This window comes from Gastrolobium bilobum, unplaced genomic scaffold, assembly GCF_033153095.1.
Source record: "Gastrolobium bilobum isolate Gb01-03AN ecotype WA unplaced genomic scaffold, APGP_CSIRO_Gbil_v1 utg35275, whole genome shotgun sequence".
NCBI classification, from domain to species: Eukaryota; Viridiplantae; Streptophyta; class Magnoliopsida; order Fabales; family Fabaceae; genus Gastrolobium; species Gastrolobium bilobum.
The window spans coordinates 200,168-272,256 of NW_026897206.1; the positions used below are offsets into that span (position 1 = coordinate 200,168).

General features: G+C 38.6%; 3 protein-coding genes across 3 annotated transcripts; all 3 read left to right on the forward strand.

The window, feature by feature from the left end:
* The first annotated feature begins 9,830 nt into the window (after positions 1 to 9,830).
* On the forward strand, positions 9,831 to 12,614 carry LOC133304893 (pirin-like protein). The gene is made up of 6 exons (XM_061504971.1): positions 9,831 to 10,017; positions 10,131 to 10,180; positions 10,276 to 10,314; positions 10,412 to 10,440; positions 10,992 to 11,158; positions 11,930 to 12,614. The coding sequence occupies exons 1-6, from the start codon at positions 9,902 to 9,904 to the stop codon at positions 12,432 to 12,434; spliced, it is 906 nt and encodes a 301-aa protein (XP_061360955.1). The 5' UTR covers positions 9,831 to 9,901; the 3' UTR covers positions 12,435 to 12,614.
* Positions 12,615 to 14,575: 1,961 nt separating this feature from the next.
* LOC133304890 (beta-1,2-xylosyltransferase) lies at positions 14,576 to 19,051 on the forward strand. Its single transcript, XM_061504966.1, has 3 exons — positions 14,576 to 15,346; positions 16,249 to 16,398; positions 17,753 to 19,051. The coding sequence occupies exons 1-3, from the start codon at positions 14,687 to 14,689 to the stop codon at positions 18,473 to 18,475; spliced, it is 1,533 nt and encodes a 510-aa protein (XP_061360950.1). The 5' UTR covers positions 14,576 to 14,686; the 3' UTR covers positions 18,476 to 19,051.
* A 4,161-nt stretch (positions 19,052 to 23,212) lies between these two features.
* Positions 23,213 to 27,600, forward strand: LOC133304895 (uncharacterized). Its single transcript, XM_061504973.1, has 6 exons — positions 23,213 to 23,869; positions 24,102 to 24,590; positions 25,646 to 25,795; positions 25,902 to 26,030; positions 26,133 to 26,569; positions 26,655 to 27,600. Exons 1-6 carry the CDS (start codon positions 23,803 to 23,805, stop codon positions 27,258 to 27,260), a joined length of 1,878 nt encoding a protein of 625 aa, XP_061360957.1. The 5' UTR covers positions 23,213 to 23,802; the 3' UTR covers positions 27,261 to 27,600.
* Positions 27,601 to 72,089: the final 44,489 nt, after the last annotated feature.

A 72,089-nucleotide genomic window follows, 5' to 3' on the forward strand; every position in this document is an offset into this window, starting at 1 on the left:
TATGGCGCAGATGCAAGAACAGATCAATATGCATGAGGAAAGGCAGAATACCCTCATCGCCTCGATTGAAGAAAGGCAACAAGCCTTCCTCCTTCAGGTGCAACATAGCAATCAGGAGCAAATGAATACCATGATGGAACGGTTTCAAACGGAGATGGCCAATTTCATGGAAACTCACCGAACGAACGCAGCAACAAGCAGCGTCCTCGGAGCTCACCCCGGACGGCCGGAAACCACCCGCCCAAAACCAATCCGACTGGATTTCCCACGCTTTGCCCAAGGAGATCCCACCGACTGGCTATTTGCAGTTGATCAATATTTTGATTATTATACTGTCACAGAACCTGAGCGATTAAAACTTGCATGCTTCCACTTGGACGCACCAGCCTCTAGTTGGTACCGCAATCTATCTCGTGAAAGACTGATTGCGAATTGGAGGGACTTTCGCACAGCAATAATCAGTAGGTACGGACCCACCATTTATGAAGATCCGGCAGGAGCTCTATGCCGCCTTACCCAAACTGGCACCGTACGTGAATATCAAAACACATTTGAAACTTTGTCTAGCAAAGTCAGTGGAATACCAGACGGCCTAAGGAAGAGTATGTTCATCTCGGGCCTAAAACCTAAGGTCCGTGGCGACGTACAAGCACACTTACCAGAAACATTTCACGCAGCATGGGGCCTAGCCAGAAACTTTGCAGAGGCAGAAGATCGCACTGTGCGCTGGGGACAACGCTCACAGACCACAAATACATCCCAATCACCCAAGCATCCCACATCCCAACCAACACCATTACCAATAAAGCGCTTATCCCAAACAGAGATGCTAGCACGAAGAGAAAAGGGGCTCTGTTATAACTGTGATGAAAAGTATGTTTTTGGGCACAAATGCAAATCAGGATCAGCATTTATGTGTATTCTAGTTGAGGAAGAAGAACAGGAGGCTGACAATATACCGCCTCAAGAGACCATTCCAGATTTACCCACATCCCCAGAAATCAGTTTTAACGCTCTCTTTGGTCACCACTCAACCAAAGCATTTCGTTTAACTAGTACAATAAAAGGTACTTCTGTCCAAATTCTGATAGACAATGGCAGCACCCATAATTTCATCACAGAACGGGCCGCTAGTCACATAAAACTACCCTTCCAATCAATTAGCCCGTTCAAAGTTCAGGTTGGGAACAGAGACAATTTATACTGTAAAGGAATGTGCACCAAGGTACGCATTACGCTACATAAACAACATACCTTTGAAATTGATCTCTTCGTTTTGGACCTACAAGGCGCGGATGTCGTACTCGGGGTGCAATGGTTATCAACATTGGGACTAGTGACCACAGACTACCAACAATTGACCATGACCTTTACCCATCACTCACAATCCCTTACTCTTCACGGAAACACTACCTTCGCTCCTTCAGCCATAACCAACTCCCAACTAAACAAACTAATTGCCAATGAACCCATACAAGCATACCTAATGTGCTTGTCAGTCACCCCACACCAACCCAACAACGACCATTCACTTCCTGTCCCACAATCCATATCCCCAATTCTTGACCGTTACACTGACGTCTTCAACACCCCAACCCATCTCCCACCACATCGTCCAACAAACCACCACATACACCTCCTCCCTAATACCAAACCAATTCAGGTGCGTCCCTACCGATACCCACATTACCAAAAGAATGAAATTGAAAGGTTGGTCTCTGAGATGCTCAAAGAAGGAATCATACGGCCAAGTCATTCAGCCTATAGCTCCCCAGTATTGTTGGTAAAAAAGAAAGATGGTACTTGGTGTTTTTGTATGGACTACAGTGCTCTAAATGCAATAACAGTACAGGATAAATTCCCAATACCTACTATTGATGAACTGCTTGATGAATTACATGGTGCCTCAGTTTTTTCAAAACTGGATTTACGTTCGGGGTACCATCAGATTTTAATGGATAGCAATGACATTCATAAAACTGCGTTCAGAACACATCAGGGCCACTACGAATTTCTGGTTATGCCTTTTGAATTGTCAAATGCACCATCTACTTTCCAGGCTACTATGAACGAGGTATTCTCATCTTTCTTAAGGAAATTTGTAGTTATATTCTTTGATGATATCTTGATCTACAGCAGGAACCTAAAGGACCACCAAAATCACCTAATGTCCGTACTATCTACTCTACGTGAACATTCATTCTTTGCAAAAAAATCTAAATGCATGTTTGCCAAAGATACAATCCAGTTTTTAGGTCACATCATTTCAGGGAAAGGACTGGCCCCTGATCCAGAAAAAATTAGTTCAATTACAAATTGGACTAAACCTACAACTGTGACCCAAGTACGCGCGTTCCTAGGTTTAGCTGGTTACTACAGACGTTTCATCAAGAATTTTGCTTCAATAGTTGCTCCTCTAAGTGATCTAACTTCCAAGGCGGGATTTAATTGGGGTACAAAGGAAGACTATGCTTTCGACAAGTTGAAAGAACTACTTACTACAGCACCTATTTTAATACTTCCGGATTTCACAATTCCTTTTATATTACATGGTCCAGGATCTTAAGCTTTGCAGAGTTTCATTTCAATACATCATTCAACAGATCCACAGGATTCACACCGTTTGAAGTAACGTTTGGTATTCCTCCTCCGAATCTGTTAACGTACTGTCTCGGAACGAGCAACTTGGAAGCAATCGACACAGATCTGTCCAGAAGAAACAAAATAATGACAAGTTTGAAACAAAACTTAAACACTGCTCAAGCATCCATGAAAGCTTACAGTGACAAGAAAAGAAAGGCATGGGAGTTTAAAGAAGGAGATCTAGTGTTACTGAAGTTACAGCCATACCGTCAAATATCATTGCGGAAACGGAGTACGCAAAAACTCTCGCTGCGATATTATGGACCATTTGAGGTATTACAGAAGCTCGGACCGGTTGCGTACAAATTAAAACTCCCTGACTCCTCCAAGATTCACCCAGTGTTCCACGTTTCCCTCCTCCGACCCTTCGTCTCAGCAACGCCGTACAAAGTCCACCAGTTACCAACACAAACGAGGGACAACAAACCACTACACCAGGCAGTGGCCATACTTGGCGACCGAGAAATATGGAGAAGAGCAAAAAAAATCAAGGAGGTTCTTGTGCAATGGTCAGACTCCACTCCAGAAGACTCCACTTGGGAAGAGGAGAGATCAATGTTTGGAGACGATGTATCCAATGTGACTGACGGGGTTTCCAATACATCTCCAACGCGTTCATCAAACGCAACATCCCATGACATTATGACACCACTCAATCATAATGACACTGCCGCTCCACTGCCCACTGTCGTTCCAATGCACACTACCCAACGGACAGTAGCTAAGGCTGACTCACATCCAGACGTGCAACTCACATTGAATGCTAGCGGATCACAAAATATCTCCATCCATGAGGACATGGATAATTTAGATGGCCAAGGGGATGTAGCAGATCAGCCCACCACAGATAGGCCAAGACGTCAACGGCAAGCCCCAACACGTCTAATGGACTATGTCACATGACAGGCCCAACCATTAGTAGCATTTAATTTAGTTTCAATAAAATAGCAATTGCTTTATTAGAGAAAGTTGTTATTCCAGTACTTATTTTTAGGACTTAGTTGTTAATGCTTATTTTTAGGATGATACGTTCCTACCTTTCAGCAATTTGAATTCTAGATTAGGATTTGCAATTCCTTTAAATATGAAAAATCAATCACTCAATGGCATGAGTTATTTGGCAAAAGTCTTATCTTCCTCTCTCTCAATTCCTCTTTTTCCTTTCAAATCCCCTTTCTCTATCCCCCCTAATTACGTCCTTACAATCCGCCTCGAATTGGACTTGTCGTGAAGCGATAAATTGAATAGAGAAAATAATATTTGGAAAGTTGCTCCCAATATGATCCGATTGTGCTCAAACGGAATTAAATTGATTTACTTATTAAAATAAAAATAAAAGGCACAGGCATAATTAATTACATATTTTTTTTTCCTATTTTCTATAGATATTTTTTTATCATGGGTCGATGGAGGAGGAGGTGGATAAAGTTGACTCCAAAGATACAGACATTTCTAAACACATTCTAGTGCTTTCTTCCGGGGGGGAAAAGAGGGAGAGAGAAAAAAAATCGTTGAGCCTTAGAGCCTAATTCGCGAAGAGAAGTGGGTATGTATATTTGGCCAAGGTAGACATCCTCCGAAATCGATTTTCAATCATATCGTGTGGATTCCTAGATAAAAAATATCATATAAATCTTAATAATTTCATTAACATAATTAATATTTAATGACCTTATTTAATGGCATACGCCGCATACCATACATTTGGCTTTAAAATACACGCTGTTAACTTGTTGAGGTAGTTTGAAACAATGCCTTGATGATGTAATTACTTTTTGTCAACCAATTCTGCATATATAATCTTGTAGTGGTTGAATTTTTATATTTGAATGAGTGGTTTGATATAGCAATAAATGGGTGGTTATATATATTGTACGTGGTTTTTCATGCTTTTATGTTATGTGAAGTAGAGAACAAGAAAAAAAAAAAAAACTAACTAAACATGTTAGAAAGGATAATCGCAACTAAAATATTGTTGTTGCCAACCACAAATAAATAATGGCTGAGTTTGAAATATATTACTGTTCACGTTATAACTAACTAAACATAAACATTCATTTCTAGTTTTCTTAATTATGCAAGATTAATTTCATGCACCAATCAAACATTTTTGTGATATATATATATATATATATATATATATATATATATATATATATATAGGCCAGGATCATTTTACACCAGTGTAAGTTACACTCTTAATCTTGTCCATTGATCTCACTTATATCTAAGCGCTCAAATTTTTTAGTAATGTGAGACATTGGATATATATATATATATATATATATATATATATATATATATATATATATATATATTTGGAAATTACAGGAAAGATAACCAACAGGCAAACTAAAAAACACTACGGATGTTTACCCAAAAAAAAACACTACGGACCATACGGGGGTAGCAACCCCATCATATCCCTCTTAACAAGATCAACACACTCCTGAGGAGGGTTAACAAAAGGGTTTATATCCCAATCATCAAAGTTAGCCAAATTGGTCATCATATCAGCAACTGTGATATTCTCATTCAGCTAAGTGATCACTAGCCAAATGAAGCCAATAATGCTAGTGTCTCATTCAATAAATGTTTAATATATATACCTAACCGTGCTTAGATATATAGAGCCATACCCCACGAAAGGAACGTTGAAACTTAATTTAAAACCAAACCATCCCTTACATTCTCACGAGGGATACATAATGCCTAGGTAATTTAACTATATCAAATGCAAAAGTCAACATAATATTTCTATTATCAATTGTCCACTCAAAAAATCCATTTGGCATCATTGTATTAAGAAGAGTGTGATGATAAGCAAAGGAAGAAAAAAACAAAATAGTATATGTGTGGTTTTTAACGTTTAATTAATGGGGTTGAATTGGTTATTTGTCAATGAGAATCCAGAGATGTTATACTCTCAGTGATGTTATTAAACTCGAATCGGTCATCGACTCGGTTGAGATATCATGTTAGTAGGTCACTGGTTCAACCAGTAAGTTACTGATTGGATATATATATATATATATATATATATATATATATATATATATATATATATATATATATATATATATGGGGCATGATATTCTTATACCGGTGTAAGAGTTAGAAATCTCACACTCAATCTTGACCATTGATCCACTTGTATCCAATGACTCACGTTACTAAAAAATTAGAGCCCTTAGATATAAGTGAGATTAACGGACAAGATTGAGAGTGTAACTTACACTGGTGTAAAATGATCCTGACCCTATATATATATATATATGTATATATATATATATATATATATATATATATATATATACATATATATTCTATACTCAATTCCTTTATAGTGACTTCTATGTTCTCTAGAAAAATGCATAATTATGTCTATCCAGAATTATTCAAAATTATGTCAAGCAACAAATGTAAAGATAATTGGTTTGCAAAACAAGGCCTTGGCATGAAAAATGATATCGTCATCATCTACCAACTTCCTCCTCAAATGATCAGTCTATAAGATAGGGATTTACTTGCTTTTCATTACTATAGAATTCTTGCATCTTTATATTTCATTTTTTTGAGCTTAGACCCTCCCTAATTACCAAAAAAGAAGAATAATTATCCATAGGGTCAATATTAAAAAAAATTAATATCTCTTTTCAAATTTTAAATTAGCTCTCCCCTGTGTCTTTTATGCTTTAAAATTTCAATCCAACTTACATAGGGTTTTCATTTCAATTTCATTTTTCTTAACTTTAAATGTTTAATCGTGTTTTGCTTTTAGTGTGATTCTTATATGTATTTGTGAATTGAAAAAGGTGCACTGCAACTTACAGATTTTGCATTTGGTCATTGCTTAAAAAATGACGTTGTTTCACTGTATTTAAAAAAAGAATGTGCATAACCCAACCGGGTTAACGAAAATCAATCGGGTCACCGATTTTGATAAAAATTGGCCGAGTCAAATCGGTTCTCATCGGGTCTGTTGCATGACCATTCCATTGGCTAACTCGAATCGGTTAGGTCACCGGTTCACCGTGAAAAGAAAAGATGGCTTAATCAATCACACAAAAGGGGGTGAATTGTGTGTAACTTCTAATTCAAGAAACAATTCAAAATTTAATACTTTTAAACACAACTTCAACCAAAACAAATTTGCAGATTATAAACCTTATTCCCAACACAAAATAGAATTAAAATAATTATAATAACATAAATTCAGAGGCAATAACAACAAATTCAAATTGGAAGGGAAAATATAGAAATTTCATTGTTTATGGCAACTCTCTTCAAGTAATCATTCAAGAATGAATTAAAACAGAAAAGTAATAATTCTCAACCCTCAAACAGATTCAATACAACATATACAAAGAGTCAAAACGAAATTCAATTGATTAAAATCAAAAGAGATAGGGTAAGGAAAAATCACACCGGCATATATCATGGTTCACTCTCCAACCACTTGAGAGCCACGTGTAGACTGAGGTCGATCCGTTTCACTATATTCTAGCTTCCAACTAGTGCCAGAAAAATCGATTTACAAAGAGTTTTTTACAAGTCTATGATGAACACCATTGATCACTCTTAAACTATCACCTATAGGGTCTCTCCAAATCACCAAAATCAATTAAGCAATTCACTCTTGCCAAGCAGATGTATAGTAGTCCCTCCACGTCCAATACAATCAAAAAGATAAAAAAAAAAAAAAAGATTGAGAAACAAGAGAGTAATTGAGTTTTTTTCTCAAAGATGTACAAAAGTAGGCCAATAGGGGTTTAATTCTTAATTCTCTGTGTTCTTGCGATTTCAATGTTAACTCTTATGTTATGAACCCGAGTATATATGTATTTATATGTGCCCAATAGAGTTAATAGCCTTTTATAGTCATTGGACATCTAAAATTTTGAATTACTTAAGTCATAAGTCACTTCTGAAAGCAAGTATTTGATTACTTTTCGGGAAGTATTAGAATACTTCTTCAAACCTAGAAAGTATTCGATTACTGTTCATCAGGTATTCGAATACTTCTTTAATCCAAAAAGTATTTGATTACTTTTGAAAAAGTATTCATTACTTTTATGCAGATGCCAACAAACTACTGATTTTTCGAATTCAAATGCATCTATATGACTTCCAATGACTTCTAAACTATGTTGCACACACCGACACGGGACACGGGATACGACACGACACTCCGACACGTTAATTCTAAAAAATGTTAAATTTCCACATGTTAGGACACGTTTTGATATTATATAATATTTTTAATTTATGTAATGTATATTATATTTAGTATTCAATAATTTAACAAAAAAATAAAGTTAAACTTATAGTACCCATCATTTTTGTAAAGAAGCATAAGATATCCCAAATATTTATATTAAACTCAATAAAATTGTAATCGTAATCTAACGAATCTAATAGTTGGAACTCAAAATGCAGCGCAGCGTAATCTTTGAACTTTTTTTGAGTCTTTGCAACAAGTATTGGAGTGTCAGAAAGTGTCAAAGTGTCGGTGCGTGTCGGACACGACACGTCAGAAGTGACGGTGCTTCATAGCTTCTAAATGATTCTAAGTGACTTCTAATATATGTATGCTCATGTTTCACACTTATATAACAACTCTAGAAGTGTGTGTGACCTTGTATGCATGATCAAAGTGAATATGAGTCACCTATATGAGTTTATGGTCTATTTATGTAATTTTCAAGTTAAAGCTCAATAGGCTCATTCCTATAAGTTCTATGACTCTAAATGAACTATATAAACAGTAAGTACATAAGTCTTCATAGTTTGAAAGAGGACGACCTGGAGCAGTGGTAAAACTGTTCCTTCATGACTGAAAGGTCATGGGTTTGAATTCAAGAAACAGCCTCTTTGCAATTATGCAAGGGTAAGGCTGCGTACAAGAATTTTCTCCACTCCACACTCGCTTGTTGATTTTAATGGGGATTGGTTTTTTGGAGTAGTTTTTATCTTCATAGTTTGAGCCTTCTAATACTTGATTTGACTTGAACTTTGACTTTGCCAATTCGAGTATTCTCTTCAACTTTGCACTTTGTTATAGGCTTCTTGTGCCATTTAGAACTTGTTGCCTTGCGTTGTTTTAAGGGCATCCTTGTTGAGTTATATTGGACCTTTGTATGTGTTCTGTTATCATTAAAACTTAATAAACATAGTCTTTATGACTTATGGTTCAACACACCAGGTCAGCGCAGCCTGGTCGAATCGAGTTTAATAATTGTTTTTTTAATTGTTATGGGTGCTTCTTTAAAAAAATAATTTTTTATACCTTGCTTATTTTAGAAGGACTTTTTTTCAAAAGCTAAAATTATTTGCATTTGGATGTAGTATATGAAAAACACTTTTAACTAAATATATTATTTGGATGTTAAAATTAAAAAGCATTTTTCATATATAAAATTACTAAAAAGGACATTTAAAAATAAATCGTGGGAGCAAATTTGGTTAAGTGATGCAAAACATTTTTATAATTTTTTTTTTAAAATTTATTCACCAATTTATCAATTAAATTAATTTGATTGAGTGATGCAAAATCAAAGTATGATAAAACTTTTCCTATTAAAATACAAGGTTTTATGTCTATAATATTATAGGAGATAAAATAAAATCTTACACAAAAAAAAAAATTGTAAGAAACCCATATTTTTTTCTCTCTCTTTTCTTTCCAAAACCTCATGTTGATCTCACATATTTTTGTATATGTATTGGAAATAATTTTATCTCTTATATTATCAAAAACGTCAAACCCTAAAATATATCTTTTAAAACAAAAGAAAAAGACAAAATAACTTAAAAAGTATCTAGAATGGGAGAATATAGTTCACACGCAATAAGCATGCCTAGCGATGCTCAATCCCATAAAGCCATAAATTCTGCCTACGATTTTTTTTTCGCAAACAGAGAATATTTTTTGGTTCTTCTTTCATTTCCGAACCTAACTCCACGTGGCAGTCACGTAATGGCTGAGATGGCAAACCCTTGAACTGCACATGACATCATCACCGCGTCATGCTGACGTTCATAGAAAGACAATAAACGATTTTACTAAAAAAAAAAAAAAACACAAAATAATGCTAAAAAGTTCCTTGTGTTCAAGGAACCCAAAACCTCCCTTCATAGCTTGACCTTCCAAAAGGGTAACTCTCTCTCTCCTGAAACTTCCTATATATACATTCAACCACCTTTCTTTTGTTCCTCACATTTTCAGCAATCGATAAAATTCTTGTTTTCCTACAAAATGTCAGAGAGAACAGTTAGCACTCATGTGAAAGAGCCTCGTCTTGTAGCTAGGAAATTCTTGGCTAGACCCCAACATGAAGGTGTTGGGGCTGTTGTTAGAAGAAGCATAGGAAGGTTAGATAGAATGGAAAATTTTCTTTCAAACCCGTTTTTTATTTTGCATTGCAAGTTGAAACTCATTGCAAGGTTGAGTTTTTTCAATTGATATATTATGTGGGTTTGATCAGGTTTGAGCTCAAGTACTTTGATCCTTTCCTTGTCTTGGATGAATTCTCAGGTATGCATCTCTGTATTTTGTTCTGTTTCAAGGGGGAAGTGTGTATTTTGTTTTTTTTGTTTTTCCTAAGAATATGAAATTTTGAAACTCTGCAGTTACTGCTCCTTCTGGCTTCCCTGATCACCCTCATAGAGGTTTGCAAATTGGCCTTTTTTTGTGTGTGTGTCATTTCCGTTTGTTCTTCAGAAATATGACTCCATTCTCTTTCCTTGTGATGTTTTCTATTAACAGGCTTTGAGACGGTCACATACATGTTGCAGGTAGAGCAAATTGAATGTCTCAATTCATAGGCTTCTCCCCATGCTACTAGAGAAATCTTTTTTAGTTAGTTACTTATTTCACTTTTGTTGCAATCTTTGTTAAAGTTGGAAACATATTTTAATGGACTAATAGCCAATATAGAGGGAAATCGACAGAGTTACCTAATGAAATATAAAATGAAACTAAATATTTGACTTTCTGATTGAAGTTAGGCAGATATCAGCTCACACATTCGTGCTGGTGCTATGGCAACAAATAAAATATTAATGTCCGGTTGCCAAATCAGCTATTTTAATTATTAACATTCAGACACAACCATTAAAAAATTACACATAATAGCTGGTTATATAAGCAAAAGGGCAAGAATGACCCCACATGTTGATATTTTGTTTCTAGAATACCAACTAAGCAACTACCAACTTGAACCTAAAGTTGTGTAGGTGTTATGAAGTCACATGTGCCTGTACATACATGTCATACATAATATATATATAAAACAAGGACCTGTACATATATTTCTTGTCTGAGTACAATTGTTTGTATCATTCAGGGAGCTATAACGCATGAAGATTTTGAAGGACATAAGGGAACAATAGAAGCTGGTGACTTGCAGTGGATGACTGCAGGGAGAGGAATAGTTCACTCAGAAATGCCTGCAGCTCAAGGAAGCCAAAAGGGTCTTCAGCTGTGGATCAACCTGTCTTCCAAATATAAAATGTTAGTGGATATATCCTTTTCTTCTATTTTGCTCATTGTATTTTGATCTGGACATTATTATGTTTCAATAAATCTGAACTAGTGTATCTTTCACAAGATTTGAATATAATGATGCCCCAATAAGAGTATTACTGTAACCATTAGGAAGTACTTTTAGGTTTTTCTGTTTTTGTCAAATACTCAAATATTGAGAACCTTAGCCTTGGTCCTAGGATTAGTGACATATTTATTGCGTCATTGGCCATCATCATTATCTCTTTTGGAGGATGGTTTAATTTGGATAATGCTTACTATCAATGACACAAAATGGAGTTCCTCACTTTACAAAGAAAAAGAAGTCAAATCTATTTTTAACTTTTGGAATTAATATATTCCTTATTGCTTACTTTCACATGCCACTTTATCCCATGATTCCCTGTGCCATCATGGACCATTTTCCCACAAGTGCTTTTGAATAGAGCACAACATGATGCAAGTGTAGATAACGGTCTAAAATGGCCAGCATAAGTGCCTCTCACCCATATCCCATGGTGATGATGGTTCCTTCAATAAGAAGGGCAACAAGATGCCACTGCTAGTTTCAAATTTTGCCAGGTTATGAGTGACCCAATATAGATAAGAGTCAACTTTTTCACTCTAGTTTCTTGGAAGTACTTGTTATGCAATATAAGACATCATTATTGAGCTTGATTTTTATGCCAAATTTTAAATTAGTTTCATAATTTATAAGCTAAACTTTGTTTTAACCTTTCTTTTGTACTCCTATACCAGGATTGAACCAAGGTATCAAGAAGTGTTGAGTAAGGACATAGAAGAAGCTGAGGAAGATGGTATCAAGGTTAGAATTATAGCTGGGGAAGCTCTAGGGATAAAGTCTCCAATATACACAAGGACACCAACTATGTACTTGGACTTCTCTCTTAAACCTGGTGCTCACATTCAACAACCTATACCAAAATCTTGGAATGCTTTTGTTTATGTCTTGGAAGGAGAGGGTGTCTTTGGAAACCTGGAATCTCAGCCTGCAAACTCTCACCATATCCTTCTTCTTGGTATTGGGGATGGCTTAGAGGCATGGAACAAATCTTGTAATATCCTTAGGTTCATTTTGGTTGGAGGGGAACCTCTGGGAGAACCTGTGATGCAATTTGGACCCTTTGTGATGAACACTCAAGAAGAGATTGACCAAACCATTGATGATTTTGAGAATTTTGCTAATGGATTTGAGAAAGCAAGACATTGGAGATCTGAAAGTGCAATTAGCCTTGATTTTTGATTTGATTTTATCAGGCATTACTCATTAGTTGATTTGCAAATTAAGGAATGAGGAGAAACAAATGTTGCAATCCCTCATATAACGTAACTTGAAATTAATGAATTAGATGAAGAATTTTCAGTTTTTTAAATTAAAAAAGGGGTTTAGGACAGGGAAGATGTCCCATTCCAATTTCTAACAATGAAGCATGTTATTCTATAGTTCAAGTTGAGTCAACTTAAAATTCCCCGAGGTTTTCATTGGTGAATATTTATGTCATCAACTCATCATTCATTTAAGGCATAGAACTTTTTTTTTTGTTGTATATCATTTAATGTGTGTCACATTAGTTATAACATTAAAAATGTTATGAATGTGGAAGATAACTATGACTTACGTTATAAAATAATAACTTTTGCTTACTCAAATTCACTTTAAAATTCGAAACGCATTTGAAAAGGAACAATCTTGTAAGAGATAGCTCTAAGTGGTGGACACATAAACTTGAATTGGGTAATTGAAGAGTTTTTGTAATGTCAATAATTTAAATTTACATAAAAGCATTTGAAAAGGAATAATCTCAATTTAGCATAGGACATGGCAAATGCTAATATCTCTGCAGATTTTATTTATGATGATGATACCTCACCGAAATTGGACGTGATGGGTCAACCTAACAAACCTCTATGGGAAAAACATGTTTGGGAAATAAAAGGTAAAACATCTCCAATTTAAAAGAGTGCTAAGTGCAATGAAAGAAAGATACATGAATGGAGTTGTTTTAATAATGATTTTCAATTGGAACTCTTAATTTATAAATTATGATAACGGATCTATTGGGGTGTACCTTAGAGCTGGCAAAATGGGCCGAGTCTGCCGAGCCGGCCTGCCCCGCCCGTCAAACGGGGTGGGGCGGGCTGAGTTTCTCAAACCCGCTGCATGTCAAGCTCGCCAGCTCGCCTGGACTGATTTTTTTTTTAATTTTTAGTGTAAAATGTCGCGGGCTTGGCGGCAGCCCGCCACGCCCGCCCAAACTGGATGGGGCGGGGCGGACCAACTCGCTTTTTGGCGGGCTGGGGAGAGACGGGGCGGGCAGCCCGCTTTGCCACCTCTAGTGTACCTTAGGCAACTAGTAACAAAATTAAGATAAAAAAATATTTAATATTTTTCTATAACTAATTAAGACAATGTAATAATTAATTCATATTTTTATTAATAGAACTACCATGAGATTTAATCGAATAATAAAAATATTATAAAAGATAAAAAAGTATATTATTAGTGTTTCCCTGTTCAAAATACCACCCTCATCTCTAATTATCTTTTAAATTCATGTACTAAATTTTTTAAGGAAAAATATTTGTCTTCTTAAATGACATAACTTATATCATTTTACTCTTACAAAGAGGTGAGATCCATACCTTTTTTTTTTTTTGTTCACTCTCTTTCTCTTACTTAAAATGACACAAATTTATGTTTTTGAAATGACACACACTTTTCCAAACTTTTTAACTACAAAGTAGATTTTATAAGTTTTGAGAAAACATAATGATAGATCAATACAAGCTGACTTAACTGAATAAAAAAAAAATTGATAGTCCTACATAGTAGCGGTAATATCCATGACATTAAGAGTGCATGAATTATTATTATTGGGTAGAAGAGTACATGAATAATTTAGATTTATGATGACTAGTGTTATAGTTATCGATTTACATGCTTACACATTAATTTTTCTTTTTCTTTTTGTCTTTAATCAATGTGTTTAAATTCTTCTCAATAACTAGTATTGAGTTTAAATCTTAACTTCTAAAATAAACACTGTTTATTATAAATATTATAAAACATTCAAATATAACAAGGGTTTTGTATCTATAATTTAACATGACCACAACAACTTTCCTACACACAATATTTTGTGGGACCCACAATTTTTGAAACCAAAAAATAAAATAAAATTCTGGCACGCAAAACGAATCTCTATAACATAACACAATCACTTTTCCTACAACATAACTCTTATTAAACCTGTATAACAATTCCTCGAATCAATAACTGATATGTAACATATGCTAAGGAAGTTACATTCTGAACATATAACAACAATGCAACAATGTCTTGCAGAAAATCTATGAACAACAACAAAAGAATAATATAATCAAAGGTCAAAATATTGAGAAAACAAAGGGGAGAGAGAAGCATGTACCTACTTGTTTCTACTTCCATTCCAACCCTACGACTCTGTCGTCACTAGAGAGAGAGAGAGAGAAGAAATGAACAAAAGAATCACCTTGCTGGTGAAGATCCTCGTGTTCCTCTTCGCCGTTAACTCCCTCTCTCTCTTTCTCTACTTCACCTATCACCATTCCTCTTCCTCCACCAAACCTTCTTCTTCACACTTTCTCACACACAAAACTTTACGACGACCCTTTGGTGAAACACACCAAACCCACTTCTCAAAACCATGGCCTGACCTACCCTCTTACCTTCCATGGTCCCAAATCACCACCTCCGCCACTCGCCGCTCTTGCGAGGGCTATTTCGGAAACGGGTTCACGCGCCGCCTCGATATCCTCTCCTCCGGCGGCGGAGCAGGGTGGTTCCGGTGCTGGCACAGCGAGACTCTCCGGAGCTCGATATGCGAAGGGGAAAGGGTTCGCATGGTGCCGGAGAGGATAGAGATGGCGAAGGGTGGTGAGACTTTGGTGGAGGTTATTGGGAGAAGGGAAGAGGAGGAACTACCTTCGTTTCAAAACGGTGCGTTTGAGGTTGATGGAGGTGAAGGGTTTGGTGTAGGGAGAGAGGAGAAGATGCTTGTGGATAGTGAGTTCTTGGATTTGTATGTGCCTCGAGGTGAGGTTATGAGGCATACAATGCGTGATTTGATTAGTAAGATTCGGATCGTTGGAGGGAAGGACTTTGTTTGTGATGAGGTTAGGGGAAAAAGTTTGGACCATTTCATTTTAATTTTTTTGGTTCTGTTTTTTTGACTTTGATCATATGGGTGTTTATGGTTAGTGCCTTTCTAATTTTGGACTTTGATCTGATGAGGTTAGGGGAAAAAGTTTGAATCTTTTTTTTCTTTTTTTCTTTTAATGTCTTTTTGTTTCTGAATTATGATCTGGGTGTTTATGGTTAGCGCTTGGATTGGATGGAAATTGTTGTGAAGTTTCTAAATTTGGATGTTGGTTTTCCTCGTTTCGATGATTCTGAATCAGATTTATTGTGGGAGTGTGGTAATCATTGTTATCTTGTCTGAATCTGTTTTCATATTCAATAAGTATGTTTCTTATTAAGAGGGGTATTAATATCTTTTGGTTTTTACTGATCAAGTTGGGGAGGGAGGGTTTAATGCAATGGTTAAGTACAATTAGTTGTTTGATAAAAAAAAAGTTAATGATTTTTTAGAGTGATGTGCAACTAGTGGAGGATGAGAAATCCTCCAAAACAGGAAAACCTATATACAATAAAGAGATCGAGCAAACTAATAATGCAGCAATGGCTGCCCAATCTCTTTGCTTATTAAAGACAGCAATTTCTTGAAGCAGCCATAGACAGAACATCAAAGTGAGGCCATAAAGACATAAACATAGTTTTATTCAATAACAAGTTCGGAGGCAAAGACACACCTTTAGAGATGCCATCATTCTCTTTTATGATGCATATGCATGAAAGATTCAAGTGATAAAGCTTTTCTTTCCTTGTATGCTTTCCCTTTATTTTAGTTTTTAATTTTCACAATTGCTTCCTCCCCTTGATATAATTTATTATTACTTTCTTCAGTTGTACAACTTCTGCTTTGATGTGCTTCTGACATGAGGGTTTCTACTTGCAGTGGATTGAGGAACCAACACTTTTGGTGACACGGTTTGAATATGCTAATCTTTTTCACACTGTTACAGATTGGTACAGTGCATATGTTTCTTCTAGAGTCACTAACCTGCCTAATCGACCTCATTTGGTCTTTGTAGATGGCCACTGTACGGTATGCATGATCAGTTTTATTAATTTGTTTCATTAAATTTCAATGTTATAATGCTGTTGGTTTACATGCTTTTGTCCTATGAAAATATTAGAAGTTGAAAGCTTGCAGCATTTTTGACGCTCTGTTTCCATATATGTCTTCTCCAAACCAATTTTTTTTTTCATTAGCTACTGACTGAGCAACCAAAAAAATTGAGGCAAAAAGTATGGTTTTGAGATACAGAAATTGTAAGGACCATTGAGATGAAGAGTTAAAGAAGAGGTTGTTGTTTACCAAAAAAAAAAAAAAAAAAAGAGGAGGTTGTTGTTAACTATGTGAGTAACTTATTAACCTCATTATGAAATTAATAAATAGTTGTTGGGGTTGGTAACTTGGTATGCTTCTGGATGGTTTGGGCTCCCTTCCATAAAAGGAACCAATTGGACCAAGCAAAATATCCTGATCAAAGAAAAGAATCAATAATAGGCTGGATTTTGCCTTTGTGATCAATGTGATTTGTGATATGTGGTTTTTTGTTATTATTTGTTTAGCATTTTATTGGTACAACATGATTATCATGAGCTTTTGGTTGGACACTAGTGTTTCAACTTTTCTGTGTAACTGTTTTAAGAGACCCTATTATAGTAGATTTTATGCTAGATTAGTTTCTTAATCTCATATAATATTAAAGTAGAGTAAATACCCTTTTTGCTCCCTAACAAAAAACACAGTCCCCATTTTAGTCCCTTACAAAAATAAATTAGTCAGTTAGTCCCTAACAAATTCAAAGTGGACCCATTTTAGTCCTTTTGAGGGACTAATATGGGTCTTTTTTGAATTTGTGAGAGATCACGATTTCAACTAAATGGGTCCACTTTGAATTTGTTAGGGACTAACTGACTAATTTATTTTTGTAAGGGACTAAAGTGGGGACCGTGTTTTTTGTTAGGGACCAAAAAGGGTATTTATTCATTAAAGTATCATGATTTTATGCTAGCATGAGTACATATGTGGCTCATTTCCCCTTTACTACTAAATGACAGTTTGTTAAGGTAGCTATTTTTGTATATATGAAGTTTAAGCAATAAAGTTATTAATTCCTTGCCATCCATATAGAACTTGTAATATTCATCGTTTTTGGTATGTGTCACACAATCACTTCAAGAATTCATGGTCTGCTGATATGATTCCTGTTAAATTTGCAAGTTAATCATGTTGCGTATGTTTTGTTTTTCTTCGGTCGTTCTACATAAATTATACGAACATACGTGTACTGTCTTTTACTTATTGGTTAGTTTTGTTTGCCTTCTCATCAAATAAGGAAATTGGCAGGGATTCTTTGTTAATTTATTAGTTTCCTTACAAAAATTTTCAGACTCCTCTTGAAGAGACATGGAAAGCGTTATTCTCGAGTCTCAGATATGCTAAAAACTTCAGTGGTACAGTTTGTTTTCGCCATGCTATTCTCTCACCTTTGGGATATGAGACTGCACTGTTTAGAGGACTAACAGAAGATATAAATTGTGATGGAGCTTCTGCACAAAAACTTTGGCAAAAGCCTGATAATTACAAAACTGCACGCCTTTCTGAGTTTGGAGAAATGGTCAGGGCAGCATTTGAGCTACCTTTAAACTTACACCATGTTGGAAAACATGTCACTGGACATAATGTCCTTTTTGTTCGCCGTGAAGATTATTTAGCTCATCCACGCCATGGTGGTAAAGTTGAATCAAGACTAAGCAATGAGCAAGATGTCTTTGAGTCCTTGAAGAGCTGGGCATCTAGTTATAAAGGGTGTAAAGTTAACCTTGTTAATGGATTGTTTGCACACATGTCTATGAAGGAGCAGGTACGAGCCATTCAAGACGCATCGGTTATCATTGGTGCCCATGGTGCTGGTCTTACTCACATAGTATCTGCATTACCTAAAACTGTGATTCTGGAGATTATTAGCAGCCAATTCAGACGCCCACATTTTGCATACATTGCCCGTTGGAAAGGGTTGGAGTATCATGCAATCAACCTTGATGGATCACATGCTGATCCTGGAACTGTGATCAACGAGCTTGTCAACATAATGAAAAGCATAGGGTGTTGAATGTTTTGCGTTTGAGCTTGAAACTGCTGATATCTGAGCTTGAGTAGTGGAAATAAAAGATGATTTTCTATCTTTATGATTCACATCTCATCCGTGGCGCGCAATCTTTTGCCTTCAATTGCCAGCCATTTTGGTTGCTGAAAGTGACACAGTTGCTGATTTATTGTTGGAGTAGAAATAGCATAACTTCTTTAAGCTGAATTTAACTCAATAATTCTGTGATGCCCTTGTTCAACTGAAGAAGGTTGCAGAATCAGTGCTATGAGTGAACTGGATTGTTGTTAGTACCTGGCGTGGTATTTGGCATCTTGCAGCACCATTTTGTTTCCTTCACTTGTTCCATGTCCCCAAGTATATACAGATGTGAGGTTTTTGCTTGTATATTGATTCTTCCTCACACGGTTATGTTGTACAATAGGTGATTCCATTTGCTCATTCTTTTTCTCGGAATCATTTTGATTCAGATACTGTTACTTAAAATTGAGGTAAACCATACAAATTGCATTTTTAAGTGCATTAAACTTCTGCTGGCACAATATTACTGGAAAGACTAATGTCGAAATTTGATTAGGGTTTTGTTTATGTGTGCCATTACAGTACATGTTTAAAAGCATTTATTACATTATCTTAATTACTTAAAGTAAAAAATATTGAATGTTGTTTAGATTTTAAGATAATAAATGCTTATTCTTTAGCCTGTCTCCCAAGACCAAAAGATAACAAAACACTTCTTAAATGAATCACTTGCAGGACTATAAAGCACCAAAAGAATGTATGAAAAAAGTGAACGTTTGGTAAACAGGTAGAAAAAGTGCGTCAGTCATGTTTCACTGTTTAAATTCGAGTGCAAGTGTTGTGGAATCTAAAAGACTTGTGTTAGAGATAAATAAATTCTGAAAGTAGTGAAAGTAAATGCTTCTAACTAGTGAGGTAAATGGGGCCAGGGGAGGCAAGATTTCGGTCTAAATAGCTTAGATTCGTGTAATATATTTTTTGTCTATCTTGATATTTTAGTTTCGTGCAAGTTAAGTTATAGGTGTTGTTTAATCTATATTTTAGATTTAGTTTATGTTTATTAGCTTATTTAAACCTATCAAGTCTTTTATACTTTTCAAGAATTAGAAAATTAAATTAAATAATATTATTTTATTAAATAAAATTATTTAAATATTTATTTTATTTTAATTGAAATAAATAATAAGATATAAACCAAAAGCCTTGCAAATAGGCCTACAACTTATTTTCTAAATGGACTTTTTTAAATCATGATATGTTTGCTTATTTGAACATATTTTTAGTTTTTTCAAAAATAGCTGAAATAGTGAATTACACAGTCTCTTTCTTTTTGCTTATGGCAATCTATTTTATTTTACTGGATATGTTATGTTAGAGTTGGCTTGATATAGGTTGGTAGGCCAATAATAAGTCGATTGTCTCATTTATAACGCTACTTTTAAATACTAAAATAACCATTTATGTTTATGTGATTTCCGGAGTTGAATTCATTATAAAAAAAATTATACTCTCTTTGATAATTGTATATATGAATGCACTTTTATTTTACATTATTGAAACAAAAACAAATATGCTAAATAGGTTTTTAAATTTTTTTTGGGGAAAGTACTTTTTCTGTAATCAACATCAACAACTGATTTTTTTTTCTATATATCAAATAAAATTATTTTCTATAACGTTTTAACAATGTAGCAAAATCAAAATATTTTGAAAATTTTATATTTTTATAAAGGATAAAGGATTTCTCCGGGAGATAAAATTATCTCCGATGAACCTAAAACGACGTTGTTTTAGGACGGAAATCAAGGTGCTTTTATAATTCTAATATATTGCAGAGTTATATTAGTCTTTGTCATTATAAATTTTTAATCTCATAACTCAAAACGACATCGTTTTGAGCTCACTGAGATAACTTTATCTACGTTGACGGGGGAAATACTTTTTTTCTTTTATAAATTATAAATTTTACTAAAATATCCTTAATTGTTTAATGATAATTTTAAGAGTTGATTGGGATAATTTTATATAAAGTTACCGGAATCTTTTAATGTAAATCAATTCTCCAACATCAATCATTTCAAGATTAATTCTTTAGATGTTATTTTAACTAAAATTCAAGTCAAACGAGAGCAGCCTAAACAGAAGGGAAAGGTGATTATTATTGAGAACCAGAGGCCAAAACAGAGTCAGTTTTGAGGAACCACAAACGCCATTGCATATTTGAATTCTCATATCTATATCTAATAAACGCAACGCTCAAAGTCAAAGGTACGTTCAAACCCAAACATCTTAATTTCTAGTGGAGCCACTTTCCGATTCGCCTCTGCTTTAGTTGTTGCTTCTGCTCAATTCTTCGTTCCTTTGTCTACCATTATTATGCTTCCTTTCCATTGATTTCAAATGCACCCCACATGTTTGATAAAATGCCTTCTAGATGCATATCAAGAGGATGCGTTTCTATTTTCATTTTGTAGTTTTTTTCTTTCTCATTTATAATTACAAAATTACCAGTGTTTTCTTTCTTGTATTTTTAACAAAATGGATAACATGATGCTATAAACTATAAAGCTATGCAGTACATAAGAGGTCTTGTTTTTGTATTTGTAAATTGAGTATGTCACCTTGGATAACACAATGTGTTAATGCACCCAAGTGTTTGATAAAATGGCATCTAAAGATGTATGCTAAGAGTATAATCATTTTGTATCTTTTTCATTTATAATTACAAAATTACCATCATGTTTTCTTCCTTATGTCTTTTAAAAGGGAAATATGTTTTTTATGTTGCACAATTTTGTCTCATGCACACACAAAAAATGGATGGTATCCATTTTTTTCTTTCTTTTTCTTCTCTTTAGCGAGTCCATCCACACTTTTTCGTGTATTGCGTAATGCAGCACAAGAAACATTTTTCCCCTTTTAAAATGGGATAACATTGTCCAATAAAGCTCTGGCTCTACATAAGATTTTATAAGGGATTTATAGTAGGCAAGAGACTAATTACATAAATTTTACTTGTGACCTTCAAGTCATATGCCATCAACACCAAATTCTTGTGCTATTTAAAAATCTTTAAAATGAAAAATAGGTACAATTTTTATAATTGTTGATTAAAAGATTGAAAATTTAAAACAAACTACACATTTTTAATGGGTTTGTGTATAAAGTCTAGACTCTAGAATGTGTTAGAGTTTATGGGCACTGAATCACACTGTTGAAATATATAGTCCCACATTGATTATGTGGGCAACTAATGTGGCCTTTATAAGGTCTTGGGCACTCCCACCCTTTGAGCTAACTTTTGGGGTGGTGTATCCCAAGGTTCTTTACATGGTATCAAAGCTTGAGTGACCATAAGTTCACGAGTTCAATTTTCACGGCCTCCCACTTTAAAGTGGAATTAAAATAAAAAGCACAAAAAGGTAAATCAAAAATTGGGCCTGTGCAAAGGCCTTGGGCACTCCCACCCTTTGAGCTAGCTTTTGGGGTGGTGTATCCGAAGGTTCTTTACACGCTGCAAATTACAGTCTTACTGCAACAAGTATGCATTGCTGAACGGTGATTTTATGTGACAGGTGGTTGAACAAATGGTGGTGTGTTTCCCCTCAACACCCAAGAAACTGGCCATGACCATTGCATGCTTCCTCTCTGGTGCTTCCATTTTAGCCGTTGGGGCGCATCTTTCTTTTGTCAATATTGGTCCCCAACAGGCTCGAACCATGGCTCGTGATGAGATGGTTAGAGAGAGATTGCTAAAGAAGTATGGTTACGTTTCCCCTTACCCACAGCAAGCCCGAAGCACACCACCACAGAAAGCCCTAAGCATGCCCCCACAGCAAGCTCGTAACACGGCTCGCAATGATTTGCTCAAGGAGACATTGAGTGACTTCGGGTTTAAGAAATAGGAGAGAGGTTCCTAAAGCTTTTGATACTAATCAATAGTTATTATTTTCTTATATCTTTATTTAATGCATTTTTTTTTATCACTTGATGACATATCAGATGAGAGTATTTGTTCCCTTTTCATTCTTCCTCCTTTGTACTCATTTTGATTCCTAAAAGAATCAAGAATAAATGCTTATTGCTAGCAACCATAACTTAGTGCTACAATATTTAAGTGTGATGAAGTTTGATATTGGTTAGTAATGGAGCAAGTGAAGTCTATATGAAGTGGTCATATCCCAACACTTGAATGTTTGCAGTTGCACTTTTCTCTTCTGATTTTTGGGGGGCTAGTTTATTCAATTTGCTTCGTCATAAACTGTTGGAGTTGAATGGTCTATGTCATAAAAGGGATTAGTCTCATTTAAACGGATGATGACACCTTTGGGAAAAGAAGAAAATATTCGTTTTTTAATTTAAAACTGAGTTGTAAAATATTTGCAAAAACAAATAAAAAATTAAAATGATCATTTTAATTCATTCTTTTTAAAAAAGTTCATATATGAGGACAATGTTTACTAAGAATAAAAAAAAGATGAGGGATTGTTTAGTTTTTTTTCAATTAATAAGATTCCATTATTCAATTTCATTATTTTCTTCGAGAAACCTTGAAAATAAGAATAAGAATGAAAATACTATACTATTCATATAATTATTAATTAAAACATAAAGTCATATTCTATGTGTCATACATTGTATGCATAAAGTCCTATGGTGTTAAAAATAACACTAGACTAGTATTCAATTTGAAAATAGAAAATAGCGGTGTGCGGAGTTTTTTGTTTTAATTTAAAAAAGACAAACTTGAAAACTTCATGAGGAAGAAAATGAAGTGTAACAATGAATATAACACGTATATAGCTTTTACTTTTTCCTATAAAAGAGAATCAAATGGTCACATAGCAGGAGAAAGTGGAAATGAGAATCAACAGCACAGCACTTTCTGTGCTTTCCAAGTCTGTAAAAAAACAAAAAGAAAAGGTACATGTTCCTTACCTTTAACCTATTCATTAATATTTTATTCAATAGTGAACAAAGAATAATACATAAACAAATGTTAAAGATGAAGAAAAAGAAGATGAAAGAATACATTATGAACTGCAGCTTGAAGTATAACTTGTTCTCCTAAGCTTGTTCTTCTGTTTTTTCCACATTCAAGAATAGGATTTTGCAAACTATTGCACTTGTAGCTGGCAAAAGAAGAGTTTCAACTTTGCGTTGTCTACACGGAAAGCATCTCCAGCATTTATATCTGCAAGAGGCAAATGATTCTGTTAATGCAGGTTTCCATTCACCTTCTGCAAGTTGCTGATTAATCATTATTGAAGCAGGTTTCGGCTTGCAAAACCAAGACAAATTTTGCAGTAGAAATGGCATCTGCAGGATCAAGTCCAGTGATGTCTTTCAATGATGTCAAGGCTGCTGCTACTGAGTTCGGTATGTAATTTGCTCTCTCTCTCTCTCTCTATATATATATATATATATTCAAATGTACTTCATAATATGCATATTTGATTCAGACGACAGCATTCATAGTTGACATTTAGACTGAGAACACATTGATAATAACTGCTGTTCTGCAAGGAAATGTTGTGTAGTCTTATAGGCTATAGCCATTATATTTTCCTGTTTCCATTAGAACTCATAGTGTTACTATTATTGCCAAAAGCTAGGGGATTTAACCACAATTACTACCAACCCCTGCACATAGCAATATTAAAAGGTGATTGGGAATCTACAAAGGCCTTCCTTGATAATGACCCAAGTGCATTGACAGCAAAGGTCACCATACTTGGCAGGACTGCACTGCATGTTGCTGCTTTAGGAGGACAGTGGCAAATTGTTGAGAAGTTGGTGCAACTTATGCCTGCACATGTACTTGGAGAGCTGGACTTGATGGGTTGCACTTGCCTGCACTATGTTGCATTAGGTGAAAGCACAAAGACTGCCAAGGCATTGGTTGCTAAAAATCCTTCTCTCACACAACTTACTGATTTCAAAGGATTCACACCTCTCATCTATAGTATTACCTCTACCAGATGTAAAGAGATGGTGTGGTGCCTTGTCTTGAATACTACAGATGAGAGACCTGGCTGTCCATTCTCGGGTCCTTCTGCTCGTGAACTTGTGGCTTTGCTTACTGCTGCAGGATTTCATGGTAATTTAAATGCTATTCTGAATAAGTATATTATATGTTATATGTGTTTTCAGGATTTCTTATCCGTGAGATAGAATGATTGTAATTTAAAATCTTTGTGGCTTCATAGCTCTATCTATGAAGAGTGTGATGGAAAGTAGAGTGTCTAACAGGTTAAACTCTTGATCTTAAACTATGGTTGACAACATTCGAGTCATCAATTCTTATAAAGGAAGAAAATTAAGTTGATGCAATAATTACTCACACGTAACCAACTCTTCTAAAAGCTTAAGCCATTGGGTGAAGGAACATGAATGGTTTTATGATATCTCTTGACACGTCTTCTCATACGAGAACCTTTCGAATTTCAAGCATGGATAATACACCCATTTTCGTTTTTTTCTTTTTTTGGTTATCTTGAGCTTAAGTTGGACTTTATTTTATTTTTATTTGAAGAATGGGGGTGGCAAGGTCGAACTCTAGACCAATTGATCTTAGGCTTAGATGCCATGTTACATATCCAATTCTCCTCAAAGCTTAAGCTATTGGATAAAAGGCACGTGAATTGTTTTATGATATCTCTTGACAATTACTCTAATGATATTGATTGCCGGCATTAACAGATATCACTGTTAGTGATGCATCAATGCAGTATAATTCATTCCACTGAATAACTCATTAAATCAGAAGGTACTTGTCTTGCAGACGAACTTCCATGTTTGTTTATGGAATCAGTATGATATGGCTGGTGCATAGAACAAAAATGAGTAACGATCTCAATATATATGGAATTTAACTAGAGTATACGGCTATTCTTCCAATCTTTGATATGATTAGTTGTAGTTTCAGGATTTCAGCACTACAATTTTATATATCTAGTATAATGAAAAGCCAGAGTAATAATGTGCAAGGTTATGAAACTATTTAAACATCCATACATATGTTCTGTTTCTTGCAACTTAAGAATATATATGCTACTTTAATAACTAAGCACATAAAACACATTAGTATTCACATGTTTCTACCCTGTTCTTTATATCCACTAATAACTTTCTTTTTGATTCTCCCAAGCACAGATATAACCATGTATCTTCTCCAGCGCTTCCCTAACTTGGCCATTATTTCTGATTCAAATGGAGGCATTATACTTAATGTTTTGTCAAAATTGTCCTCAGACTTCCAAAGTGGAAATAAGCTTGGGTTTTGGGGTAGATGCATTTACCATTGTAAGTACCCTTTTCTTAGGGATACTTCTTTTTCTACTACAATGCTTGATTGTAATACTCTTCTGCCTCATTGAAATTTACCATTCCTCCTCTTCAATTATATAAGGTGTTCCAGTGGAACTTGATTATTTACCACCAAGTCAGCTAAGAGGAGATTTGAAAGATTCGTATGGTGAGTCAAGCCATCACCAATCTTATTTTGGAGGTACAATATGGAATGCGATTCAGAATCTTGGTATGTTGTACTGAAACACATTTCTAGAGATCCTCAAGATGTCATATTCTCTTAGCTTCTCCTTTTCTTTATTTTTCAATTAAAAAGAAACTTCATTTGCAGTTCCTAGCATAAAGCTAGTCAGAGATGCAAAGTTGAGGCACGTATCTGCTGTGAGATTGGTAGAGTTTGTTTGCTCACAAGTTTCAACCATGAACGACTCTGAATTTTGGCAGTCTTTTGTGAGTGCAGACATTATTTTCAATGCCACAACAGCTGGCATAGTTGAAATTTTAAGGATATGTTTCCACTTTTTTCCTGATTTGGTTTGGATTCACATGCCAAATGAAGGTTATGTAGCTCAAATTGCCATCAAGAATCGGCAAGAAAAGGTTTTAAGTCTTCTGTGCAAGATGCCGATAATTTGCAACCTTCTGGTCTCAACCTTAGATGAATCACAAAACACTACGTCACATCTAGCAGCAAGGTCTGATTCTCATAAGCTGGCACCAATTTCTGGTGCAGCATTTCAAATGCAAAAAGAGTTACAGTGGTTTAAGGTTTGTGTAATCTTATAATCACCTTCCTGTAATTTTGAAGTTCAATTCTATATAGATATTGATAACATGGCATAGTGTCTAACAGGAAGTAGAGAAATTGGACCACCCTCTCCATAAAGAAATTAAAAACAAAGATGGTAAAACACCTTGGCAATTGTTCAGGGAAGAGCACAAGACATTGCTTGAGGAAGGGGAGAAATGGATGAAGGATACATCAAACTCTTGTATGTTAGTAGCAACTCTTATTGCTACAGTTGTGTTTGCTTCTGTTCTCACTGTACCTGGAGGTAACAACCAGGACAAAGGAATTCCAATATTCTTGCAGGACCACACATTCATGGTGTTTGTTGTGTCAGATGCATTTGCTTTATTTTCCTCTATGGCTTCTCTTTTGATGTTTTTATCAATCCTAACCGCACGCTATGCTGAAGAAGATTTTCTCAAGACATTACCAGAAAGATTAATATTAGGACTGGCTTCTTTGTTCCTTGCTATAGTAACTACAATGATAGCATTTGGTGCAGCTCTCTCTTTGGTTCTAAGGGAGAGACTAAAATGGGTGTCAATTCCAATTGCTCTTCTGGCTTGTGTCCCAGTTGCTCTATTTGCAAGGCTTCAACTTCCCTTGTTCATACAAATGATCATATCAACTTATGGATCTCGCATATATCATCCTCAGAGTCTTTGGTAAGGCTTTTGTGTTGTCCCAGCACCTGAAAAACAAGACAAAGCAAAGAAAACAAAGATCATATAGTTTTATTTATTTATTTGTGGGTAAACGTATACCATGTAGTTATTTGATAATAAAATATTGTTGAGATATATAGTCCCACATTGGTTGTATGAGCAACTAATGTAGAGTTTATAAGGCCTTGGGCACTCCCACCCTTTGAGCTAGCTTTTGGAGTGGTGTATTCCAATGTTCTTTTCATGGTATCAGAGCCTCCTCGCCGCCCTCCACTTTCTCTTGTGGAATTTCTTAGCACAGGTAGGCTGGGCTTGTTGCATTGTGGCTTTGAGAACTCCCACCCTGTGAGCTAGCTTTTGGGGTGGTGTATCTCAAGGTTCTTTTCAAATATCATCGATTTTGGCTATGTATTCGGACATGGACATGTACTGGGTTTACAACTTTTTCTTTTTAAAACATAGTTAAGTTCCTTAAAACAACACCGTATTCAAACAACCAAGTGCTTGTAACTATGTGAAGTTGCGGAATAGCTAAAACATGCTTAGACATATCAAATTAGTCCCAAGGGATACCACTATTAGGTTCCCAAGGGTCTCACTCACCTAATTATCATTTTTCTTAAAACTGGGTTGCTCACTGATCAGCTCGCTCTGACGAGCAGCTCAGTGAGCGTTATACAATTCTCGTTGGACACCTCGCTTGGGCGAGCAGCTTAGCGAGCTTTTATTTTTTTTCTCCCTCGCTGCCTTGCTCGCTCAAGCAAATAGTGCAGCGAGCAATTTGTTCTCTTGGCTATTGTAAAAGCAGTAGCTCAACCTCAATTTCCCTGCCTTGTGGCTCCCTTGCTCTCTCAAGCAAGTTCAAGAGCGACCATTGCTCTGTTTCGCTCACCAGCTCACTCCAGCGAGTGAGTGAGCGAGAGTTCCCCTGCATCACGTTTTGCCGCTGTCAAAGGTCTAAATGGCTCGCTGAACCTCTCGCTCCAACGAGGAGGCCAACGAGCAACCTAAAAATTGCACTGGGCTTGTTTATTTCTTGCACAAACCAAGGGAACACCTCCCCACTCTTTTGTACCTAATTGACACATGAAATGATAACCACTAGCCCAACAAACTAAGGTGCTCTTTTATCCACAACATTTACATCAACTTAGGATTCTTTAATACCTTTCCTTCAATTACCAATTATGCATTTCTTTTTAACTTGACCAACAAGACACTATTTTATTCTTACATATTTCATGCACATTATCATTAAGACTCAAGTTAATATTCACCATCATACAAATAGGCATTCATGCCCTACCATTATATAAGCAAAAGGTACATTACTACACAATGTCCAATATTTAAATACATAATCATGGAACTTAGATACAAAACACTATGATCAAATCCTCGGCTCCCTCCAACAACATGAGATACCAAGGAAAGTGAGCATAGGCTAAGTCCACCAAAATACATCAAAATACATATCAAATGGCTATTGTAACATCCACGTCTCGAGCCGGTTCAATTAACATACATATGATACTAAAACATGCAGCAGCCGAAGGCTTAACATATAAACTTACATTAGCTTACGAAAATACGAGCTAACTTTTTCCTTTTCTTTAATCTGTTTCACATGATATATATCAATGTATAACTTTCTTCTAATTTATTTTTCATTTGATGGAGAAAAAAATCGGATAGCGTAACGACTGTAAACCGAACAAATGGAGATTTAAAAATCCCTCGCTCAAGGTTCCCTCATAAACAATTCATATAATCCATAATTTCAGAAATCTCAAATATCCATCAAGGATCAAATACCCATCATGGGCTCATGCATAAATTGGCTCCGTGCCACTAAGTCTAACAGCATGCATAAATCAACACATACATATATCTGAATACTACATCATCATATAAGCATGCCTGAATACACAAAACGTACATGCATCGAGAATGAAGACATGTACAAAACATATACAGGCCATATACAAAGTAACAGATCAGACATCATGATCCCAAAATAATGAAATACGAAAACAACATAAATGTCCTCCAAAATGTCAGTAGCCTATAGCTACCCAAAATTCGGTCCGTCACAACACCTCTAGCCACAGGTCGTGTCCCTGCCCCGCGAGGGCTCACTGGGAATTTGTACACTTGAAATGATGTCCCCAAACGGGGTGAAATAACAAATCTCAATAAGCTCTAGGTTTATAGAGAATTCTCCATTCCCTGGGCCCACTCTTGTATGAAAGTCAGATACAGAGTATACAAGGCATCATATAAACAAATATCATAACTGAACATAACATATAGACATATCTTATCATAGAAGTACGCAGTCATTCCTAAGGGAGGACCTCAAGCAGAAATCAAAGCACGTGCTCCCAAGGGAGGACCCCAAGCGGAACCAAACACAAATCAGAGGTGTACACAGTAAGTCCCGAGGGAGGACCCCAAGCAGACATCAGTGTACATAGAATCAATGGCTAAAGATCATTACAGAAATCACATCAGAACAAAATATATCATATTATCATATAGCTTTATATGAATGCATCTATACAAAGTATCAAATACAATCATACAATCCAACCATAGTCCACTAACCATGGTGGAGCACACAAGTAGGAAAAGTGTAAAAACTCGCACCGTTAATTTAGGAAATTAATTAAATAAATATGAGAATTAGGAAATAATCCATAATGGACAATAAAAATTATGAGAAGACTTAAATAATTATGTTAAGTGAGTAATAATGTTGAAAGTCGCTTTTCTGACGAAAAGTGCAGATACCGGTTCTGCTCCTCGGCATAAATGCGTACCTATGAAGTATCTCAGAAAATTATAATAAGTATGGGAATATTCCTAGAATAATACATAGGACTAGTATGTCAAGTTTCAGGTCAAAATAATGAGGACTGGTGCCATAACTGATACTGGCTATGTAAAAGCGCGTACCGGAAAGATGCTGCAAAAAATAAAATAAAAATATGAGAAATCTTAGAAAAATGAGTAGGTTAAGAACACTAAGTTTGGGATTAAAATGTTAAGTGTAGCTATTAATGCTAATACTGTGTGATTAAATTAAGTGGCCTATAAATAGACCCTTTCACACAACCCTAGGCTGATTCTCCAGCCATTATACGTGGGTTTTGGCTGTTGTGTGTGTGTGTCTTCATGCTTGTCACCTTCTCCATGGCCATTCTTGCTTGAAAAACTCTCAAGTCATCTCTTTTTCCATTGATTATTCTCTTTTATACATTGTAAACACTTATTAGAGTGGTTGTAAGGAAGAGTAGGGTGCCTTCTGAGTTGTTTTACCTCTGTTTGAGTGAGTGTTGGGGGCTGAGTTCTTGGGTTGAGGAGTGGGAGGTATTTCTTGGTTGTAGAAGCTTCAAGGAGTGACTTTTGAAGAGAAAAAACCCATCTTGGGGTGCCATTTTCGTGAACACTTGAAGTCAGAAGTTGGAGTTGATTTGTGAGCTCCAAGAGTCATCCCATTTCTGTTTTGAGCCTTGGTGGTAAGCACCATCACTTTGATCATGAGTTTTAATGGGTAAAAGTGGAGTCTTGACATGTTTAATAAGATAAACAAGTAACCAACGTTATAACTGACCTAGAGGGTTTTAAAGATGCATGCTTTAACGTCTAGAAGTGTTAAAAATGGAACCTTGGAAGAGATATCTCGCGAAATGCAGAAACTGCATTATGTCGCGAAATATCCGGATATTGAGCTTGGTTGGACTCTTAGCTTGGATAGTTAGCTTGCAAGGTAAGCTTTCGTGTCCTCAGTTTAGCCATTGTTGGTTCCACCATGTCCCATGGGGGGATGGTTTATATGCATGATGTGTTTTTCATGTATTAATATTTGAAATGCTGTTGAGCTATTATGTGAATGCCTTATGATATGCATGTGGTGTTCCACCTAGACGGACTCCTGAGTATGTGAGAGGCATACAATAGGGTGATTCTGTGGGTGGGTGCAAGTGGTGTCTTGCACTAAATGTAGGCAATAGACGTATGTAAGTGCCGCATTTCTCTGGCCAGTAGATAGTTGACACACATGACATGATTATATGCTGCATTACACTGATTTTTGGAACTTATATTGTTAAACTGTTTTGGAACTTATATTGCACATGTAAGTGAACTTGGGGTAGAAGATCCTTGAGGACCCCTTGTCTTACTGAGATTTATTTTTAGAGATCTCACCCCACGGTTGGGGCACCATTTTCAGGTTCAGGTAACTCGGGGGTTGAGACCTCGGGCGGCAGGAGGCCAGAGCTGAGGATATATGCTGTTTATGATTATTTGTCTGGTTGCTGATATCTCCTTTATTTATTGTCATGTTATCTATGTTGAGACATGTTGGGCTTGTTGCCTTATTTGGGGAGCATGGGGATTGTCCATGCCACATTGACTTGACTTTATGCTGTTAGATTCGAGTTGTATAATTGTATCAGGATTATGTCCGGTCTACGTTTTGTAGTTCCGTGACTTAGATACCTACTTTTATATATATTGAGGTTATTCAGTGTAATTAGTTGTCTTTTGCAATTTCTATACAGGCAATGTTTACGAAAATAATTAAGTAATCAACTTGTCTAATGATAATGACGTCATAATTGAAAGTAAAAAGTTATTCTGCATTTTTAATTAAGCGTGGCTTAATGCGATGACATGTTAACAAACCGGATATACACGGGGTGTTACATTTGATGGTATCATAGCACTTTCTAGGAAAAAGCATGTATGTATTGCAATAACTTAGGATGTTTTGTTGCGAGTCTGTATTGTAACACATTGCGTGGGCCTGATCAACTCATTCTTTGTGTAACTTGTGTAGAGTCATGGTAATGCTTAGGAGAAACTGAGAGATGAACGAGGATTAGCCGGATCATGTCCTAACTGCATTAGCTGAGATGAAGGCGGCTAGACTAGCCGATCAGGAGGCCGCTAGATTGGCCAACATGGCAACGATGGACGCCGTTCGAGAGGCGAACCGGAAGGCCACAAAAGATGTCCTTGAGGCAAACAGGCTGGCGAACATGACCATGATGAGGGTCATGTTGGAGGAGATGCGGGCTGGCCGCAATGAGGGTCAGTTCCCTCATCCACCACCATCACCGCCTCCATTTAGTCTTCGGGACGATAGCCAGAGTCATGTTGACGGCAATGGTCACCTTACTGGGGTGATGGAACCCTACCATGAGCCTGCTGAGGATCGTGACGTGATAGACCGCCGGCTTAATGCTTTTCACAAGCATAAGCCACCTTCTTTTGATGGGTCGTATGATCCTATTGCAGCTGCGAGATAGCTTCAGACGTTGGATAAGATTTTTCGAGTCATGCAGTGTACCGACCCACAGAAGTTGATATTCGCCACATATATGCTGGAGGGCGATGCACATGAGTGGTGGATGAACACCTCTCACGCCTATGAGATGCAGGGTCATGTGATGATGTGGCCATTCTTTGAGGACTGTTTCCTTGGGAGGTATTTCCCATATGATGTGTAGGAAAGGAAGCAAGGAGAGTTTGACAGATTGGTGCAGGGCTCGATGTCTGTTGACGAGTACCTGGCTAAATTTAATGATCTGGTAAAGTTTGCACATTTTAGGATGGCTATGCCTACTCCGACGTTCTTGGCTGCTAAGTTCCGTAGGGGACTTACTGAGGAGATAGCTGATCGCCTTGCTGGAGCGGCTTCGAGAGACTTCGGGACACTGGTGCAGCAGTGTCGGGACATCGAGGATGTCTGCATTGTGAGTAAGGCCAAGAGGGCCAAGATTGTTGAGACGAAGGGAACTGGTAGTTCCACTTCCTGGAAAGACAGGAAGTTCGCTGGTAAAGGGAAAGGGAAGCAGTTGGCGGCTAGGCAAGCGCCAAATCAGTTTAAGAAGACTTCTACTCAGGGGAGTGCAGCGAGACCTCCTCCTCCCAGATGTCCGGGTTGTGGAAAGTCTCATGTTGGGCTGTGTGCTACCGGCCAGTTGATCTGTTTTCAGTGTGGCCAGGCGGACCACTATTCCAGAGATTGCCCTTCTTTGACGGGGGGAGCTGCAACAATTCATGCAGTTCCATTGCAGATGGTTCCCCTTTCATCTACAGCGGCACCTGTTGTGCCATCGGCCACTGGGCGAGTTTATACACTGGATAGATAGCAGTCGGATCGAGCTTTGAACCTAGTCAGAGGTACTGTTTCTATTGGTGGATCATCTGTTGATGTTTTATTTGACTCCGGGGCTACGCATTCTTTCATTGCAACCCTGATTGCTGTGGGGCTTGAGTTTCCCATGTCCGTGCTTTCTCCACCGTTACGGTGACTACCGCCACTAGAGAAAAGTGTGATACTACCACTGTTCATCGAGATGTCGTGTTTCAGTGGGATGGCCGTGACTACTCGGTAGATCTGATTGGATTGCCGATGGCTAATTCAGAAATCATTCTGGGCATGGATTGGTTGTCCAGAAATTCTGCATTGATTGATTGTTGTGCCAAGAGAGTGGTGATGTCTCCGTGTGACTCTACAGCCAGTTCCTCGCCTTATATTTTATTACTGCAGGCTAAGAGATCCTTGAGTGCAGGGGAATTTGGATATGTCATGTTGGGAGGTTTAGTGAGTGGGGCATAGGAGGATATCAATTGCATTCCTGTGGTGAGAGAATTCCTCGAGGTGTTTCCTGAGGAGATTCCTGAGTTTCCTCCGCATAAGGAGATAGAGTTCTCCATTGACTTATTGCCTGGTGTAAGGCCTATCTCATTAGCTCCATATCGGATGTCGCCACCAGAGTTGGCAGAGCTGAAGAAGCATATTGAGGACCTTTCGGGGAAAGGCTTCATTCGGCCTAGTGTGTCTCCATGGGGAGCACCAGTCATTTTTGTGAAAAAGAAAGATGGGACTATGTGGTTGTGCACTGACTACAGGCAGTTGAACAAGGTGAAAATCAAGAACAAGTATCCCCTTTCTCGTATTGATGATCTGTTGGATCAACTGAAGGGTGCTTGTGTGTATTCGAAGATTGACCTCTGGTCCGGATACCATCATATTTGGGTGAAGCCGGAGGATGTCCCGAAGACCGCATTTCGCTCGAGATACGATCATTATGAGTATTTGGTGATCCCGTTTGGACTCACCAATGCACCCGCAGTGTTCATGGATTACATGAATAGGATTTTTCAGCTGTACCTAGACCAGTTTGTGATCGTCTTCATTGACGACATTTTGATTTACTCCAAGACTGAGGAGGAGCATGCGGAGCACTTGAGGATTGTGTTGCAAGTGCTGAAGGAGAAAAAGCTTTATGCTAAGCCCTCGAAATGTGAGTTTTGGCTCAAGTATGTGAAGTTTCTTGGGCATGTGATTTCTGCTGAGGGAGTTGCAGTGGATCCCAACAAGATTGAGGCTGTGCTAGATTGGGAGAGACCCAAGACGGTTACTGAGGTGAGGAGTTTTCTGGGTTTGGTAGGTTACTACCGGAGGTTCATTAAGAGATTCTCCATGTTGGTTCTACCATTGACTCGTCTTACCCGGAATGAGACTCTATTTGTGTAGACTCACGAGTGTGAGGAATGTTTTCAGGAGTTGAAGGAGAGACTGAAGACTGCACCTGTGTTGGTCCTTCTTGATCCTGCTGAGGAAGTTGAGCTTTACTCCGACGCCTCCGGGAAGGGGCTGGGCTATGTGTTGATGCAGTTGGGCAAAGTGATTGCCTATGCTTCGAGGCAATTAAAGCCTCATGAGGAGAACTACCCGACTCATGATTTAGAGTTGGCAGCTATTGTATTTGCTTTCAAGATTTGGAGGCATTACCTGTTTGGTATGAAGTTTGCTGTGTTCAGTGATCATAAGAGCTTGTAGTATCTGTTTGATCAGAAGGAGCTGAACATGAGGCAGAGGAGATGGATGGAGTATCTGAAGGACTACGACTTTGAGTTAAAGTAACATCCTGGCAAGGCCAATGTGGTAGCTGATGCTCTGAGTCGGAAATCCGTGAGTCTGTCCAGTTTGACCATGGGTGACTATGATATTATTGAGCAGTTTCGAGATCTGACGGTGACCTCTTTGTTTGGGGGTGCATGACACGAGCTGTCGAACTCGCGCAAATTAATTTTTTATTTTATTTTAGGGTTCAAAAAATTTGCAGTAAAGTGGAAACCCTAAGTCGTCTCTCAAGGAAATTGTTTGGGTAAAAATCATTTTTGAAAATAGAAAATTAAAAGGGGGTTTTGGATTTGAAAGAATATAAAAATTGTGATTAAAAACTCGTAATTAAAAATTAACTAACCTAAGGTTAGGGTTCCTAGGATGTCCTTCCTTGGATAAAAATTACCAAATTCGTGATTAACCTCAATTGAATCAGAATCCTTATTTTCAATTGAGAACAATCTGATCATCAAATCTGATGATCATTCTTTTCCCATAATCGCAATCGCGAACCTCAGATCGAATATCCACAATCGGACGATATCGATCTGAGTTAGGGTAAAGAAACGAATCTGATTAGAGAGTGATCGCGAATCCTCTAGACAGATCCATAGAATCCCTTCCCCTTAGGTTGATTAAAGGGATTTTAGCCTAGCATGGCTAGGATAAACATGATTAAAAATTAAAATAAATAAAAAGAAGAAGAAGAAAAGACGAAGAACGCTTCTGAGAAAATGTTTTGATCCTCAAATTCGAAAATTACAGACTGAATAAAAGTTTCCTACTGTGCCGTCATAGACCCCTACCCAAATCGGGTTAGGGCTCAGTTCTGATCGGCCCATCTATAATACGAAATAAAATAAATAAAAAAATAAAATAAAACTAAAACTTGGCTTTGGGCCACTTAAGTAATTGGGTTCTAATTTAAATTAGAGTAAACACCCTTTTTGGTCCCTGGCAATATCTACGAAATCCTTTTTAGTCCCTGGCAATAAAAAAGGACCAAATTGGTCCCTAACAGTATGTAAAAAGGGCCACGTTAGTGACAGAGGAGTTGACATAAGGACTAACGTGGCCCTTTTTTCATAATTTTAGGGACCAATTTGGTCCTTTTTTATTGCCAGGGACTAAAAAGGATTTCGTAGATATTGCTAGGGACCAAAAAGGGCGTTTACTCTTTAAATTACAAGTCCAATAATAAAATAAAACTTCAGCAAAACGCGTCCAACTTGGCGTCAGAAATCGACCAGCTTTCAGTTCGAATTGGGCTTCGAGATCTTCATAATAATTGTAGCCCTTTGTGTTATCTGAAAAACCCAACAGGAACGGAGTCAATCCGACAACTGTGGACCGAGATATGGCCAAAATACATAAGTAACGTAAAGCTGAAAAATTCCGACGAAAATAAATTAAACCCAATCAAAATCTAAAAATCTAAATTAACTCAAAACATCATTATTTTATTCAAATAAATCCTAAAAATACTAAGCAAGAGTAAAAAATAAGTGCAATAAAATACGAGATATCAAATTCCCCCACACTTATCTTTTTCTACTCCTGGGTAGAAACTAGAATAGAAAAAGAAAGCAAAGAAATAAGAAAAGAGTGAAGATCAACCTATCCTTCCTAATAATTAGCAAGTATACAAAAGATAACAAAAATCACAAGTCTTGAGCAGATAAACCAACCAGGACAAAAATTCCTTAATCTCAAATCACAAGACCTGTCAATTTCAACTGCGACTGCAAACTACACAAAAATGGTTCCTCACAGGATGCTCTCAATCTTCTCTCAAGTGTATCAGTTAATTCAGTATATCACTCAAATCAACTCAAGAAAATCATCCTACCATATGCTTTCTCAAGTTCTACTTCTCCACTGCTAATAACACATGCATGCACAAATCAAGAAGGCTTTATGCAGGGTTGTAATGGGGCTGAGGTAAAGGTATGGATGAATATGGAAGAGAAAGCTAAACACCCCAGAAATTTACAAAGAGCAAAAAGTTAAGAACTAAACTAAGAACATAAAACAAAGATAATGAAAAGATAGAGATAAACGCATTTCTTTTTTGTTTTGTTTTTTTGTTTTGTTTTTTTGTTTTTTTGTTTTTGCTTTTTCTCTTATTTTATTTTATTTTATTTTTTTGAAACAATAAGACAAACAAAATATCCAGATGGTTACCCCCACACTTAGACTTTGCATGTCTCGGGAAAATCCCCACACTTAAACAAAACTCTACAGTAAAAACCAATGCTCAGTAAATCTCCAGGATGTGGAATTAATTGATTTTTCACTTAGGCTCGTAATGTGGCGAAGAAACAAGGGTTACATAAGGCACAAAAGGGCTAACCAAGGGAATACAATGTAAGGATGGCTATTTGGCTAAAGTGGGAAAGAAAAGAAAGAATGCCTCAATCATATTCATGCATGTAAGTGAAAAATGCAGGTTCAAAACGAACAAGAGCAAGTTCTAGAGGACAATAATCAAGAGCAGAATCACACAAGAAAGAAAAATTGGCCTACAGATGAAGACCATGTCTACAGGCTCAAAACCTCACAAGGGTATACCAAATCATGCAATCAGCAGCACAATATCAAGCAGCAAGTAATGCAATCCAAGAATCGAGAACCAAGCCTAAGCAGAAATTTCTATCAAACCCTGTGATTCAAGTATAATCCATGTATAACTCACTAATTATAAGAGAGAACAAGAAAATCAATCAACTCTTTTTTTTTTTTAAATCCAAACATGAAAAACAAAACTACGAAAGGAAGTGAACTCCCTGTCCTCCTTAAGGAGGGTAAACAGCATCAAGCAGCCGAAGCTCTGCATACATCTGTGTCTCTACAAGCTGCTGCTGTGCTCCTTCATAAAAGGGCTTCAGACGATGCCCATTCACAGTGAAAGTGTTTCCAGTCTGCTTATCACTTAATTCAACTACACCATAAGGAAAATATCAGTAATAACAAAGGGGCCATCCCATCTTGATCGAAGTTTACCAGGCATGAACTTAAGACGGGAATTGAATAACAGCACATTCTGGCCCACTGCAAATTCTTTCCTCAGGATCTGCTTGTCATGGAATGCCTTTGTCTTTTTCCTTGTATATATGTGAGCTCTCATAGGCATCCAAACGAAGCTCCTCTAACTCTTGCATTTGTAGTTTCCTTTCTCCCCCTGACTGGATTAGGTCCATGTTACACTGCTTCACATCCCAATATGCCCGATGCTCCAGCTCCACTGGTAAGTGACATGCCTTACCATAAACAAGCCGGTAAGGGGACATCCCAATCAGAGTCTTATAGGCAGTCCTGTATGCCCACAAAGCATCTTCCAACCTCTTGCTCCAATCCTTCCTATTAGCATTGACAGTCTTCTGAAGGATTTGCTTAACCTCTCTGTTTGAAACTTCAGCTTGGCCATTTTTCTGTGGATGGTATGCTGTAGCTACTTTGTGGAGGACTCCATATTTTTTCAGTAAGGCATCCATGCTCCTATTGCAAAAATGCGAGCCCTGGTCACTGATAATAGCTCGAGGAATGCCAAACCTGCAGAAAATATGAGAACGGACAAAATCTACAACAACAGCAGAATCATCAGTTCGGGTGGCTTTCACCTCAACCCACTTAGAAACATAATCCACAGCTAAGAGAATGTAAGCAAAACCAAAGGAAACAGGAAAGGGACCCATAAAATCAATACCCCAAACATCAAAAACCTCTCAGAAAAGTATAGGGTGTTGGGGCATCTCATGTCTACGGGAAATGCTACCTGCTCTCTGACAATTATTACAAGACTTACAAAACTCATAAGCATCATGAAATAGAGAAGGCCAAAACAAACCAACATCTAGAACCTTCCTAGCAGTTCTTTGTGGTCCAAAATGACCACCACAGGGAGATGCATGACAAAAATTCAAAACAGAAAGAGTCTTACTGTCAGGCACACATCTCCTAACCACTTGGTCACTACAAAATCTCCACAATTCTTATGCAGAGCTCGAAGCCCAATTCGGACTGAAAGCTGGTCGATTTATGACGCCAAGTTGGACGCGTTTTGCTGAAGTTTTATTTTATTGTTGGACTTGTAATTTAAATTAGAACCCAATTACTTAAGTGGCCTAAAGCCAAGTTTTAGTTTTATTTTATTTTTTTATTTATTTTATTTCGTATTATAGATGGGCCGATCAGAACTGAGCCCTAACCCGATTTGGGTAGGGGTCTATGACGGCAGAGTAGGAAACTTTTGTTCAGTCTGTAATTTTCGAATTTGAGGATCAAAACATTTTCTCTTAAGTGTTCTTCGCGTTCTTCGTCTTTTCTTCTTCTTCTTTTTATTTATTTTAATTTTTAATCATGTTTATCCTAGCCATGCTAGGCTAAAACCCCTTTAATCAACCTAAGGGGAAGGGATTCCATGGATCTGTCTAGAGGATTCGCGATCACTCTCTAATCAGATTCGTTTCTTTACCCTAACTCAGATCGATATCGTGCGATTGTGGATATTCGATCTGAGGTTCGCGATTGCGATTATGGGAAAAGAATGATCATCAGATTTGATGATAAGATTGTTCTCAATTGAAAATAAGGATTCTTATTCAATTGAGGTTAATCACGAATTTGGTAATTTTTATCCAAGGAAGGACATCGTAGGGACCCTAACCTTAGGTTGGTTAATTTTTAATTACAAGTTTTTAATCCCAATTTTTATATTCTGTCAAATCCAAAACCCCGCTTTTAATTTTCTGTTTTCAAAAACGATTTTTATCCAAACAATTTCCTTGAGAGACGACTTAGGGTTTCCACTTTACTGCAAATTTTTTGAACCCTAAAATAATTTTTTTTTTAATTTGCGCGAGTTCGACAGCTAGTGTCAAATTTGGCGCTGTTTCCGGGGAAATTGCATCGGTCTAAATCGTTTATTTTTTCTGTTCAATTTCTGTTTGTGTTTTGTTATTTTGCAGGTTTGCAGTTCGGTTTGCAGGATTCTGATTTCGCAGCTCGCGACTTTTCTGGTTGTTCGCGAGTTCACGGGGAATCTGCATGTCAAAGCGTTCTTCCTCTTTCTCTTTAATTTCGTGATCTGTTTTCTTCTTTCAGTTTTTGTTTGCGTTTCTGATTCTGCCTGTGTCCTCTGTTCCTTGCTGAAAAAAATCGTTTCTGTTTATGTTTATGTTTCTGTTTCAGTATTCGTTTTCCTTTCTTTTTTGATTTTCGTTTTCTGTTTCTGTTTAAAAACTAATAATTATTTTGTTTTTGATTTATCTGTTTTGTATTCTTTCTCGTTCGTTTTATGTTTCGTTTCTGTCTTGTTTCTGTTTTGCTATTTTCCGCATTTTTCTCGTTTTGGCGCGTCTTTCTTGTTTCTGCGTTTGCACTCGTCTGTGTTTCTGATTTCGATTTCTGCACATTCATCTTGTCTCAGTTTTTGAATTTTTTGCATTACGGTTTACGTTTTAGGGCAATTTGGGGAAATCGGGAAAACTTTTGTCTAAGGGATTGGCTTCGGCAGTTCTATTCTCAAAGGAATTCGATTTCCTGAGCATAAGTCACGCCCTACTAACCCGTTTGAGTGTTTCTTTGTCGTTTCAGGACGTATCGGGTATTTTTGCTATTGATTTTTGTACTCCGATTGACCTGAAAATTGGTGAAGTGAAGGAGGAGGCTGTCCCGGTCAAAAGCCATGAGAGCATAGCCCGTCATGATGGAAGCCCAATTTTAGCCGAATTCAATCTTTTGCTATTTTATTTTATTTTTCGAAAAAAATTTATTTGATTTTTGAGTCCGTAGCATTTAGAGTTAAGGAGAGTTGGTCTCGTATCATTCTGTTTGCTATTTTCTGCAATTTTTGTGTTCTATCGTATGTTTTACGACTTTATTGCTGTATGCTTTTGCCCATGATGCATGACTAGGTGTACTACCAGTGTTGACGATTTATATGCATATGACCCTGAGATAGAGAGATCATTGCATGCTGCTAGTAGAGCTCGTAGGTTGACTTACAGTAGTGCTGTTCCTGAGCATACCTTAGAATCTGAGTCTGTTGAGTCTGTTTGTTCGAGTTCTTTACATAGTGTTTATTCTTTTGGTAATTTATTTGATTCTATGACCATGGATAATAGGACTCTTAAGCAATTGGCTACACCTGATGCTAATAATGATCAGCCTCTATGTATTCGTTATGCTAACCCTGATGTACCTTTTGAGCTTAAGTCTGGACTGATACACTTGCTTCCTAAATTTCATGGTCTTGCAGGTGAGGATCCTCACAAACATCTGAAGGAGTTCCATGTAGTTTGCAGCACTATGAAGCCACCAGGGGTGGATGAGGAGCAAATCAAGCTGCGTGCCTTTCCTTTCTCACTGGACAGTGGAGCTAAGGACTGGCGGTACTACTTGCCACCTTCCTCCATTGCAAGCTGGAATGACATGTCAAGATTTTTTCTGGAGAAATTCTTCCCTTCATCCAGAGCCACCACAATCAGAAAGGATATCAGTGGTATAAAGCAGGCTAAAGGGGAGAACATGCATGAGTATTGGGAGCGGTTTAAAAGGCTTTGTGCAAGCTGTCCACACCATCAGATTCCAAAAAATCTCCTGATTGTTTACTTCTATGAAGGGTTGCTGCCTATGGATAGGAATCTTTTAGATGCAGCTAGCAGATGAGTCTTGAGCAATAAAACACATGTTGTGGCAAAAGAGTTGATTGCTGAGATAACAGCCAATGCTCAACAATTTGGCACTAGAGCAAACAGCAGTGCAGTTTTCCAAGTGCAAACTTCTCCAATGCAAAATCCAATAGTGGCAGCAGTAGGAGCATCAAGCACAGATAACAAGAGAATAGAGAACAGGCTTGATGAGTTGACATCAATGGTGAGGCAGTTGGCAGTGACATAGACAGTGCAACCTTCTGCTCAACAGACAAGCAACCTGTGTGGCATCTGCTGTGATCCTTCTCACCCCACGGATGCTTGTCCTTCCTTTCAAGATAGTGGTTTCCAAGTTGATCAGTCTGTTGCTGCAGTTTTTCCTGGAAAGCCACAGTACCAGCAGCAACAACAAAACAATCCCTTCTCTAATACATATAATCCTGGCTGGAAAAATCATCCAAATCTCAAGTGGAGCCAGAATCAGCAAAGTGCACCATTCCAGCAGAGGCAGAAGTTTGTACCCTCATAGCAGAGGCAAAATTTCCAACAATCTGCACCTCCACAACAAATGCAGCAGCCACCAATGCAGCAGCAAGCCAGTACCAATGGTCCTTCTTTGGAGGATTTAGTCAAGCAGATGGCAACTAATAATCTGCAGTTCCAGCAGAGGACTGAGTCTTCCATCCAGAATCTGCAAACACATATTGGCCAACTTGCAACATCAATGAATCAGAATCAACAAACAAGTGGTAGCTCCCTTCCATCCCAAACAATTCCAAATCCAAAAGGAAGCCGAAATGTGAGTGCTATTTCTCTGCGGTCTGGAAAGCAAGTGGAAGAGCCAAACCAAGTTGCTGCTGAGTCATCTAAGGGAGGTGACACTAGTTCCAAGAAGCAGAGCACTGATACATCTGATGTCCATATCCCTCTGCCATTCCCTCAAAGAGCCACTTAGTCCAAGAAGCAATCAACAAAGGCTCAAGATAAAAAGATACTTGACACCTTCCGAAAGGTTGAGGTGAACATCCCTCTTCTGGATGCAATACAACAGATTTCGAGATATGCTAAGTTTTTAAAGGAGTTGTGCACCAACAAGAGGAGACTGAAAGGAGATGAGCGAGTTAGCCTGAGTCAGAATGTATGAGCACTCATCCAACCCATGCCTAAAAAGTGTCAAGATCCAGGGACATTTACTATTCCTTGTGTGATTGGCAATTCTGTTTTTCATGATTGCATGCTAGACTTAGGAGCTTCCATTAATGTTATGCATGCATCTGTGTATAAGTCTCTTGGTCTTGTTCCTTTGCGTGCTACTATTATTGTGGTTACATTAGCTAATAAGAGTAGTATTCACCCATCTGGTTTGATTGAGGATGTATTAGTCAGAGTCAATAATCTAATTTTTCCTGCTGACTTCTACAGTTTAGAAATGGAGAGTGAGACTGCTACTAATAGATCACCAATTATACTTGGTAGGCCTTTCATGAGAACAACTAGGACCAAGATAGATGTTCATGCTGGTACTCTTTCCATGGAGTTTGGTGATAGCATTGTGCATTTTAATATATTTGATGCCATGAAACATCCTAGGGAAGAACATTCTGTTTTCTGCATTGATGTGATAGATGAAGTTGTTGAGGATGTTTCTGTTGAATTCATTGCTGATTTTTCTGATTTTTCATCTACTCATGATTTTGATTTCTGTGGTTGTGGTGATAGTCAAGAGTGCATTGTGTGTGCTGAAATAGCATCATATCTTTCTGGTTTTAATGATGTACTGATTGATGAACAAGATTCCGATTCTGATTCTTATTGTGAATCTGCGTTGTCTGAATTGCCTGCTGATATTATTGATGATCCTAATTCTTTTTCTGAGAATTTGTTTACAGGCACAGCTGCTAACTTGTTTTCTGCAGAACTTGCACCACCAACTACATCTCTTCCATCCATTAAGCAGCCTCCGAAATTGGAGTTGAAGGTTCTGCCTGACCTTTTAAAACATGCATTCCTTGAGGAGAATGAGCAGCTACCAGTCATTGTGGCAAAGAACCTTCTACCTGAGCAGGAGAATAAACTGTTAACTTTGATGAAAGCAAATAAGAGGGCAATTGGGTGGACAATGGCTGACATTATTGGCATTAGTCCTTCTACATGCATGCACCGTATTCTACTTGAAGAAGGAGCTAAACCAGTGAGACAGCCCCAAAGGCGTTTGAACCCACTGATTCTAGATGTGGTGAAGAAGGAAGTAACCAAACTCTTGCAAGCTGGAATGATTTATCCCATCTCTAATAGCCAGTGGGTTAGCCCTGTTCAGGTGGTCCCTAAGAAGTCGAGAGTCACTGTGATTGCCAACCAGAATAATGAGCTGATTACAACAAGAGCTCAAAACAGTTGGGGAGTCTGCATAGACTACCGCAGGCTCAACCAGGCAACCTGCAAGGACCACTATCCTCTTCCATTTATTGATCAAATGTTGGAGCGGTTGGCTGGTAAATCCCACTACTGTTTTCTGGATGGATACTCAGGCTACTTTCAGATCCACATTGCACCTGAGGATCAGGAGAAGACGACCTTCACATGCCCCTTTGGCACATATGCATACAAGCGGATGCCCTTTGGACTTTGCAATGCACCGGGTACTTTTCAGTTTTGCATGGTAAGCATCTTTTCTAAGTTGTTAGAGGATTGTATAGATGTTTTTATGGATGATTTTAGTGTCTATGGCTCTTCTTTTGATGCATATTTGGGTAATCTGGGTAGAGTTTTGAACAAATGCATTCAAACCAATCTTGTGTTGAATTTTGAAAAATGTCATTTCATGGTTGAGTCAAGGATAGTTTTAGGACATGTTGTCTTTAAAAAGGGTATTGAAGTGGATCCTGCTAAAATAGATGTTATTACTGCTTTGCCTTACCCCGCTTCTGTGCGGGAAGTTCGTTCTTTTCTTGGCCATGCAGGTTTTTACAGGCGTTTCATTCAGGATTTTAGCAAGATTGCTCTTCCACTGTCCAACCTCCTCCAGAAAGACATTGACTTTGAGTTTGGTGATGCATGCAAGGCAACGTTTGATCATCTAAAGCGCTGCCTAACCATAGCTCCTGTGATCCGTGCACCTGATTGGTCTATTCCATTTGAGTTGATGTTTGACGCATCCAATTATGCTGTTGGAGCTGTTCTTGCTCAGCGGGTCAACAAGGCCCCACATGTCATTGCATATGCATCCAGGACATTGGATTCTACTCAATCCAACTATACCACCACTGAAAAAGAACTCTTGGCTATAGTATTTGCTCTTGATAAGTTTCGGTCATATCTGTTAGATACCAAGGTTATTGTTTTCTCTGACCATGCAGCTTTGAAATTTCTTTTAAAGAAAGCAAATGCTAAGCCTAGACTCATCCGGTGGATGTTGTTGCTCCGAGAGTTTGATATTGAGATTAAGGATAGAAGTGGAGCGGAAAACAAAGTTGCAGATCATCTGAGCCGCATCACCTCTCTTCCATCTGACCCTATACCTATTGGGGATGATTTCCCTGATGAGCAGCTTTTACAGCTGCAAGGTAAGTTCCCTTGGTATGCTGATATAGTTAATTACTTAGTTGTTGGTGCGTTACCTGTTGACTCCACTAGGGCTCAGCTCTTGAAATTGAAAAGTGAGTCTAAATACTATGTTTGGGATGATCCTTATTTGTATCCCTCTGTGTTATTTGAAAAACCCAACAAGAACGGAGTCAATCCGACAACTGTGGACCGAGATATGGCCAAAATACATAAGTAACGTAAAGGTGAAAAATTCTGACGAAAATAAATTAAACCCAATCAAAAACTAAAAATCTAAATTAACTCAAAACATCATTGTTTTATTCAAATAAATCTTAAAAATACTAATCAAGAGTAACAAATAAGTGCAATAAAATATGAGTTATCAGTGCACTTCTCGATATGGAAACCGTGCAAGTTGAAAATGAGCTTATGGAAAAGATCAAAGAGGCGCAGGTCCAAAGAGAGTGCCTTGATTATATGAAGAACCAGAACGGTGTGTCTTGGAATGAGGATGGATTGTTGACCTTCCAGAAAAGGATTGTGGTTCCTCGAGGTCCGTTGACTGTTGAGGTGATGACAGAGGCTCATAAGGGCCAGTTTACCGTCCACCCTGGTGCCACAAAGATGTATTAGGACTTAAAGAGGAATTATTGGTGGTCGGGAATGAAGAAAGACATAGCTGTTTTTGTGTCCAAGTGTCTGGTTTTCCAAAAGGTGAAGATTGAACACCAGAAGCCGTCTGGTAAGCTTCAACCTCTTGAGATCCCGGAATGGAAATGGGATAGCATTTCCGTGGACTTCGTGGTGGGATTGCCAAAGACTCAGGCTGGTTGTGACTCTATTTGGGTCATCGTGGACAGATTGACGAAGTCTGCCCACTTTCTTTCAGTGAAAGTGAGCTTCACTACTGAGCAGTTGGACAGACTTTATGTTCGCGAGATTGTGAGGATTCACGGGGTGCCCGAGAGTATCTTCAGTGATAGGGACCCGAAGTTCACATCTCGGTTCTGGGAGGCGCTGCAGGAAGCTTTTGGTACTCAGTTGAGATTGAGTACAGCCTATCACCCTCAGACTGACGGACAGACTGAGCAGACCATCCAGACATTGGAGGGCATGTTGAGGGCTTGCACTTTGGAGCAGGGTTCAGCATGGGATAGGTACCTGCCATTGGTTGAGTTTTCGTACAATAATAGTTTCCATGCTAGCCTGGGCATGGCACCCTACGAGGTGCTGTATGGTAGGAGGTGTCGAACTCCCACCTATTGGTCTGAGGTTGGAGATAAGGAGTTGTTTGGCTTGGACTTTGTCCAAGATACTACCCAGCAGATCCAGTTGATCAGAGAGAAGTTGAAGCAGGTGCAGAATTGCCAGAATAGCTATTATGATGCTAAGCATCATCCACTGGAGTTCAGTGAGGGTGAACACTTGTTTGTGAGACTTTCACCTGTCACCGGTGTTGGTCGGGCCCTCGGAGTGAGGAAGCTGAGTCCAAGATTCATTGGGCCATACCAGATTCTTGGTAGGGTAGGACCTGTTGCCTACCGGCTTGCCTTGCCTCCGAACTTGGCCAACATCCACGACGTGTTTCACGTGTCTCAGCTTCGGAAGTATGTAGCAGATTCGTCGCACGTGGTGCAACCGGATGATGTGGAAGTTCAGGAGAACTTGAAAACTCCCATCGGACCACTCAAGATTCTCGATCGTGGCAAGAAGCAGCTGAGGAGCAAGATCATTCTGATGGTCAAAGTGAAATGGACAGGAAGAACTCCTGAGGAGTGTACTTGGGAGCGAGAGGAAGAGCTTCTCCGGCAGTATCCCGACTTTCGAGACAAGCATGTTTCTGATTTTGAGAACAAAATCCTTAAAAAGGTGGGGTGAATGTAAGAACCTGCACCGTTAATTTATTAAATTAGTTAAATAAATGAGAATTAGGAAATAATTCCATAATTGACCCTAATAATTATGAGAATACTTAAATAATTATGGTAAGTGAGTAATAATGTAGAAAGTCGTTTTTCTGACGAAAAGTGCATATATCGGTTCTGCTCCTCGATATAAATGTGTACCGATGAAGTATCCCAGAAAATTATAATAAGTATGAGAATATTCCTAGAATAATACATAGGACTAGTATGTCAAGTTTTAGGTCAAAATAATGAGGACTGGTTCCAGAACTGATAATGGTTATGTAAAAGCGCGTACCGAAAAGGTGCTGCAAAAAATAAAATAAAAATATGACAAACTTTAGAAAAATGAGTAGGTTCAGAATCCTAAGTTTGGGATTAAAATACTAAGCGTAGCTATTAATGCTAATACTGTGTGGTTAAATTAAGTGGCCTATAAATAGACCCTTTCACACAACCCTAGGCTGATTCTCCAGCCTTTATGCGTGGGTTTTGGCTGCTCTGTGTGTGTCTTCATGCTTGTCACCTTCTCCATGGCCATTCTTGCTTGAAAAACTCTCAAGTCATCTCTTTTTTCATTGATTCTTCTCTTTTATACATTGTAAACACTTGGTAGAGTGGTTGTAAGGGAGAGTAAGGTGCCTTCTGAGTTGTTTTACCTATGTTTGAGTGAGTGTTGAGGGCTGAGTTCTTGGGTTGATGAGTGGGAGGCATTTCTTGGTTGTAGAAGCTTCAAGGAGTGACCTTTGAAGAAAAAGGACCCATCTTGGGGTGCCATTTTCGTGAATACTTGAAGTCAGAAGTTGGAGCTGATTTGTGAGCTCCAAGAGCCATCCCATTTCTGTTTTGAGCCTTGGTGGTAAGCACCATCACTTTGATCATGAGTTTTAATGGGTAAAAGTGGAGTCTTGACATGTTTAATAAGATAAACAAGTAACCAACGTAATAACTGACCTAGAGGGGTTTAAAGATGCATGTTTTAACGTCTAGAAGTGTTAAAAATGGAACCTTGGAAGGGATATCTCGCGAAATGCAGAAACTGTATTCTGTCGCGAAATATCCGGATAATATATTCGGATACTGATATCCGGGTATGGGGTCTGTTGATATCTGAATATGGATAGTCGGATATGATATCCGGATATGGCCTCGACATATATCCGGATATTCTGGGTTTTAGAGGACAGTAACTGTACTGTTCATACAGAACTGAGTTTTGGGTTAGTGGACCCTGGATTGGTTAAGTTAAACCGTTGTAATGATTAGCAAAGTCAGAATCTAAGTAATTAAGGGCTTGGGGCTTTGTGAGAACCCTAAAGACATGAAACGTAAAGGAAAGGCGTTGTCTTTATGTCATTTGCTTGTTGAGTATGATTATTGATGTGATTATTGGCCCAAACAGATTGTGATTGTGCTGTGTGTGGACTTTGAGCTTGGTTGGACTCTTGGCTTGGATAGTTAGCTTGCAAGGTAAGCTTTCGTGTCCTCGGTTTAGCCATTGTTGGTTCCATTATGTCTTATAGGGGGATGGTTTATATGCATGATGTGTTTTTCATGTATTAATATTTGAAATGCTTTTGAGCTATTATGTGAATGCCTTATGATATGCATGTGGTGTTCCACCTAGACGGACTCCTGAGTATGTGAGAGGCATACAATAGGGTGATTCTGTGGGTGGGTGCAAGTGGTGTCTTGCACTAAATGTAGGCAATAGAAGTATGTAAGTCCCACATTTCTCTAGCCAGTAGATAGTTGACACACATGACATGATTATATGCTGCATTGCACTGATTTTTGGAACTTATATTGTTAAACTGTTTTGGAAATTATATTACACATGTAAGTGAGCTTGCGGTGGAAGATTCTTGAGGACCCCTTGTCTTACTGAGATTTCTTTTTAGTGATCTCACCCCATGTTTGGGGCACCATTTTCAGGTACAGGTAACTCGGGGGTTGAGACATCGGGCGGCAGGAGGCCGGAGCTGAGTTAGATATCTGCTGTTTATGATGATTTGTCTGGTTGCTGATATCTCCTTTATTTATTATCATGTTATCTATGTTGAGACATGTTGGGCTTGTTGCCTTGTTTGGTGAGCATGGGAATTGTCCATGCCACATTGACATGACTTTATGCTGATAGATTCGAGTTGTATAATTGTATCAAGATTATGTCTGGTCTACGTGTTGTAGTTCCGTGACTTAGATACCCACTTTTATATATATTTAGGTTATTCAGTGTAATTGGTTGTCTTTTGCAATTTCCATACAGGCAATGTTTACGAAAATAATTAAGTAATCAACTTGGCTAATGATAATGACGTCGTAATTGAAAGTAAAAAGTTATTCCAAATTTTTAATCAAGCGTGGCTTAATACGATGACATGTTAACAAATCGGGTATACACGGGGTGTTACAAAAAGACTAATTAAACATAGAGCTTACCTCTTGGAGCATTTACAATATTCTTACTTGTTGTACAAGTCACTTATCTTGCTCCAAAAGAATCCAAACGTTCATAATCCCTAGGCACACCTAGAGAAGGAATTCAACACAAAACTCAATAAAATAATATAATGCCATGTAAATATACAAGACACACACTTTATTGTTTACTTTCTTTTTCTTATCAATTATTATGTCAATGATATGCGATACACACAAGTCATAACTAGTTTTCTTTTTACTTAACCATATTAGACCATGGGTGGGTTGTTCTTTGTTCAACAAATCCCCACATAATTCCACACATTTACCTAGTCTTAGGATAGTTCCAAAAGTCCTTCAAAACACTCATTACTCCTCTTAGCACCTTAAAGCCTATTTTTCCCAATTTAAGACAGAGTGCCCATTAAAAAGGAGCTATAAGATTTCTCTTTGTTTAGTGCCTAAACGGATAAACCCAAGGTTATCCACCTATATAAATTATTTTATGCATAAAAGTGTTATCACTTTGCGAAACAATAATTCCGAATGTATACCGCCTTTGAAAATGGCCAAAACTCATTTTAACGCCATATAAAGGAGCTACCTCATTTTTTTATTTCACCAAAGTGAATGTTCATACACCTTAGAATATTATTCCACGCATAAAAGTGTGCTCGCTTTGCAAAACAGTAACTCCTAACACATACCTCCTTTGAAAATGGCCAAAATCACATATAAGGCCCAATGAAGGAACCTATTCATTTTTCTTTTTATCTAACCCAACCAAAGGTTTAAACATCTAATCATATAGTCTTTAGACCGTATAAGTGCTCACTATCACAAATAATCACTCTTAAGATATACTTCCTTTGTAAATGGCTAAGAGGCACATAAAGGAAATCACACAAATTTCATGATTCCAATTATTTAGTCCATCAAATTCAAGCTTATCATACAACCAATGGTTCCTAAGTTATCTAGGTGTCCCTTTAACAATTTAAGCACAACTTAGGCATATTCTTCCTTCACAAGGCCAAGGGCACACATACAAAGGAACCAAGATGTCTTTTATCATTTCTTAAGCCATTTCACTTCATAATCATATCAATGCTATGCATTGGAACCTCAACACATCATCAAAACAAAGTTTAACATAATCAAACCCTAATTAACCCTAAAGGCCGAAATGTAGAGGGAAGAGTCAATGGAATTCTTTTCTTGTACAATCAATTTTTCCCACTTAATTCACAACTTACACATGTATATAGACCTCCACAAAGTGTCCAATTAAATTGTGCACATCACACCCTATTTAGCACATTATGGCCAAAATCTAGGGGAGGAGTTTCAATGGAGTTTTTTTCTTCCAATTTTCACTCTTCTACATGTTCATCTCGCACTAACACTTCATATACATCAATAATTTAACAACAATTCAAATTTCAAATTCAATAATTTCCCACCAAAATATGCTTATAATTATCAAAACTTAAATCGTGAAACTCAAACCAAAGGAGTGAGAAATTCTTACCTCCAATCACTTGTACAAAGCCTAGAGAACAACCTCCAAGCAAATCTCCATCAAAAACTTCAATTTCTCCTCTTGATGAATAGTTACACGCAAAGGGGGAAAGGAAGAACTCTTCACACAAGCAATTTTAGCCCAAACCAAGTAGTGGAATTGATTCCTTGGGTGATTTACTATAAATTTCGTGTAATGCACTTAAACATTTGGTTGAGTGAGGGAGGAGAAATCAAAGAAGAAAGAAAAGGAAAACCTAGCTTCCATGGGAGAGGGGGAGGTCGACCTTGAAAAGAGAGAAATGAGAAATCTGAAATGAATAGTGTCATGTTTAAGTGACTTAAGCTTATATGGACATGTGGCCTTTTACGGGTGTTTTCTTCTCACTTAATTTCACTTAACTTGACCCGATGCTAACTTAAAGATACGTACATAATTTTATTTTTTCTGAACTCATTTATATTAATTTTTATTCCCTAAGGAACTGTATTAACAACTCATAGTTGGATTTCTGCACCATTTTTGACGAAATGCTCTGTGAATCACTAATTGTGCACTGTTTGCACACGAAACCGTAAAACTTCCTAACTTATCACTTTTGGGTCTATCATGACTTGTTTGGCATATATTGGACTTTCTTATACTTATCACATCATTTATTCACTTCTGGAACCTACCTGTTGCTTAAACAGCAGTGTAAAATACCCGACAGAAACACAATTCACGAGATTTTCACGAAAAGTGTCAGACTATATAATTTTTCGTTCTAAACTCATATTTGGCATCAGAATTGCCAAATTAGGTCTTTAACCTCATTTTGCTCATTTCTAAGCTCTACTAGTTGCTATACAACAATGTAGAATGCCCGGTAGAAGACAATGTTCATGACATAGTCATGATTACAGTCAAAATACTCAAAATCATGTTCTGAATCTAATTATGACATTTAAATTCTTAAATTAAATCTCTAATTAAGATTTACCAGTTGGGGTCATTATAGCTATCAAATGTAAATCATGCACACGTTCATCTAATATATACATAGGATATCTCCAAAATACATTTAAAAGCATGCCATGTACAAATGCAGTCTACTATGGCCTTCTGCCAATGGATGCTCCAACATCATCTGTAACTGAAAGGGGTCCCTATAACGCGGGATGACATATACATATATATCTTAGTAAACTAAGGGTTCTTGTGGATTTCTCCACCTCTAAAGTTCATTTAAGCATAAAAGCATGACATTATGACAATAAAGCATGTAAACATATCAATGCAATGTGTGCAATAATGAATCTACTAGCCAACGATCTACATGTATGTATTATGCAAGGAAACAACCTTCTTGCAATATACCAATGCATAAAAAAACAACCTTCTTATGCCTCACACAAGGAAATAACCTTCTTGTGAGGCACACAAAACAACATATATAAAATGCTATATCTCACAATTCATGCACTTACATATCCACATAAACCACAATCCCCTTGGGACTTGGTGGAACAACAAAGGGGTCAATCCCAAGATCCGAAAGCTTATCTCGTAATGCTTCCTACCAAAGGCTCATTCGTGCCTAAGAAACAACTGAGCTTTATTCCAAAGCTGTAACAACTAAAACTTGCCAACTAATCTCCTACTTGACAAGATACCATTGCAATCAATATCACACATCACCAAGAGCAATCATGTGAATATCAACATATATTCACAAGTAACAAGGGTTAATCCAACACACTTCAACAAGTGGAGGACTTACCTAACCAATAATCACTATAGATTCAAGTCTAACTCCATTGGTTTATCCAAGGCATGATTTTTCAATGAGGGCTCACTTGTCCCAACCCTAGAAACACCATGAACATGACCATTACAAACCAAACAAGCTACATTTCTAGTAACTTAGGAATTTTCTTCTCTTTATCAAGTTATTTTCCAAAAAATTTATGAAGATTGCTTAAATGATTTTCTAAACATCATCCTTAACTCATTTCCATTGTACAACAAGCCTCCATCCAACCTTAACATGTTTAACCAACTCACATTTAACACAAACCCTAGAATATGCATTTTTACTTAAAATCCAATAAGGTTGAGATACTTACCACAAATCACTCCATAATGGTCCAAGGAATGATTATTCATTACCCAAGAGCCAATGCTAGACCTCTAGCTCCTTGGAACTTCACAAATCTGTTGCCCTCTTCTTTGGATTACTCTCCACACAAGGTTCTTTAGTGGGTTTCAAGCTTTGGGGTTATGTTTTCCTAACCAATCTAAGCAACTTTGGTTTTGATCTCACTTGAGTCCATTGAGTGTAGGCAAAACTAGGTTTTTGAGTTCCTTAAATGTTCATTAATGGCTTCCCATTCTTTCTCCCGACTTTTGTCTCGGTTTCACTCGAATTTAAACCAATCTCGTAACTGCTCGCTGAGATGGTCACTCAAGTGAGCAACCATGAGCGAGGAAATAACACGCTCGCTGGGAAGCTCGCTCGCTAGAGCGAGCTTCCCATCTAGGAGCGTTCTGCCAAGGCCTTCACTACATAGAGGCCCAAATCCCCACCAAAGCCCATTCATACTCACTTAAGCCCATTTGCTCTCTTAATTGGTGTCTTCTTACATGAATACACACACCCCACATTGATTGAACTAAGTGTCCCACTTATTTTATCTACAATGTGTTTAATTAATATTTAACCTAACCTTTATATTAAGCCTCTCACTTAATTAATCTGATTAAGCACGATTAAATCTTCGATCACAAATATCACTCCACATTGATTGAACAAAGTACTCCCACTTATTTTATCTATAATATGCTTGATTAATATTTAATCCAATCCTTTTGTATTAAACCTCCCACTTAATTAATCTGAATTATATAAGATTAAATAGTTAATATTATGCCATTAGACGTATTACGAATTAGGGTTATTAATTCACACCCATTTTTTTCATTTTTATCCGCAAAATTAGAAACATACATTTCTCTAAACTGGGGATATTGCCGGATGTAAGAACCCGCATCGTTAATTAAAGAAATTAATTAATTAAATTTGTGAATTAGGAAATAATTCCATAATTGACCCTAATAATTATGAGAAGGCTTAAATAATTATGGTAAGTGTTTAATAATGCTGAAAGTCGCTTTTCGGACGAAAAATGCAGATACCGATTCTGCTACTCGGTATAAATGCGTACCGATGAAGTATCGCAGAAAATTAAAATAAGTGCATGAATATTCCTAGAATATTATGTAGGACTGTGATTTCAAGTTTCAAGTTAAAATAATGAGAATTGGTGCCAGAACTGATACTGGCTATGGAAAACGCGTACCAGAAAGGTGCTGCGAAAAATAAAATAAAAATATGATAAATCTTAGAAAAATGAGTAGGTTCTGAATCCCAAGTTAGAGATTCAAATGCTAAGCGTAGCTATTATTGCTAATACTGTGTGTTTAAGACTTAAGTGCCTATATATAGAGGTGGCAAAGTGGGCGGCCCGCCCCGCCCCGCCCCACCCCGCCAAAAAATGAGTCAGCCGCCCCGCCCCGCTTTTAAAAGTGAGCTGAAAAACTCAGCCCGCCTCGCTCTATTTGGCGGGTTGACCCGCCAGCCCGAGCCTATTTTACACTGACCCGCCTATGCCCGCCATCAACCCGCCAAAAAATGAGCCCGCCCCACTTTTGAGATAGGTTGAAAAACTCAACCCGTCCCGCCCCGCCCCGTTTGGCGGGTGGGGCGGGTTGGCCCGCCGAGCCGAGCCCGTTTTGCCGGCTCTACCTATATATATGCATTTTGCACAAAACCCTAGGCCATATTCGATGTTCCTACGTGAATTTTTCTGATTCTTCATCAGCCTTGTGCCTCCTCTTTCCAGCTTCACCTTCCTTCCCTCTTGTGAGCCAAAGGTGCCACCTTTCTCCTTGTTCTTGCGACTTAAAACACTTGTGTGAGTGAGGGCTTGCCTTGGGAGTGTGTAGGAGACCTCATTCTGAGTTTAGCTTCAGAATTTGTGAGGTTAACAAGGCTGAGTTTCTGAGTTAGTGGAGTGAAGCCTTGTTCATGTCTTTTGTTGTGCCAAGAAGTGATCTTTTGGCTTAAAGGACCAAGCTTGGTGGTCAAATTCGTATCTTGATAAAGTCAGAACCAGTGTGCTGTGTAGAGGACCCCTAGTGTGTCTCATTTACAGATTTCTGAATCCTTGGAGGTATTCATGATCACCTCTTTGTCATTTTCATGTTTTAAGCTTGTTTAATCGATTAAAAAGTAAAACTTGGATCATTTAAGTAAATGAATGTGTTTTTGAGTTCTTAACATTCTTATGAACATCTGTTTAGGGAGTCATTGGACTCCCAATCACTTTTGGACCCTTAAAAATGGGATTATGCAACCTCCTGCAGAAACTGCCTAAAATGACTTATAATGAGATGAAAAGCCTTAATCACTAAATGTAACCTTGATAGATGGTTATTGATGATTACTTACTGTATAAACAGAATGTGATTGTACTGTTTGCGGAATTTGAGCTTGTGTAGACTCTTGGCTTGGATTGTTAGCTTGCAAGGTAAGCTTTCGTGTCCTCGGTTTAGCCATTGTGTGGTTCCACCATACCCCATGGGGGAATGGTTTATATGCATGATGTGTTTTCATGCTTTGATAATTGAAAATGTTGTTGAGCTTTATGTGCAATTGCTTATAATATGTATGTGTTGTTCCACTTTGACGGTTAGCCTGAGTATGTGGCGTCATACAAGACGGTGACACTGTGGGTGGGTGCAAGTGGCGTCTTACATTAGTGTGGGTAATAGACGTATTCCTGCATTTCTCTGGCCAGTAGATTAGTATAACACACATGACATGATTATCTGCTGCATTGCACTGTTTTGGAACTTATATTGTTTAAACTGCTTTTGGAACTTATATTGCACAAATAAGTGAGCTTGGGGTGGAAGATCCTTGAGGACCCCTTGTCTTACTAAGATTTCTGTTTAGAGATCTCACCCCATGTTTGGGCCGCTTATTTCAGGTTCAGATAACCCAGGGGTTGAGACCTTTAGCGGCAGGAGGCCGGAGCTTAGCTGATATTTCTTCCTATGATGTTTATGTTTGGGTGCTGGATGATAGTTGTTGCTGTTATGCTATTAGATTCATGTTATGGATTTTGAGCTGAGACTCTGCTGATTACGTTGCTATTTGGTGAGCATGGGGATTGTCCATTGCACATCGTCTTGACTTTATGTTTTAGGTGATTCGAGTTGCATAATTGTATCAGGATTATGTCCGGACTACGTGTTGTAGATCAGTGACTTAGATACTCACTTATTTATTTATGAGGTATTTCAGTTAGCTGTCTTTTGCAATTTACATACAGGCGATGTTTCATGAAAATGATTAAGCAATCAACTTGGCTAAGTATAATGACGTCATAATTGAACAGTGAAAAGTTATTCCGCAAATTTTCATTAAGCGTGGCTTAATACGATGACATGTTAACAAACTAGGTTAACACGGGGTGTTACATTTTATGGTATCAGAGCACTTTCTAGGGAAAAGCCTGTATGTATTGCAATAACTAGGATGTTTGCTGAGAGTCTTGTCTGTGTGTTCCCTCTATTGGGTTTTGCTATGATAATGCATATGTGACCACATTGCGTGGGCCTGATCAACTCATTCTTTGTGTAACTTGTGTAGAGTCATGGTGCAACCTCGGAGGAACCGAGACACTAGTGAGGATCAACCTGATCCTGTCCTGGCTACATTGGCTGAGATGCAGGCGGCCCGACAAGCCAACCAAGAGCCCATGAGAATGGCAAACCTGGCTATGCTGGACGCCGTCAGAGAGGCGAACAAGAAAGCCACTGAGGATGTTTCGGAGGCGAACCGCCTGGCGAACATGACCATGATGAGGGTCATGTTGGAGGAGATGAGGACTGGTCCTGCTGTTGGTCAGTTCCCTCCGCCACCACCTCCACCTCCACCTAGTCTGCTTGACGAGAGCCAGAGCCAGAGCCAGGGCCAGGTTGAGGGCATTGGTCTTGCTACTGGGGTGATGGAACCCTATATTGAGCCTGCAGAAGCCCGTGTTGTGATTGACCGCCGGCTTAATGCTTTCTGCAAGCATAAGCCACCTTTCTTTGATGGGTCGTATGATCTCATTGCTGCGGCGAGATGGCTACAGGCGTTGGATAAGATCTTCCGTGTCATGCAGTGTACAGATCCGCAGAAGCTGATGTTTGAGACGTATATGCTGGAGGGCGATGCCCATGAGTGGTGGAAGAACACCTCTCACGCTTTTGAGATGCAGAGTCATGTTATGACATGGCCATTCTTCGAGGATTGCTTTCTGGGTCGGTACTTCCCGTATGATGCGCAGGAGAGGAAGCAGGGGGAGTTCGACAGGTTGGTGCAGGGCTCGTTGTCTGTTAACGAGTACCTGGAAAAGTTTAATGAGCTGGTGAAGTTTGCACACTTTCATATGGCGATGCCTACTCCGATCTTTTTGGCTGCTAAGTTCCGTAGGGGACTTAGTGAGGAGATAGCGGTGCCTCTTGTTGCAGCGGCTTCGAGAGATTTTGGGACACTGGTGCAGCAGTGTCAGGACATCGAGGATGTCTGTATCACGAGTAAGGCCAAGATGGCAAGGATTACTGATGTAAAGGGAATGAGTAGTTCCACTTCCTGGAAAGACAGGAAGTTTGCTGGAAAGGGCAAAGGGAAGCAGTTTGCGGCTAGAAAGGCGCCTGGTCAGTTCAAGAAGAATTATTCGCAGCAGTGAGGTTTTGCTAGGCCTCCTTCCACTCCTAGGTGTTCGAGGTGTGGGAAGGAGCATGCAGGATGTTGTGTTACTGGGCAGCTGATCTGTTTTCACTGTGGCAAAGAGGGCCACTACTCTAGAGATTTCCCGTCGTCGACGGCGGGAGCTGCTACAGTTCTGGCAGTTCCTCTATCTCCATTTTTCAATCGATCTCTGATCATTTTCACTTGTTCTATAGTATCATTCACAATGTCAAGCCCAAACCGCTCTCTATCTTCAATCTTAGACCAACAGGTAGGTGTCATACACCTCAAACCATACAAAGCCTTATAGGTAGCCATACCCAAACTAGCATGAAAACTATTATTATTCGAAAATACTACCAGCGGGAGATATCTATCCCAAGCATTACCCTGCTCCAAAGTACAGGCCCTCAGCATATCTTCCAACGTATGAATGGTCATCTTCGTCTAACCATCCATATGTGAATGATAGGAAGTGCTCAGTCTCAACTGAGTGCCAAGAGCCTTCTGCAATAGTCCCCAGAAGTGAGAAGTGAACTTCGGGTCCCGGTCACTAACAATGCTCTCAGGCACCCAATGAAGCCTCACAATCTCCTTCATTTAGAGTCTAGCCAATTTCTCCGCAGAGAAATCTAACCGTACTGGCAGAAAATGTACGAACTTTATCAACCTGTCCATAATCACCTAGATGGAATCATAACTAGCCTAAGTCCGTGTTAACCCCACAACAAAATCCATGGAGATACTCTCCCATTTCCACTCAGGAATATCAAGAGGTTGTAGTAAACCAGAAGGCTTTTGATGCTCAATCTTGACCTTCTGACAAACGAGACACTTAGAAAGGAATTTGACAATATTTTTATTCATACCCGACCACAAGAAATTTATCTTTAGGTCTTGATACAATTTCGTAGGTCCTGATACCCTTGTGGGCTTCAGTCATCACTTCCTCGGCTAACTGTCCCCTAGGGACGATAATCCTGGCTTGATTCCCCAATAAACCCTGATCATTTCAGGATATTCCACTATGACCCTTCAGATAATCAACGCTTTTGTTTTGCACTTGAGCTTCCTCAATTTTAGTTTGTAACTCATTCTCAATTCTAGTGGTTTCTATATCGAAAATTCTTCCTGCAAAGATTCCAAATAATTTCATATCTCTAAACCTCTCAATCACATCATACTCCTTCATCATCATGGTGGATACACTCACAGGTTTCCGGCTCAATGCGTTGGCTACAACATTAGCTTTTTCTAGATGATATTTCAATTCAAAGTCGTAGTCCTTTAAAAACTCCATCCACCATCATTGTATCATATTCAATTATTTCTAATCAAACAAGTACTTCAAGCTCTTGTGATCACTAAACACGAAAAACTTTATGCCATACAAGAAATGCATCCACTCTTTCAGGCTAAATACAATAGCTGCAAGCTCTAAGTCACGAGTCAGATAGTTTTCTTCATGTGGTTTTAGTTGTCTTGATGCATAAGCAACCACTTTTTTATCTTGCATAAGCACACATCCCAACCATTTCTTAGAGGCATCATTATACATTTCAAATCTTCCTCAAGATCATGAAGAACCGATACAAGAGCAGTCATCAATTTCTCCGTAAGATCCTAAAAACACTCTTTGCATTCGTGCGTCCAAACAAATGGAGCATCCTTCCAAGTTAAACGGATCAATAGTGACACCATTGTAGCTCCAACGTAATCCGGATCTGATGATATCTCGATCTCAAATGAATCTTAGAGAAAACTTGTGCACCCCTCAGCTGATCCAAAAAGTCATCAATGTGAGACAATGAATATTTATTCTTCATATTAACTTTATTTAACTGCCTGTAGTCCGTCCATAATCTCATAGTTCCATCTTTCTTCTTTACAAATATAACAGGTGCTCCCCACGGAGACACACTCGGCCTGATGAATTGTTTAGCTGACAGATCCTCAATATGCTTTTTTAGCTCCGTCAATTCCAACAGTGACATCCGATATAGAGCCATAGACATAGGCGGCCCCACACTAGAAAATAATTCAATAGAGAACTCAATCTCCCTCTCCGGCAGAAGATGAGGAATCTCATCAGGAAAAATCTCCACAAATTCATTCACCACTAGAATATAACTCAATACTTCTAGAATACTGCTCACTAAACCTCCCAATAGCATATAGCCCAATGCCCCTGTCCTTAAAGCCTTTCTAGCTTGAAGCATCGATATACAAGTAGCAGAACTAGCAGCAGCATCAGAAGAAGACATTATCAACCTCTTACCAAATCAGTCTATCATAGCACAGTTCTTAGATAACTAGTCTATACCCACGATAACCTCAATAACAATCACGGGTATACATATGAAATCCATTATATAGTCTCAGCCCTCATATTTAAATGCAACATCCTTTCACAAACATGACGTATAACACTTCTCTCCAGTAGCAATCACCATTTTCATTGGAGGGGAAATTTTGTACATATGCAAATTTAACCTGAAGGTCATAAAATCATATATGTAGGAGTGTTAACTTCTGAGTCAAATAAAATTTCTATATCATAAACATCGATATAAATAGTACCTTTTACCAAGTTTGGCGCTTTGTCCGCCTGCTACTAATTCATGGCATAAACTCTGCCAACAGTCTGAGATTCAATCATAGATGGTGCACCATAGTCACCTGTACATTTACAACCTTGATTTCCCTTTGAGGACATTCTCTATAAAAATGACCAGATTTGTCACATTTAAATCATATCAATTGACCTCTAAAACAGAGCCCACGTGCTCTTTCCCACAACCTGCGCATTTAGAAGCAGGTAGTCTTGCAGAAGTACCAGATTCCTTGAACTTATCAAATGGTTGCTTCACCTGCAAGTTACCACCTATACCTTTATCATTAGTTTTCTTATCCTACCAAGAAGAAGTAGAAACACCAGCTTTCTTTGATTTAGAATCCTTAATCTTTATTTTCTTTTGTCTTATATAAACATCTTTAATAGCTCGACATTGAATAACTAGAGAACCCAACTCCCTAGCTGCATTCCCAACAATCTTTCTCTCAATCTTTTTGTTGAGCCCATTTTGAATTTAGCAACTAGATCCTCCTGATCAAGCATAGTCCTCCTATACCTCGAGTATTTCACTAAGTCATTAAATTTTGCAAGATATTCATTTATTCTCATGTCTCCCTAGATTAATTCCTGATACTCCCCATGCTTCCTTTAACACCCCGTGTTAACCCGGTTTGTTAACATGTCATCGTATTAAGCCACACTTAATTAAAAAAAATGCAGAATAATCTTTTTCTTTTCAATTATGACGTCATTATACTTAGCCAAGTTGATTCCTTAATCAATTTCATAAAAGCATCGCCTGTATATAAATTTCAAACGATAGCTAACTGAAATACCTCATAAATATAAAGTGAGTATCTAAGTCACGGATATACAACATGTAGACCGGACAATATACTGATACATTATTACAACTCCAATAAACTTAACATCGTCAAATCAAAGTGGCATGGACAATCCTCATGCTCACCAAATAAACAGCCTACTAAACATATCTCAACACATAATCCAAAAATGAAGCTAAAAGCATAAAGCAGTAAACATGATACAGCATCCAAGCATAATCAATATAAGCAGATGACAACAATCAACTAAGCTCCGGCCTCCTGCCGCTAGAGGTTTCAACCCCCGCATTACCTGAACCTGAAATAAGCGCCCCAAATGTGGGGTGAGATCTCTAAACAGAAATCTCAATAAGGCATAGGATCCTCAAGGATCTTCCACCCCAAGCTCACTTACATGTGCAATATAAGTTCCCAAAACAGTTATACATTATAAGTTCCAAAATAGTGCAATGCAGCAGATAATCATGTCATGTGTGTCAATACTAATCTACTGGCCAGAGAAATGCAGGAATACGTCTATTACCCATACTAATGCAAGACACCATTTGCACCCACCCCCGGTGTCACCGTCTTGTATAACGCCACATACTCAGGCTAACCGTCTAAGTGGAACAACACATATTATAAGCAATTGAACATAAAGCTCAACAACATTTTCAATTATCAAAGCATGTAAACACATCATGCATATAAACCATTCCCCCATGGGGTACGGTGGAACCACACAATGGCCACAATCTGTTTCGGACCAACAAGCATATCAACAACCATAGCTCAAAGCATATAACATAAAGACAATGTTTCTCTTGTATGTTTCATGTCTTAAGGCTTCTCACAAAGCCACAAGCCCTTAATCGCTTGATTCTGACTTAGTTTAATTATTACAGGAGTTCAACTTCATCAATATAGGGTCCATAAACCCATAACTCAGTTCTGTATGAATAGTGCAGCTACTGTTCTTCGAAAACTAGAATATCTAGATATTTGTCGGGGCAATATCCAGATATCAATATCCGGATATCATATCTGGATATCAATATCGGGATATCCATATCCGGATATTTCGCGACAGAATGCAGTTTCTACATTTCGCGAGATATCACTTCTAAGGATCCATTTTTAACACTTCTAAACGTTAAAGCATGCATCTTTAAGTCCAATTAGGTTCATATATTGGTTGGTTACTTAAACAACTCATTAAACATGCCAAGACTCCATTTTTAAACCATGAAACTCATGATCAAAGGTGGTGAAGCTTACCCAAGCTCAAAACAGAGGTACAAAGGCTCTTGGAGCTCACCAAACAGCTCCTCAAACTCAGACTTTTCAAAGGTACGAAAATGAGCTTCAAGATGGCTCCTTTGTTCACAAAGGTTGCTTCTTGGAGCATCAACAAGACAAGACAAAGGCTCTCTCAACCAAGTTTATGAACTCAGCCCGAAAGCTCAACAAAACAGAGACCCAAACTCAGCAAAGAAGCCACCCACAACCTCACAAGACCAACTCACACAAGGCAACGATGTTTTGGTAGAGAAACCAAGAGTAAAAATGGAACCTTTGGCTCAAGGGAGTGAGGGAAGGTGAAGGTGGCAAGGGCTGACTACAAGCTTCAGAAATTTCCACGCATAAGGCACTTAGAATGACCTTGTTCGGAGGCAAGACAAGCCGGTAGGCAACATGTCCCACTCTACCAAGAATCTGGTAGGGCCCAATGAATCTCGGCCTCAGCTTTCTCACTCCGAGGGCCCGACCAACATTAATGACAGGTGAAAGCCTCACAAACACGTGCTCACCCTCGCTGAACTCCAGTGGACGATGCTTGACATCGTAGTAACTCTTCTGGCGGTTCTGCGCCTGCTTCAGTTTCTTTGGGATCATCTGGATCTGATGGGTAGTATCTTGGACAAAGTCCAAGCAAAACAACTTCTTATCTCCAACCTCAGACCAGTAGGTAGGAGTCCGACACCTCCTACCATACAACGCCTCGTAGGGTACCATGCCCAAGCTAGCATGGAAACTGTTGTTATACGAAAACTCCACCAATGGCAGGTACCTATCCCATGCTGAACGCTGCTCCAAAGTGCAAGCCCTCAACATGTCCTCCAAGGTCTGGATGGCCCGCTCAGCCTGTCTGTCAATCTGAGGGTGATAGGTTTTACTCAATCTCAACTGAGTACCAAAAGCTCCCTGCAGCGCCACCCAGAACCGAGATGTGAACTTCGGGTCCCTATCATTGATGATACTCTTGGGCACCCCGTGAAGCCTCACGATCTCGCGAACATACAGTTTGGCCAACTACTTTGTAGTGATGCTCACCTTCACTGGAAAAAAATGGGCAAACTTCGTTAGTCTGTCCACAATGACCCAGATAGTGTCGCGACCAACCTGAGTCTTCGTTAAACCCACCACGAAGTCCATGGAAATGCTCTCCCATTTCCATTCTGGAATCTCAAGAGGTTGAAGCTTACCAGACGGCCTCTGGTGTTCTATCTTCACCTTATGGCAAACCAAACACTTGGACATATACACAGCTATGTCCTTCTTCATACCCGGCCACCAGAAATTTCTCTTCAAGTCCTGATACATCTTTGTAGCACCAGGGTGAACCGTGAACTGGCCCTTATGGGCCTCTGCCATAACCTCTTCGGTCAAAGGACCTCGAGGAACCACAATCCTCTTCTGGAACAACAAAAGTCCATCTTCATTCCAAGATGCACCGTCTTGGTTCTTCACGTAGTCCAGGCACTCTCTATGCACTTGCGCCTCTTGGATCTTCTCCATAAGCTCATTCTTGACTCTCACAGTCTCCATCTCGAGAAGTGCACCCCCAAACAAGAAGGTCACCGACAGGTCTCGAAACTTCTCAATGACATCAAAGTCACCAATCGACAAACCGGATAGACTCACGGATTTCCGACTCAGAGCATCAGCTACCATATTGGCCTTGTCAGGATGATACTTCAACTCAAAGTCGTAGTCCTTGAGAAATTCCATCCATCTTCTTTGCCTCATGTTCAACTTCTTCTGATCAAACAAGTACTTCAAACTCTTGTGCTCACTGAACACCGCAAACTGTATACCAACAGATAATGCCTCCAAATATTGAAAGCAAACACAATCGCAGCCAACTCCAAATCATAAGTCGGGTAGTTCTTGTAACACCCCGTGTATACTTGGTTTGTTAACATGTCATCGTATTAAGCCACGCTTAATTAAATATGCGAAAAATCTTTTTCTTTTCAATTATGACGTCATTATACTTAGCCAAGTTGATTACTTAATCATTTTCATAAAAACATCGCCTGTATGTAAATTACCAAAGACAGCTAACTAAAATACCTCATAAATAATTAAGTGAGTATCTAATTCACGGATCTACAACACGTAGTCCGGACGTAATCCTGATACAATTATGCAACCCGAATCAACTAAAAACATAAAGTCAAGTCAATGTGGCATGGACAATCCCCATGCTCACCAAATAAAGTAACAACGTCTCAACATAAACATCATAATAATAATCTAAGCATATCAGCAACATCCAGACATAACATCATAATAACAGCAATATCAGCTAAGCTCCGGCCTCCTGCCGCTAGAGGTCTCAACCCCCGCATTACCTGAACCTGAAATAAGCGCCCCAAACGTGGGGTGAGATCTCTAAACAGAAATCTCAGTAAGACAAGGGGTCCTCAAGGATCCTCCACCCCAAGCTCACTTACATGTGCAATATAAGTTCAAAAGCAGTTTAAACAGTATAAGTTCTAAAATAGTGCAATGCAGCAGATAATCATGTCAAGTGTGTCAATACTATTGTAATGATCAGAGAAATGCAGGAATACGTCTATTACCCACATCAGTACAACCCATGCTATACCTGCCCACAGGACCACGCCATGGCTTCCTGTCTAGGCGAAACACCATATACACATCATACAGCAATTGCACTTAACAGCTCAATAGCATTTCAATAAATTATACATGAAAAAAACATCATGCATATAAACCATCCCCCCATGGGACATGGTGGAACCAAACAATGGCTAAACGAAGGACACGAAAGCTTACCTTGCAAGCTAACAATCCAAGCCAAGAGTTCACACAAGCTCAAGGCCCACAAACAGCACAATCACAATCTGTTTATACAATAATTAATCATCAATAATCATTGCTCAAGATTACATTAAGTGATAAAGGCTTTCTTCCTCAATTTAACTCATTACATGTTGTTTCTGCAGGAGGTATTCGAGTACTACATGATTAGTATTCGAATACTCCAGCTCCCCAGAAAGTATTCGATTACTTTCACTAAAGTATTCGAATACCACAAGGTATTCGAATTCCAACACCCCAAGTATCCGAATACCACAGTATCCGAATACTAAAACTCACTGTATTCGAATACTATCCAATATTCGAATACTTCTTCAAAGGTATCCGAATACTTTTCTTCCCAGAAAAGGATCTCAATACTCCTGCAAGGAGTATTCGACTACCAAGGGATAAGTATTCGAATACTACACGAAAAGTATTCGAATACTTATCAAACAGAATGCAGAAATTCGAGCATTCTTCTGTATAAGTCCAATTTAAAGCATCCAAATACGATTGGGAGTCCAATGACTCCCTAAACAGATGTTCATTAACATACTAGGGACTCAGAAACACATTCATTTAATCAAATGGTTCAAGTTTCACTTTTTAAAGGTTAAACAAGCTAAGCCCTTCAAAATGACAAAGTGTGATCAAGGTATACCTTCCAAGACTCCAAAACTCTGAAAAAGAGATAACTTGGAGCTCCAAACTTAGCTCCAAGGTTCTGACTTTGGAAAGACAAGAATTTGACCACCAAGCTTGGTCCTTTAAGCCAAAAGATCACTTCTTGGCACCACAAAAGACATGAACAAAGGCTTTACCCTCACAACTCAAAATCACAGAACCTTAAGCCTCACAAATACTGAACCTAAACTCAGAAAAAGGTTTCCTACTCACAACCAAGGCCAGCCCTTACTCACTCAAGTGTTTGGGAGAATATCCAATGAAGAAACAAGCAAGAGAGGCCACTTGGCTCACAAGGTGAAGGAGACCAGCAATGGAACAGTGAACACACACCCTGACCAGCCACCACTCACGTAGAAGTTACCAAATGCCTAGGGTTTTGAGCCAAAGTAAGTATTTATAGCTCACTTAAAATTAAACACACATTATTAGTAATAATAGCTACGCTTAGCATTTTAATCTCAAATTTGGGATTCTGAACCTACTCATTTTTCTAAGATTTATCATATTTCTATTTTATTTTTCGCAGCACCTTTCCAGTACTCGCTTTCCATAGCCAGTATCAGTTCCTGGCACCAGTTCTTATTATTTTGACTTGAAACTCGTTTTACAAGTCCTGTATATTATTCTAGTAATATTCTCACACTTATTATAATTTTCCGGGATACTTCATCGGTACTCATTTATACCGAGTAGCAGAACTGGTATCCGCACTTTTTGTCAGAAAAGTGACTTTCAGCATTAATACTCAATTACCATTATTATTTAAGCCTCATAATAGTTATTAGGGTCAATTATGGAATTATTTCCTAATTTCTCATAATTAATTAATTAACTTCCTTAATTAACGGTGCGGGTTCTTACAGTTCTCCTCATGAGGCTTCAACTGCCTCGAAGCATAAGCAACCACTCTACCGGTCTGCATCAAAACACAGCCCAGCCTCTTTCCAGAAGCATCACAGTAAAGCTCAAACTGCTCATCAGGATCAGGAAGGATCAACACAGGTGCGGTAGTCAATCTCTCCTTCAACTCCTGAAAGCATTCCTCACACTCGTGAGTCCACACAAACGTAGTCTCCTTCCGGGTAAGGCGAGTCAATGGTAGAACCATCGTGGAGAATCCCTATATGAACTTCCGGTAGTAACCTACCAAACCCAAGAAACTCCTCACCTCAGTTACCGTCTTGGGCCTCTCCCAATCTAGCACAGCTTCAATCTTGTTGGGATCCACTGCAACTCCCTCAGCGGAAATCACATGCCCAAGAAACTTCACAGACTTGAGCCAAAACTCACACTTTGAAGGCTTAGCGTAAAGCTTTTTCTCCTTCAACACTTGCAACACGATCCTCAGATGCTCCACATGCTCCTCCTCAGTCTTGGAGTAAATCAAGATATCGTCAATGAAGACGATCACAAACTTATCCAGGTACGGCTGGAAAATTCTGTTCGTGTAATCCATGAATACAGCAGGTGCATTGGTGAGTCCGAACGGAATCACCAAATACTCAAAGTAACCGTATCTCGAACAAAACGTGATCTTAGGGACATCTTATGGCTTCACCCGAATCTGATGGTATCCGGACCAGAGATCAATCTTCGAATACACACAAGCACCCCTGAGCTGATCCAGCAAATCATCGATTCGCGGGAGGGGATACTTGTTCTTGATTGTCACCTTGTTCAGATGCCTGTAGTCGGTGCACAATCACATTGTCTCATCCTTCTTCTTCACAAAGATGACCGGTGCTCCCCACGGAGACACACTCGGTCGAATAAAATCTTTCGCTGAAAGATCCTCAATGTGCTTTTTCATCTCCGCCAACTCCGGTGGTGACATCTGATATGAGGCTAATGAAATAGGCCCCACACCAGGCATTAAGTCTATGGAGAACTCTATCTCCCGCTGTGGCGGAAACTCAGGAATTTTCTCAGGAAACACCTCGAGGAATTCCCCCACCATAAGAATACCAGTGATATCCGCCTGTGTCCCACTCACCAAACCTCCCAACATGACATACCTGAATGCCCCTGCTCTCAAGGTTCTCCTAGCCTGCAGCAATGAAATATATGGCGAGGAACTAGCTGTGGAATCACACGGCGACATCACCATACGCTTGGCACAATAGTCAATCATAACACTGTTCTTGGACAACCAATCCATGCCAAGGAAGATCTCCAAATTAGCCATCGGCAATCCTATCAGATCTACCGAGAAGTCACGGCCATCCCATTGAAACACGACATCTCGATGCACAGTGGAGGTATCACACTTTTCTCCGGTGGCGGTGGTAACCCGCAACGGTGGAGAAAGCACAGCACTGGGCAATTCAAGCACCACAGCAATCAGGGTTGCAATAAAAGAATGCGTAGCCCCGAAATCAAATAAAGCATCAACATCAATTCCACCAATGGAAACAGTACCTCTGACAAGGTTCAAAGCTTGGTCCGACTGCTGATGGTCCAACGTATACACACGCCCGGTAGCAGGTGGCACTGCAGGTGCCGAAGTAGGTGGAAGGGGAACCATCTGCAATGGAACTGCCTGAATGCTGCAGTTCTGGCTGTCGACGATGGACACTCTCTAGAGTAGTAGCCCTCGCCATAGTGAAAACAGATCAGCTGCCCCGTAGCACAACATCCTGCATGCTCCTTTCCGCACCCCGAACACCTAGGAGTGGAAGGAGGCCTAGCAAAACCTCCCTGCTGTGAAAAAGTCCTCTTGAACTGGCCAAGCGCCTGCCTAACCGCAAATTGCTTCCCTTTGCCCTTCCCAGCAAACTTCATGTCTTTCCAGCAAGTGGAACTACTCGTCCCCTTTACATCAGCAATCTTGGCCCTCTTGGCCTTACTCGTGATATAGACATCCTCGATGTCCCGACACTACTGAACTAGTGTCCCAAAATCTCTCGAAGTCGCTCCAGCAAGAGGCACCACTATCTCCTCGCTAAGTCCCCTATGGAACTTAGCAGCCAAAAAGGTCAGAGTAGGCAAAGCCATCCGAAAGTGTACAAACTTTACCAGCTCATTAAACTTGGCCAGGTACTCGTCAACAGACAACGAGCCCTGTATCAATCTGTCGAACTCACCCTGCTTCCTCTCCTACGCATCATACGGGAAGTACCGACCCAGAAAGCAATCCTCGAAGAATGGCTGACATGAGCTGTCGAACTCGCGCAAATTAATTAAATTAGGTTTATTAAAAATTTGTAGTAAAGCGTCAACCTAAGTCGTCTCTCAAGGAGTTTGCAAGGATCTTAATCGCTCAGTTTTAAAAATAAAAATAAAAATAAAATGGAAACCAAATGAAAATGGAAACTAAATGAAAAGAGAAAATAAGGAGAAACGGAAACTAAAGAAAAACGGAAACTAAAATGGGGGGGTTTAATATGATTGTAAATTTAAACGGAAATAAAATAAAATAAAAAGTAATCAAATAAAAAGCAATCAACCCAAGAATTAGGATTCCAAGGATATCCATCATTGGACAAATAATTACCAAATCGCTATTGATCTCAATTGAATCAGAATCCTTATTTCCAATTGAGAACCCTCTCTAAGCGATCACTTAGCGTTTGGTCGAATACGGCACGTCTACTCGCGCAATCGTGGAGTATCAACCTGTTCGACTTGAGTTCATTGGCTTAATCAACCTAACCATTAAATCTAATGGTTAATCTCTTTCCTAAGAACGCAATCGCGTATCTCAGATTGAACACCCACAATCGTGCGATGCCAAACCGAGTGGGAAAGAGAAACGAATTTGGTTCAAAATGAGGCGCAGGTCCTCAGGATTCAACCATGGAATCCTCAACCCTTAGGTTGATTAAAGAAAAGAGGAGAGAAAAAAGACGAAAATTATATTAATTTCAAAACTGTAAAATTCAAACTCAAATGAAAGATGTTCCACAAGGTCCCTACTCTCGCCCTTTTAACCCCTAATCAAGCTAGGCTTCGGGCTCTACAAATTCAACCCAAAATAAAAGGAAACAAAACAGAATTAATGGCTCTCGGCTTCATGTACATTGGGTTCAAAATTATAACTTAAGTCCAAACGTGAAAATAAATTTCCAGCAAAACACGTCCATCTTGGGCTCAGGTTTCGACCATCTTCCCGTACGAATTGGGCTTCAGTAGCTGAAATAGAGATTGTAGCCCTATCTGTTAGCTGCAGAACTCAACCAGAATGGAGTCAATTGGAAATCTGTAGAGTGATATATGGTCAAAATACGAAAGTAGTGTAAATCTGGAAAATTATGATGAAAATCAATTAAACCCAATTAAAATCTATAATTCTGATTTGACCCAAAAGACCTTTATTTAATTCAAATAAAACCTAAAAATACCAACCAAGAGTAATAAATAAGTGTAACAAAATATGTGTTATCAATGGCCATGTCATAACACGACCCTGCATCTCAAAAGCGTGAGAGGTGTTCATCCACCACTCATGGGCATCGCTAGGGGTGAAACTGGGTCGGGCCGGCCCACAGGGTCCTACGGCTCGGCCTACGTCAGGCCATACCTGACCTAGTATATTTCGTAAAATAGGCCAAACTTGGGCCTTGAAAAGGCTTGTTTAATAAAAAGGCCGTAGGCCTACTTTCACAAGGTTTGGCCTATAAGCCTACAAGCCGGCCTATATTAAACTATTTATTTAAAAAAAAAATAGAATACTATTTTTAACCAAGGAAAAAAATTAGTGATAAAAATAAGATATACTTGGGACAAGTATGCCTTGAAGAAAAAACAAAAGATATAAATTTAATCAATTGTAATTATTTATAACTTAATTATATTCGATTATATTTTAATAGAAATCTAACTTTATTTCTTATATAGGAGAAACCAACATCTGAGCATGTTAAATTGTGTATATGAATATATTAAAAGATTTTTGGTAGAGGTTATACTTACTACAAACATCATGATGTGTTTGTTGGATTCATGTAATTATTTTAATTTACATCGTATGGATTTGTTAGTTGGATCTGATGAAATATATGTTATTTAGTTTGAGCATTTTGCTTTTAAAAATGACTTAAATGCAAATTGTATGAGTTTTGTTGTGATTCATGATTCTGTTTGGACGTTGAAATTATGATTTTTAGTTTAACAACAGAATTTGAGTATTTTTTAAAGTTGATTCATTGTTCTGTTTGGAAGTTAAAAGTTAATAAGCTAATGGGCTAGGCAAGGCCATTTGTTTTCTTATAAACGGGCCAAGTCAGGCTAATAGTTAGACTCGTAATAGGCTTGGGCCAGGCCAAATTAAAAAATTTTGTCGTAGGCTTGAGCTTTTCGGGGCAAAGCTTGGCCCAGCCCAGCCCACTTTCACCCCTAGGCATCGCCCTCCAGCATATGTGGCGAACATCAGCTTCTGCGAATCCGTACACTGCATGACACAGAAGATCTTGTCCAACGCCTGTAGCCATCTTGCTGCAGCAATAGCATCATAAGACCCATCAAAAGAAGGTGGGTTATGCTTGCGGAAAGCATTAAGCCGGCGGTCTAACACATCACGATCCTCAACTGGCTCCACATAGGGCTCCATCACCCCAGTAGTATGACCAGTGCCCTCAACATGGCTCTGGCTCTCGTTTTGCAGACTAGGTGGAGGTGGAGGCGGTGGTGGCAGTGGAGGTGGTGGCGGTGGGAACTGACCAACAGCAGGACCAGTCCTCATCTCCTCCAACATGACCCTCATCATGGTCATGTTCGCCAGGCGGTTTGCCTCCAAAACATCCTCAGTGGCTTTCTTGTTAGCCTCTCTGACGGCGTCCAACATAGCCTAGTTTGCCATTCTCATGGCCTCCTAGTCGGCTAGTCGAGCCTCCTGATATCAGCCAATGCAGCCAGGACAGGATCCGGTTGATG

Excerpts from the sequence above, each read along its gene's own strand:
- LOC133304890 (XM_061504966.1), top strand. The coding sequence starts at position 14,687 with ATGAACAAAAGAATCACCTTGCTGGTGAAGATCCTCGTGTTCCTCTTC. Across the intron at positions 15,347-16,248 it reads AGGACTTTGTTTGTGATGAG|TGGATTGAGGAACCAACACT; the intron begins GTTAGGGGAAAA and ends TTCTACTTGCAG. Across the intron at positions 16,399-17,752 it reads TTGTAGATGGCCACTGTACG|ACTCCTCTTGAAGAGACATG; the intron begins GTATGCATGATC and ends AAAAATTTTCAG.
- LOC133304895 (XM_061504973.1), top strand. The coding sequence starts at position 23,803 with ATGGCATCTGCAGGATCAAGTCCAGTGATGTCTTTCAATGATGTCAAG. Across the intron at positions 24,591-25,645 it reads TACTGCTGCAGGATTTCATG|ATATAACCATGTATCTTCTC; the intron begins GTAATTTAAATG and ends TCCCAAGCACAG. Across the intron at positions 25,796-25,901 it reads GGGTAGATGCATTTACCATT|GTGTTCCAGTGGAACTTGAT; the intron begins GTAAGTACCCTT and ends CAATTATATAAG.
- LOC133304893 (XM_061504971.1), top strand. The coding sequence starts at position 9,902 with ATGTCAGAGAGAACAGTTAGCACTCATGTGAAAGAGCCTCGTCTTGTA. Across the intron at positions 10,018-10,130 it reads GTTAGAAGAAGCATAGGAAG|GTTTGAGCTCAAGTACTTTG; the intron begins GTTAGATAGAAT and ends GGGTTTGATCAG. Across the intron at positions 11,159-11,929 it reads CTGTCTTCCAAATATAAAAT|GATTGAACCAAGGTATCAAG; the intron begins GTTAGTGGATAT and ends CTCCTATACCAG.